Below are 72,089 nucleotides of genomic sequence, written 5' to 3'. Positions count from 1 at the left end.
TGGTTTTGTTTCAAAAAACGATACATGTTTTTAGAATCAATAAAATATTGGTTTTTAAAACAAATACATATTTCTACTATAGAAATTATATAATTTATAGAACATCACATGCTGTTGAACAATCAGATGAAAACATGTTTTTGAAAACAGAACCAAGAACATATTTTTGGTTTCAGTTTTGAAAACAAACACACAATCAAAAATATGTTTTTTTGTATTTTTATTTTAAGAAACAATCTATTTTTAAACAAGATGAATTTTTTTTTATTTCTTTTTAAAACCTGCAACAATAAAAACGATTCACATTGTAGAACACCATTTTAAATTAATTTTGCTACTTTAATATGGATCCAAAGTGGGCTTCTATAATGCTTCTCTTCACTGATTGAACTAGCCACACTATTAGCTGGCAATTTGGTCTGGTTTTATTAAAAAAGGGCCGACCTCCATTTATTTGATGAAACCTGATGATATATTGTGTTTTTTTAGTACCATACAAGTTTTGGTCAACCTCGATTAATATTGATGAACTTGTTGACATTTTGCTAACTTATTTTTCAATGTTTAAAATTCCCTTTATTTGTTTGTAGGGATTCGTTGTTGATGTTAAATGCTGTTAAATAATGACTATTGAATAATCTCCCAAAATTAATTCTAAAAAACTGCAGTGAATTAATGAGAGATGTAACAATTTCAGTTCATTGTTTAAAGTATGTTAATGGGGAAGGGACCGCTACCCCATGATACTAAAAATCAATGAGAGGCCAGGTGTGTCCATGGTGGGTCCCGATCCTATATACATGGGACACATGAATGCAGTAATTAAGAGGGTATCCTCATTGTAGACTGACCCAAAATCAGACCCTATATTTGAGACATCTTCATTAATAATGTGTTATATCACTTGCTACACTTTCCCATTTTATCATTGTTTTATAATATTTAGTCTGCATTCTACTATTCAAGGTTTTGTATTATTGTTATCAATAATTAATTTTTTAATATATATTTAGAGAGAGAGAGAGAGAGAGAGAGCGCTTGAAATTAAAGGAAAATTATGTAAAAAGTACAGAATAAACAGGAAAAAAAATGCTGGCAAAGAAAATGATTGAGATTCTGGTTTCTTATGCAGAATTTCATCAAATATCTTTGAAGCCATATTTGGTGGAATTTGTTCACAAATTTTCTTGTCCAGAAATCATTTTCAGAGCTGATTGATAAGATTTGATTCTCATATGCATGGCCTTTCCACTTTGTTCATTAAGCTAGCCTTTGTCCTGCACCTCCCACCACTTGCCAAACTGAGCTCAAAATATCTGACATAGGCTTCCAATTATCACACATCACCATCCATTTGCCCAGAATAAATCAATAACCATCATATAGAGAAGCCCAAGGGCCCCCTCTTTTAAATTTTGATTTCTTTCTCCCTTAAAAATATCTAGCTTGAGGCTGAGGTGAAGAGGATTGATTTGAGGCTCTAATAGTTTGCCACGTGTTGCATACATAAAGAACCAGGCCCAGATTGAACTGGCTCCCGGCCTACCTGGTTCAACCCATTGTTATAGGCTTATAGCCTTAAAAGATTCTGGTTGTCTCGGTTTTTATTGATCAGGGAATGGTTTGGTTTCATATGACCCGGGTTCAACCTATGAGAGAAGTTCTACTTCTATCAAGTGCTCTCAAGAAAATAATTTGATCAGGTTAGTTTTTGGTGCAGGAGAAATGTTTTAAGCTTTAGCTTTTAAATTTTTAATAAGTAGATGTGGGCCCAAATGGGCCTCCTGACCCAAAGCCCACCAGCCCTTTCCGTTTATGAGAATAAAATATTGTCACTGTCAGCTGCCGTACAACCTTGGCCCAACACCACCCACCGGTAGAAAAAAACTTGACCAATTGATGCTCGTAGGACCTGCAATTCAGCACAGTGGGCATACCTGACCTCACCAAACCAAACCGCCATAGTCGTCGGGAACCGGGTCACACTAAAACCCATACATTTTCCAGAAGCAGAAAATTCCGACTCAAGAACCGGGCCCACTCAACGAACAGTCCAAACGCTCAAGTCCGCACCAGTTAATTCCGTGGGCTAGCTCAGTCTACGAGCGACAAACACCACCAGGCCTTCAGTGGTCCCATCCTCTCGATGGGCCAACATCATCGCTCCGATCAGGATCGTGCGGCTGCTGCCGAGCCCAATTGATCACCTGCATCACATCACACACAGTAAAATGTAATAGGACAAACTTGATTAAGGATGACCCAACTTGCATAAAACGAGGGAAAAGGTAATCAAGAAAAAGACCCCCACTAATATTTTGAGTTTCTTTCTTGTGGGACCCCTTTAAACTCCAATCATTCGGATTTATACAGAGATGGCACCACCCCTTTTCTTTTCCTTTTCTTGTGGGTTCATAATTAGAGCGCGCTTACACTAATGTGCGCCTTCCTGCTAGTGTGCGCATCGCGTGAGAGCCCTCGCTCGCCCCCGGCTCCGATAACGTAGAACGAGGCGTTATTATTTTCTCTTGCCCGTTGCGTGCCACGTATCTATAAACGACAAAAGGCTCTGCGGCTGTGGTGTTCAGGAGACTAGGATACACGTGTACGGGCAGCCTGGGCAGATGCCCGCCATTCTCGGGCAGGGGTCGTGGGCCGGGGGAACAATAACGTTGGAAGGGGGAGCGCACAAATGAAGGCCCAACCCAAAACGGTGGGGAACGTGGGGCCCACGCTTGATGGTTTCTTTTTCTTTTTTCCTTCTGCGGAGTGGGCCGTGGGCGTGCGTGGGGTCCGTTGAAAAAACTACGAGTTCGAGAGGAGAAAACGACAAAAGCGTCCGGCAAAAAGCGAGAGAAGGGTGACGACATAGTTTTGGGTGGAGTTAGTTTTACCGAGTATCCCGGTTCATGGGAGTTCACCCTTACAATTTGGAAATCGGGAGGGCCGGTTGATCGGTCATGACTCCTTAGTGAGGTGGGCAGCTCGTCGGGAGAAAATGAGAAATGTGGGCAGTTGGAGACTTGTGGAGAACTGGATTCGGATTCTTCTGTTTAATTTAACGTCCTCCGTTTTATTAAAATAACGAGATTGCCCTCGTACTCTTCCTACCTAAAAGACAAAGAATGGCATCTTCGTAAATTTTGGAAGAAGACAAGGGTAATTCGAGGGAGGGGTCTTAAAAAATCGATGCAGGTTTAGTAGCCAGTGGATTAATGCAGGGAATCCAGAAATCCGCCGGTGGTTTGTAGAGCCCAAGTGAGAAAACTACTAACTAAGAAAACCCACTACAGTCGGCCCAGGCCCACCATTTCTTTCTCTTATCTTACACTCACCAACTTCCTTTATAAACACATCCACTCCTCCCTTTCTTTCTCACCTCTCTCTCTCTCTTTCTCTTTCTCCCTTCTCTCACTCGACTATCTGAGCACTCAGAGCAAAGGAACAGCGAAAAGCCACCGGCGACAGTAATGGATTCGTCCATCGTGAGAAGGCCTGCTTTCTTCGACGACGACGACGGTCTGGCCTCGATTGTGAACATGGAAGCTGGGTTCTCAGGAAGTCACCCTCCCGTCATGAAGTCTACGTGTTACGGCGTTTCTAAGCGGAGAGGTAGTTACAGGGCTCTTTCCTCTTATTCGTGTTCTTCCCCGAGATCGGGGAGGTTTTATGATGCCAGGTGCGAAGAACACCATTTCCTCGAAGCTTGTTTTCTTTGCAAGAAACCACTCGGAGATAATAGAGACATCTTCATGTACAGGTTAGCATCTTCAAAAAAAAAAAAAAAAAAAATGAAAAGAACCCATTTGGGTTTGATTTGTTCTTTTAATTCTTCTTTTTGTAGTTCGTTGGTTCATGGGGATTCTAATGGGTAATTCGGGTGATATTTCAGGGGTGACACGCCATTCTGTAGCGAAGAGTGCAGGCAAGAACAGATAGAGATCGATGAGGCAAGAGAGAAGAACTGGAACCATTCTTCTTCTATGAAGGTCCTCAGAAAGGATCAAAAGAAATCCTCAACAAACAAGACCCAGAATTACCCTGTGCGGACTGGCACCGTTGCTGCTGCTTAAAATCCTAGTTATGAATACTACGGCTTCTCTGAGAAAGAGAAAAGGGCTGACCGAGAGAGAAAGAGGAGGCCCCATTTTTTGAGATATATCTTTCCTTTTTTTTTTTTCGTTTTCTGGTATATATTTGTGAATGTTTATAAGAGGACTGTGGTGGGTTTGTATGGTGTAAGATGTAATGGCCTTTTTTTTAATCTTTTGGGCGGAAATTTTCAAGAGAAAGAAAGGATCAAGGAAGGTTCCTCTGTGATTCCTGTTTGCTTTTGTTTCTTGGTCTTCATGCTTTTTCTTTTTTCTTTTCGGAACTTTCTTTAGTAACTTCGAAACTGAAAGCTGCATATGCTTTCAATTTGGTTAATTTATTGGGTTTCAGAGAGAGAGAGAGAGAGAGACCAACAACTCATTTAATGAATTAAGTGATTAAATACCAGGTTTTAAGAGCCCAAACTGTGGATTTGCATGGAATCGTGTGGGTGGAGGTGGAGTAATTTCTACTATTAGAGACAGGACATAAGTAAAATATTATGAGAGCCTAAACTGTGGATTTGCATGGGATCATGTGGGGTGTATTTATCAATTACTACTGTTACAGGTTGCAGGAGATGCGTAAAATATTCCAACACTCCACTTGTTTAGATTTTAAAATCATCCCTATTTTAGTTTTGACAGTGAGATCAACAGAAAGAATTCTGCATCGGATGTATCCGTAGGAGAAGAAAAAAATAAAGGGTGAATCACTGAATTGAGAAGGCAAATGCATGATCAACTCATGGTTGAATAATTGAGTTGAGAATGAGACCCAGCCAGATGAAATAAAGATAGCCCTGGAGAAGAGAGAGAGAGTCTGGACAAAGTTTTTCAGAGGATTCCACCAGGGCTGATGAGTGATGACGGATGGATGGAGACCCATGGAGCAAATTATCAGAGTTGATGAAATGGTTCTTGGACGTTATGTGGAACGTTGACTGGACTGGTTTCACCCGTGGCCCAAAGAAGGAAGGAAGAGTAATTATCAAAGCGACTGTCAGAACAGTCTGTGACTGCATGTCTGCAACTAATTGGAGTTGTTTTGGTTTGGATCTTCTGATGGTGAAGAAAACCAAGCAAAGCAGACAGATTGATAAAGGATATTTGGTTATTGATGAATGGCCTCAGCTGATAGGCTCTGAGCTTCCCCCGCGATTTGCTGTTGGGCTCTTGGCTCTTGGGGATTCTTCAGCTGTCAGAACACTGGGTACTGAGTAGTGGGAAACCTCTACCCTGGAAGAAAGCAAACAAATCTGATTTCATTCTATTTCTATCATCAGAACTCATATACCCTGGAAGAAAGCAAACAAATCTGATTTCATTCTATTTCTATCATCAGAACTCATAAAAACCCTAGAAGCGTTGTTTGACTGGCTTGATTCATACGTCTCACCTAAAGGCTAAGGTGGTCCTACATGAAAGAAAAAGGAATCTTCAATCTCATCATTTCCATCCCATACATCTGTCTCCATGATGAGGGCCACAGCCCACAGACCCGCAGGGGTTAGGGTGGGCTTTGGGCAGTAACAAGATGATAGACGTGTGATTTGGGCCTTTGCATGCCTAGCCCATTTGAAATCAGTCTTTAAAGATTAGGCTTTTCACACACTAAACTACTAGATAGATGGGCCTGTCTGTGCTAGATAATAAAATCTAGGCCCACTTGCCATACTACAATAAATTCACCTGGGTCCTGGGCTGTGTTTTGTTTGACAGAAATATAAAGTTGATGCAAAATTTGCCCCACTTGCCTCCTACCTCAATCATCTCTCTTATAAAGTGGAGACTTACATTACTTGCTTCCTACATCATTCCCAAACAAAGTTAAATCTAAAGCAAAAGTATATCAGAATTTACACAGTCAATTTGCATTATTTACACCAACGCAAATGAAATTCACACTCCAAACAAACTGAGCAAAATCTTGTATAGAGAGTGCACCTGAATGGCCGGAAAAAAGCTTGAATAACTAATGCAATCATACTACAATAGACCATATATGGCTTCATATAGCACATTTATAATAATAAAAAAAAAGAGATAAATAGGGGCAATAAGCTTATATGATATATGTAGAAATAAATCCATAATGCATTTAAAATTCACAAAGGGTTTTAAAAATAAGAAGGCTCATCTCAAGAAACCGTTGAACCTAAAAGCTTAAACTGGTAGGTGAAGTCCCCGAATAGGCTTTTTATTCTTTTAACACACTCCCTCGCATGAAAGTCCATCGGGCTCAGGCTCGGAGTGTGGACAATCACAGACCTATCCATACTATCTGCTGAAATTTAATTATTTATAATGAGGGGTGATAAAACCAAACACTAAACCACTTAGTGAAATAGTCTCTCGTATCATCACAAAGAAGCATTCAACTTAAAAGCTTAAATTACTGGATAAAGTTTATGAATAAGTTTTACTCTCTAACAAACCCTTAACCAGGTCTAGTGTATGACACTTTCTTCCTATGATGCCGAGTTGATTGGTTATCAGTTTCAAGGTATCATATTTAATTTTTATTATTAAAATTCATATAAAAAAACACAAAATTCTAATTTGACGTGGACAACTGCATTTTATAATATAGTATAGAATATATTACTTTTGGACTCCATTTAGAGCCACTTGGATTATGTATTGATTTCTGAAAAAGAAAGCTGGGTTGGTTTTGGAGTAGTTGTAATATTATATTTGGTTTTTGATTTTGAGAGGTCGGGATTAGATGAGAAAATCAGAAAACATCCAATATCTTGCGTGTTCAGTTTTTTCTTATCTGTGTCTATGAGGTTCAAAGTTGAAACCAGCAAATACAATACATGTACCAATTAATTTAAATGCACTTTTTTTGGGGGTAAAGGAAGAAAGTATGTTATTGCAAAAGTTTCTCTGTCTCTAGAGAAAATTCATCACCCTTTCTTCTCTCAATTACCTACTCAATACAAACACGAACTATATTTTTATTTTATTTTTAATGATGTTGATTAAAGATTTGATGGGTTTAACAATCGAAATATCATGGCAAGAAATTATTTTTCAAAAAAAAATATTATGGTAAGCAATTCAAACGATTAGTTTTTTTTTTTTTTTTTTCCTTTCTGTTTTATTAAACAAAACCATTTACATTGGTAAAGACCCTTAGGCTCAGTTTGGAAGGAATACAAATGCAAATCTGTAGAGTGTAAAACCTTATATTTTGTATTATTTTATGCATTTGTACACAGTTCGATTAAAAATTCACTACATTGAAAAATAGTAAATGTATACATTATTGGGGGTGGTAATTAAAGAGATGCCACCCATCCTATCATTCTAAATTTCTAATACTTGTTTCGATGTTTAGACTGTGGGCCGCCACCATATGAATGATCTTTGTGCTTTGGCATTATTTAGCCCTATCTTCATTGGCTCACATTTCATTTCATAACTACGTTTGTGCTCTCTCCTTGACAAGGTTTTAAAAATCAACCCAGAATCGAAACTGTTTTCGCCACCGATTTTTGAGTTGATGGTTCGATCGTTTGGTTCGAAGAGATGGTTTGTTCCAACAAAATAATAAAATAATTAAAATAAAAATGGTAAAAAACCATTGAATTGGTTCCATTTTACCCCAAATTCAGTTTTTGGTCAAAAAACCATTGAATGGGTCAATGGTTTGATCGGGACCAATTCAACGGTTTTTTGACCAAAAACTGAATTTGAGGTAAAATGGAACCAATTGCCTAGACGGTTCCTCGGCCAAATGGTCCAACCGTCCAGGTCAATAACGGTTCAAAAATACTATTCATCATTATATTTCACCTCTCCCCACCTCCACCAAACCGGTCTCTCTGTGATCGAGAGATATACGTGAGATGGATGGTTTGATAAAGGCCTTGATTGATGTAGCCCATGACCAAGATGACAACGACGATGAAGCCAACTCTCTGTCTCGAGAAGAGCGGCCAATATCCACTTAGCTAGGCACAGGTGAATTCCAGTCTTATGGCCATTAGCTTTGATCCTGTTTGTGTATTATGAAGCTAAGACAATATACAACTCATAGGTGGAACAGAAAGGTTGGTTTTGATTTTGTGTTGAAATATGAATTGAAGTATTGAACTTAGATCATGTTTGGGAGTGTTTAAGTTAAAATAAGTGTTTACTCAAATAAGTATTTATTTGTATTTGACACATTTGGTAGTTTTTTTTTCTCCAATAAGCACTTAAATAAGCATTTGTGACTATTTTGTCTTTCATTTTTTTTCAAATTTTCAAAATATACCATTGTGAAAGTACTTTTATTAAATTATTTTTATAAAAAAACTTTTGTGAAAGCACTTTTACAAAAGTGCTTTTGTGAAACCATTTTTATGAAAGCACTTCTATAAAAGTATTTCTACAAAAGTACTTTTACGAAAGGCACTTTACAAAAGTACTTTTATGATGAAAGTACTTTCATAAAAGTACTTTTATGAAAGCACTTTTATAAAAAAATACTTTTATGAAAGCACTTTTACGAAAGTACTTTTATAAAATTTAACTAGGCATAATTTTATAAGTGGTATTTTAAAATTCAACTAGGCATAATTTTATAAGTGGTATTTTAAAATTTAACTAGGGATAATTTTGGAAGAAAAAAAATGAATAAGTGCTTATTGTATAAGCACTTGAAAAAAACTGGAAATTTAGGGTTAAAAAATAAGCCCTTATTTTTAAAATAAGCACTTATTTCGGGCTTATTTCCCAAATACCAGTAAGTGTTTAATGGCCCAAATAAGCACTCCCAAACATTGCCTTATTCGAGAAGTGATTGTGCAAGATGAGAGCAATGAGAGGAATGAAGAATGGGAAAACGTCAGAGAGATCTAGTCCTTCGAGGCTACCCCATAAGGTTATCTTTGTTCTACGCATGCGTTCCATTTTCACTTCTTCTCTGCTTTGTTAGTGATTGAAGTGTTTGGTGTCACAAGGCATGGAAAATTATAATGAGAATCAAGAAGTGGAAAATAAGAGCAGGAGTGGATGTGAAAATCAAATTCATTATGGCTGCGTTTGGAAACAATGCAAATATGTAGAGTGTAAAACGGTTCATATAAATTGTAAAATTGGGTTAGTTTTGCACTGACAAATTTACCTTTTTACCAAACAGAAATTGAATCAAATTCAGATCACCCATTATCCAATCCGAGAAGATCTAATCCAATATATATGTTACTTATTTATTTATATACACATAACACACACATATGTGTTATTTATTTATTTTTAAATATAATATTTATATTTTTTTGTAAATTTGTTATATTATTTATTTTTTATAAAAAACATGTATATATATGATCAAAATAGTTGAAAAGATACTTATATTTTTTGTTTTTCTTTATTTAAATTGTTATATTTTGTTTTTCTTTTAATAATTTATTTATTTGTTTAAATCATATCAGATCCAAAGATTCGACCACCTTATCAGATTCAAATTTAAATTCATGTTTATGAGATTCAATCAAATCTTCGGATCAAATCGGCAATCAATAGTATCAGATCGAATTCAAATATAACTTAATTCGAATCCAATCCAGTTTCGCATCCCTAATTTTTGGAACCTAAACAAATCAACCCATGAGGTCATGGGTTCAACCATAGCTTACCTGTCAGAAGTACAAAATGAAATATAAGCACCGAAATGAACTATAGCTAATTTTTTTATAGATAAAGTTAAAAGGAGAATCTAGCCCCATATTTGATTCTCTGAGTTGAAGAGAAAGCTTCAAAGGCAAAAAGAAGACGATTAATAGACACCTGGTTCAGCAGATGGAATTAATGTGCAACCAAACTTTATTTTGATAATAGTTTTAGAAGGGAAGTAAAGAAAGAAATAAGAAAAGAAAACTTTATTATGGGGGCGTTCTTTTTTTGGATTTTGAGAGGGGGAAGTTGGTCAATGGGATTTTGGTTCACATTGACCAAGAATCCTATGTTCTTTTTTAGGTTTACGTGGGGACCGGACCAGAGAAAGTTTATTTTCTTAGGCATCACTTATATCTCCTAGGTAGGTAAATAACTTTCCCACCTAGGGGGAAGTTGCTTACACTTGAATGGGACAAAAATTCCCTTTTTAATAATGAATTTTTATGGCTAAAATGGTCATTTCCTTATTTACATTGCAAATAAAAGAACATGGGTAAATGCACTTACCCGGATAAGTGTTTCCCAAGAAAAACTTACCCAGGTAACTGCATTTATCCGGGTAAATAACTTACCGAAAAGCAAACGGAATCTAATAGTTAAAAGAAGGGGTCTAGAGACTGTATCCTTAAAACAAAATTAGGGAGCTGGAGATCAATAAAAAGAAGAAAATGAAAATAATAGAAACAAAAGTAATTTAAGAATAACGGGAGTGGTAACCTTTATTTATTCTAGAGGATCTATGAACATTTTATGACTGAGATGTTCCTTGGTTTCCACTGTCACTCAATCTTGATTTGAACCATTTTCCTTTGGATAGGATCACATTTCCTTGCAGGAGTGGCCATATGAACAGAGGTCATTGCACCTATATATTTTCACGACTCCATTGATTAACCTTTGGCCAAGGAAAATATGGCCTTTCATCTTCACACCCTTCTTCATTTTCTTGTGCCATTCCCGTTATCTCTTGCGACTCCGTGTTAGAAAGCATTATATTACACTCTCTTGTTTGGTCTTTTTGTTCCTTGTCTGGTTCCTTATTGGAATTTTTCCGAATACCTTTTGTACCAACATCTATCTTTGTTTCGCATTGTATTAAGACTTGCATAGATGTGCCATGATTTGCACCATTATTCATAGCTTCATTTTCCCAAACACCTAACATATCATGTATAACAAGCCAATCCTTAGAGATATCGTTCAAGGATTTACCATTAAATCTTGGCTTTCGCTCTTCCATCGGAGTTTAAATAGCTAAATCTGGTACAGAAGCAGTAAGTTGATCACTTTGAACACCTCCATTTTTCACAATTTTGACTTCATCTAGATCCGAATTGGTGTTACTGGTAGTAACCTCTGTGGCTATATAAGTCAAAACAATTTCTGTTCTTCTTTCGGTTGCAGTAACCATTTCTATTCGTCACTTTACACAAGTGCTTGGCTATGTTACAAATTCAGGCTGTCTACAAGAAGCACCAAAGGTATAAAAAGGGTGATGAGCATGGTTACAGCTACAACCCTTAGAGCAGAAAGGTTGATTTGTTTCTCATTTTTCTTCATTTCCGATTATTTGTCTGAAGCTATCAGCGATAATGCCAATTGTTTTGGACCATATTTTACAGCCGGATAATGAGGGAAGCAGTGATAGTTAGGAGATTGTTGGCAGAAGGCCTCTAAAACATCCTCATAAGGGTTCTTTCCTTTCACCCAACTACATCTTTAATCTTAGTCTTCATGCAACTGTGAGTGTTCTACTATTTAGAAACATGATAAACAAGAGCTTTACAGGTACTATACTCCAAACAATTTGAGGTAGAGTGTAGCATTATGACTTAACTAAGACTTCACCCATTCAGTTGCAGAGAAAAAAAAATATTAAGAAAATATAGAGGAAAAAATAGGATTACATGGTATGGTATGATACCATAATGAAAATTGAATGTCATCAACTTCAGAAATGCATGACTATAATGCCTTGAGAAGAAGAACCAACCGTATCAACCCCTATTATTAGCTTTTATTTATCTTAATCCCAAGTCTTAGTCATAGTAGGACTTGTGTTTATGGGCATTTTTTTTATTATGGAAAAGTACGGATAGGCCCAATGTAGATTTCTGAATTCCCCTGCAGATTTATAAACAATCAAAATGTCAAAAACCCCCATTCTATACATCAATGTGTGCCAATGGATTGGCATAAATTCCGAATTGGCACCCACCAAACTGTACTTTGGACCTAAAAATTCTGACCCTGGACTGAACTAATATTCTCCCTTTATTTTAAACCTATAGAGACATATGTAAAAGTATAAAACCACACTTTAAGTAAGGATGCACAAGTATTTATTTTAACAACCACTTAAGATTGTTTGGTAACCCACTTTCCAAATCACTTATTATATTTTTAAGTACTTATTGGGGTGGGGATGTTTGGTAAGCTACTTTCCCCATAAGTGCTTATATTGACACAAATAACAATTTTAACTCTCCCTTCACTCATACATATATACAATGCTTTCACATGTTATGCTATACATTTTAACTAAGAGTCCACATGGACCCACATGTGAATCTCCATGTAGACCCAAATAATAATAATAAGCTCCCATCTAAACTCTCATACTAGATTGTATAAGAAAACTAGAACCTCAACTCAAGCAAACTCTCTACCAAGGCGCATTCTGAGGCCTCCTCTACAACTCTATTTCCCTTTGCTCTATCAAACAACAATTCAATGTTAGACCCAATGCAGATACCCAAGAAATCCAATGCTCTACTAAGAGATAAATTATAGAAGAACATACCTGCGAGGACTCGCTGGTAGCAGTTGAGCATCTCAGCCAAGTATTTGGTCAACATCATCATGGTAAAACTGTTGGTGTCATGCACGACATCCATGACTAGTATAACATTGTCTATAATCTCCTCGTCGCTCAATATCTTCCTGTTCTCGTCTCTCCCCTTCATCAAATGCGAGATTAGATCTTCTGATGACAACTCGTTCATCATCCCGCTCCTCCACTTGCTTTCAATCACCTTGATTAGCTCTTGGCGTAAATTGGCCACAAACTTCACCGCCATGTAGTGCTTTGTGCCCGAAAAATAGATGGGAGGCTAAAACATGCCTATGAGCAACACGTTGAACTCTTCCAGGAGGTGGGATTGCCGGCTAGGGTCATCTATGCTTGCAAACACATTACAGGCAATGGCGAAGGAGTACTTCTTGATCAACGGGAATGCCTTCACCTCCTTCTTCCCTATCCAATCATCTCTGAAGCACTCTCTACACGTCCTACTGAACCTCTCCACGAGTTGATACATCACCTCCTGGTTTAGAAAAGATGTGATCAACTTCCGAGTATGGATTGCCTTCTCGTAGGGAGCTATAAAGAAGGTGTCGCCGAACAACTTCTTGAGAGAAGGGGGCCACCATGTCACAGAGAAGGTGCATAGTGTTGTATCAAGTTCTCGTGTTGGCAGAGAGATAGAGACAAGGAGAGAGAGAAAATGAGAGAATGAGTGTGGGGGTATTTTAGGTATTATAAGAAAATATTAGGGACTGGTTCATCCCATTTTTTTGGAGAAGTACTTCTTCAAGAAGTGCTGAAAAAAGCCAACTTGAAGTCACTTTTTTATAAAAAAAAAATACTTTAAGAAAAGTACTTCCCCACTTTTTTATCAAACACACAAAACTACTTAACGTGTGGTCTCAGCTCTTAAAAGAAGTACTTCTTATACGTGTTCTCAAACAAGGGCGAAATATTTTATTTAGAAAGAAAGGGATCGATAAATCATTTTAGTGAATAGCAAGCCCTAAGTTTGTTGGGCCTTATTTATGATGCAGTAAGCATTTAATGAGCCTGTGTTTAATGAGACTATAAGTCCTAAAACAATTAAATTTATATAATTAATAATTTTATAAGGTCTTACATTTATTTATAAAAGGGTTGTCACTTCTCCTATCTTAACAAGAAGGTTTTTTTCTCTCACTTTAAGTTGTCACCTAGGAAAAGGGAATTATTTTCCCTTTTCTACCCACTTTAAGTAGGGTCATATATGTCACCCTAGGAAGAGAAGACTTTTTTCCCTCCTCTAATCACCTTAGGAAGAGAGGGTTATTTTCTCTCTTTTAACCACTTTAAGTTGGATAACACATGTCACCCTAAGAAGGAAGAGTTTTCTCTCCTTTAACCAATTAGGCCTTGTTTGCATTTTAGGAAGTTACTTACTCAAGTAAATGCACTTACTCGGGTAAGTGTTTCCTTTACTAGGTAAGTGCATTTACCCATGCTCTTTTATTTCCTAGGTAAATAAGAAAAATGATCATTTTAGCCATAAAAATTCATTATTAAAATGGATAATTATTTGTCCCATTCAAGTGTTGAAAACATCCCTCCAAGTGGAAAAGTACTTGTCCACTAGATAAGTAATACCCAAGGAAAATAAATTTTCCATGGACCCAACATAATTTTAAAAAAAGAAAAAAAAAAGCATGGGTATCTTAGCCAATGGGAACCAAAATCCCATTGACCAACTTCCCCCCTCTCAAAATCCAAAAAAAGAACGGGCCCTTAGAATTTGTCTACAATATTTCCAGTATTAAGAATCAAGTGAAAAGAGAACAAAGAAAATTAGTTTAAAGAGCATATAAAAGGATGAAGAGGAAGGTAGAGAATCTTGTTTTCCTCTTACACCTTTTTACTATAATAGCCTTAGTGCCTCCCTTATGAGATGGACTGTATTCCTTTTATTCCTCTCACCTCCTCCTTTTTTTCAATGTCTCATATTAAAATACATGTAGGGAGATAATCATCTACAACCCTATTTATGAAACTTGGTTAACTATGGTTCTTTACTCCATCCATTTTAACCCATAAAATTACTATTTTATATGTAAGGAGACAACCATCTACAATCTTGTCCATGAAACTTGGTTGATTATAGTTTTTTACCTCATTTTGACCGCAAAAATCATTATTTTGTGTGAGGGAAAAAAATGCCTGTAACCTGGTTTAAAAATCTTTGGCTAATTATGGTTCCTCACACCATGATAATACAAATAATCATTATTTAAAAGTCACTTATAACCTTATTCATGAAAAATGGCTATTTATGATCCGTATTTGCTTGTTATGCATGGAAAAAAAGTTTATTTAAGTATATTTGCTGATTTTATCTCAAATAAAGAGGGAATATACATCAAAAATTTTAAAGGAAAATTCTACTTAGCTAATTATGCTTATTTGTACTTCTAAACCAAAATTAAGAGGTTAGTAGAGATGTAATTAAGGGAACATCTATAAAATTTCTTAAATGAAACTTACCCAAATATCAAAAAGCCTAGTTATTATTAGTCTAATTGAGTGAATTATGTTGTGTTAAAATTTATACTAAAAATTTGTTCACTAACACAACCATATAAAATCTTTCTTCTTTTTGTTATTTTCTTGATATTTTTTATTCATTGAGGTTTTCTGTAAGGTTAAGGTTGAAGTTGATAGATTCCCAATATTACATATATGCCACTTCTTTTTTTTTTTTTTAATTTGGAGAAAATGAGTAAAAGAAAAGTTTGAAAACAAATTTTTTGCCTTCCATTCTTCGGTAAAAGATGGGCATCATCTGTAGTGAGTCGCTTTTCTACTAAATATGGTGTTTGAAACAAATCTATGCACACATTCTCCTCTTTGAGAGACTTTGGTCATCAAAAAACCTTCATTTCTTTCCAAAAAAGATCCCATCAAATGGCCATAAGCACCACATAAAAGACTTTACCTTCAATGACAAAATGAACTACAAGCCATTGGGAGAAAATTGCAAATGGTCCATTTCAAATAATGTTGATAGAAATGAGGTTATTTTATGATTCAAATAAGCAGTTCATTTTTACTTTTTAATTTAATATTCCATTGATTTTCCATTTCTTTTCATTACAGACTCACGTTTGAACTACTTGAAAAAAGAAAATAAATTACTGATTCAGCGAATTTCCCTGTAGTGCAGATAATATATAAAGCCATTACCCAATTTTGATCCCATCTACCTACAGCCCAGCATGCACACCCATTCTTTCTAGTTTCAGGCTAGCATCCGATCCAGATTAGACATGATGCTAGCTTATGTTATTTCTTTCAGACCATTAGTGATGTCATATATTGTATAATATTGCAATCACGATTTTATAATTTTACCTCTGTGAACACTTGCAGGCAGACTCCTTTTAGTTTGAATGAAATTGTAAGTATGTGTGAATGCAAATATGTATTGGTCTGTCTTTTGTCAATGCAAAATATAATGTTGTCAAACATAGGCAAAAGTGAAACAGAATGCAAATTTATCCTGAACCAGGATTTACACTTCATTTACTTCGTTTCCAAACGCGGCCTTAAGTCCATAATCACTTTGGTTGGAGTAAGCCCATTTCGAAATTGCCTTATATACCCTGTGTTAATATGTAGGCAGTGAGGACAACCATGTTCTGTCGGGTCCTCGTCCTGTTAATATCAAATGTTATCTCCATGGATGTGTTTCCAATAGCCAAATGTTGAATGGCAGGTACAAAAGTAGGATATCAAGCTTGCCTCTCTCGGTATAGAACCATGTATGATGAACTTCAGTGATACTCAGGATCTAGTCACCGATTGGAACTGATGAAACCTCCAGAGATGTCAACTACCCACTACCCACTTCTGGTCAGTAGGACTGAATATTGATTCACCAAGATCCGGTCCAATATGTGTCCATTACCAGGTTTAATCCAATTCAATAAACACTTTGGATTGGACTGGTCCAATTCAATATGTCTTATTGGACCATCAAATCTGTTCAAATTGGTTTTAATTCAGATTGCATTTAATCCAAACCTGGTCCATTGATACCTCTACTCTTATCTTTTGCCAATGCATTTATTGATCGGATATTGGTTCAAACTGATCCAGTCCAATATAAATCCATTATAGACGGACCAGGTCTAGTCTAATCCAATCCAATAAATACTTTGGACCATTAGATTTGGACTGGTCCAATTCAATATACCATCCAACTCGTTCACATGGGTTTTGATTTGGACGGCCAACCCAATCCCGATCCATTGACACCCCCCTACAGTGGTCAGACAGCACCTTATACACATAAATGAATGACAACACCTTATATTCATTAATTAATCCTGTTTAATTGTTTATATGGTTTATTATGAAAAATAAAAATAATAAAAAAAAAAACTACTACTCGTTGTGGTAGTAAATTTTGCAAAATAAGCATCCATCTCATTGTACATATAAGCAAGCTTGCAAGTCCAGAATGATTTGCCATCTCATAGTGACTTTTTTTAGTCAATGTTTTACTTTTATATATGTTACACCTATCATTTTTTCTTTTTATTGCAAGCAAAATACATTTATATTATGTTTGGTTTGAAGAAAAAGGTAAGGAAAGGAAGGGAAATGCAGGGAAACCTATACAAGATTTGTAAAGGTTTTCCTACCTTTCCCTTAGGGAAAAACTCAACCTTCTTGCTACTAGAATTTCCCTATTTTCTTTGAAGATATACAAATTCATTCCATGATTTTAAAATACTATGCATCATTTGTTTTAACCTAGTCAAAATAAACAATCGAACTGGTAGTAGGCATTAAGGGTGTCAATGGACCTGTTTTGGACTGAACCCTGTCTAATCCAAAATCAATTTGGATGGATTGGATGGACCAAAAAGACATAGTGGATTGGACCAATCCGGTCCAAAATATTTATTAGATTGGACTGGACCCGGTCCGTCCATAATAAATTTATATTGGGTTTGGTTGGAGTAAGCCAGTATTCGATCCATTGATATAAGATAAGAATATAGGTGTCAATGGACCTGTCCAAAATGGTCCAAGCTATTCATAGGATTGGATTGGACCTGGTCCATTTGTAATGGACTCACACTGGACTGGATTGAATTGGACCAAATCCAGTCCAATCGACACCCCTAGTAGGCATGATATTTATTTTGGAAATTCCATCCTCTTGAAATTTCTAAATTCCATCCTCCTGAATTTTCTAAATTCCACGGTCAATAAATGATACATGGTATTTCTACTCTGTGTTGTTCTAAAATGTAAGCAAGACAACAACAACATTGAGGTTGCCAAGGAACTTCAAATCTTGGGTCTTTTTGTTTTTAGAGGAAAGTTAGATGGTTTAAGACTTAAGGCTCAGTTTGGAAAGAGTATAAATGCAAATATGTAGAGTGAAAAACCTTATATTTTGTATTATTTTGTATGTATTTGTACTGTAAATATTTGCATTTATACTCTTTCCAAACTGAGCTAAAGGTAAAATGGAGAAAACCTACAAGAAGGACGGTGAAGGATCTTCAGATAAGATTCCTGCATGGCCCAGAATATCATTGCCCTCTCTTGGAAACATTAATGGATATGAAAGAGCCCCAAAGAAAGAAGGATGTAAAGTTGTATTGACTGTTCAGTTTTAACTATCTATGGTACATAAATTGTCACAGATAGCTTTTGTATACAAGCATACCCAACCTAGAGAGAAAATATAGCTTGCGGACTCTCAAGCTCGACTCCACTCCCAGTCATGGCGGTGACTTGTTTTGCCTATGACTCCACTCCTTTGATTCTAAGCCAAGTATCATTGACTCCTGCCCTTGTAGCTGCAGTTAACCGAATGGCTGGGCAAGAAAGAATGGGTTCCGGATTTGGGTAATGAATTAGAATGTTGAGATTGGTGGATTATGGTAAAAGGGAGTATTTGGATGGTGAAGGGACAAATCTCAATTGCATAAAATGAGACTCAATTTACAATGTCTATTGCTCCTACAACTTTGCCCATGAAATTTGGAATGCTCTGGACAATAAAATATGCTCTAGAAAACGCTAAAGATAAATAAACAAATAAATATTATATATATATATATATATATATATATATGTGTGTGTGTGTGTGTGTGTGTGTGTGTGTGCTAATTTCTTGCATTTTATCATGAAAGAAGACATTGATGTGTTTGCCTAAATAAATGAGTTTTAAGTGCTTGTAGGGAAACTAGTAAAGGAAGGCATGATATTGCTAATGAATTTATTGACAATTCTCTCATAGAAAAATTGCCATATACATGAAAAGATTTCAAAACAAGTGTGAAGCATAAGAGAAATGACACTACTTTAGATCAAGTCGTGGTCTAAATCAAAATAGAAGAAAAGAAAAGAAAGAAAGATGAAGATAAGAAAAACCAGATTTCCAAAACCAATCTAGTAGAGGAAACGGCCACAAAATTCAAAAAAAAATATGAATGTAAAAAATGATCAAAAATTCAAGAATTAATAAAAGAAAGGAAAATGCTATGTATGTGGCAAACTTGGGCATTACAAAAAGGAATGTCGTTACCGAAAGAAGAAAGATGTTGGAAAACCAAAGGTCAACTTAAGTGAAGATGTCATTGCAGCAATGGTTATCGAGGCAACCCAGAAAAGACTGGATTGGGTTAGGTTGGGTCATGGGTCAACCCACTGACCCGATTGTTAGGTTTAATTGGGACTATTTATGTATACTTAGAAGCATTTTTTTTTGTTTCATCTTTCGTATATAGTCTTTACTCTTTGAATTGTTGAATGTTCAAGTTTTTTTTTTTTTATTTTATGTTTGGAATTTTAAGGTTAATTCCTTTAATTTTGAAATTTTTCTTTATTTTATAAATTTTTTGTTATTTTTAGGGATGACCCAAATTGACCCGTGGGTCAACCCTAACTCGAACATTTAGGGTTAGGGTCTAGCACTCACTGACCCAACTCGAAATTCAACTTGACCCAAAATCAACCTGAAATGTCTCGATCTAACCCAAACCCAACCCAATTGCCAGGTCTAAAACTAGGATGCTAATTAATGCTAAGGGTCTATTTGCTTCCCTGAATAGGTGCCTGTAATTGGAATCAAAAAGGCCCATTCCTATTCCAATTGTTTGTTTGATCAGAATGGGTCTCCTCGTATGAGGGAATGGCCATTCTCGATAGGGTTGTCAATGGGTTGGGTTGGACCTGATGGACTCGAACCGATTGGATCGGTTCTAGTTCCTGGAACCGATTGGGCTAGTTCTAGTTCCTAGAGCCGATGGGTCTATTTTGATTCTTGATATATTGTTCCAATTCTTATCAGGGTGGGATACCCGATTGTCTTAGAGCTGATTGTTTCAGTTCTGGGTCTAAAATTATAGATCTTATCGGGTTCTATTCGATTTTGGATCCTTAGTAATTCTTATAGGGTTGATTCTAGTTATACTTAGACCTAACCCACTGACAACCCTAATTCCCAGCTCCTCCATTAGGAATGGGATTCCCAATCCAAAATCTCTCAAGAAATAAAGAATCCTCGATCCTGACTTTAAGACAAATCCTCATCCCTAACCTTAATCCCCACCGGCCACCGGGGATAAAAATTATCCTCCATCCCCATCCCCCAAACCCCAACGAAGGCGGGTTCTCCTTGGGGACCCAAATCCCCAAAATTTTTTCATTAAAAGTACTTTTTGGAAAATAGATTTACTTAAAATAAAGAATTTTTTAAAATATAAATTATATCTTAAATATATCATATATTATAATTGAGGTTGGGGTAGGGTAGGGACTTCACTTCCCATCCTCATCCCCACCCCCACCAGGGCAATCTCCATCCCCGACCTAATGGGGTTGAGGAGGCTAGGTACCCAATAGGGATGGGGAAAATTGCCATCCCTAATAACTCCTAACAAAAACACTTTCCTAAACAATAGTAATAAAATATCAATAAAATAATAATAAAATTATAGTACTATAACAAAATATTCATAATTTAATAATAAAATACTAAGATATTGATTATTAAATACCAATAAAACAATCATAAAGTACTAATAAATTAAAATAACAATAATAATAAAAAATAATAATAATGTAATAATAAAACATCAATAAACTAATAAAAATTAAAAATTTTTGGTTGATTTTGACTCCAAATGAAGCACCAACGTCGATGGAATCCGACATCAATTCCTTTTTGAACCAAACAGGCATCGGGAATAGGTGATTTTGATTTTGATTCTAAAGGATAGGGGTGCTCATGGTTCGGTTAACCAAACCGTGGGGCAATTTTCTAGGCCAAAGCGACTTGTTCGATTTATACATTCAACTAAACTAAAACCGAACCGATGCAATGCAGTTCGGTTTTTTGGTTTTTTTATGCCCTCAAAATTAAAAAAAAAAAGGGGGGGGGGGGAAGGAGATAGGGAGAGCGGGAATTTGAGAGAGTGGGAGAGTGGGAGAAACACAGAGAGCTCAGAGACGAGATAAAGCTCAGAGATTGGGGAAGAACAAAGAAGAAAATTGATTTTTGGGAGCGCCAAAGGCCGTCTATGAAGCTATTGCAATTCATTTTAGGAGCGCTGAAGGCCATCACCTGTTGGTTTGTTGGGGAAGAACGAAGAAGAAAACTGGCTGGGAGAGTGGGAGTCTGAGAGTCTAAGAGAGTGAGAATTTGAGAGAGAGAGCTCAGAGAGAGAGGGAAAGAAAGAGAAAGGGAAAAGCAAATGTTTTACTTTTAGGTTGAAAAGCACAGTGGCAAACTGGCAAACTAAAAAGTCTTAGTTCGGCAAACTGGCGAACACTCTAGAGCCTAGACTGCTGAACTGAAATGTTTGTGTTCAGAATTTATTAGATTTTCAAAAAACAATAAAAAATAATATATAATATTAATGTAATATATAATATTATATAAATATATATTATTGTGTATATATCAGTCAGTTCGGTTAACCATTGGTTTTTAAAATGGTTAACCGAAATCAAACTGAAACTTTTGGTTTTTTGAAAACATCAAACTAAACCGAACTGACCAGTTTGGTTAACTGATTTTTTGGTTCGGTTTCGGTCGATTCAGTTTTCTGGTTTTTATTTTTTTTGCTCACCTCTTCTAAAGGATTCCAATTCCAATTCCAATCCTAACCACAAACCAAACAAGCCGTAATTTTTATAAATAAATTATACATAACCACCAAATACTTAGGAGTGGTAAACCTTAGCTTCCCAAACTTCTCAGGGGATGTTTGATATCATTGTCATTTTCTCATGCAACAGTCACATCTTGGAATTTAATAAAGTAATTTCAAGTTTTGTGCATATTTTATATTGTTATTTAGTGTCTGCCATATAGGAAATAAGGAGAAAACATTGTTTCTATTGCAAGAAAATGTCACGATGGCATTTTCTCCAAAAGTTGCTCTCACACAAGTTGAAAACACTCAACCAAATAAGAGAAAGGGAAAGAGCAAAATGCCTAATGGCATTGACGTGGAAGAAATGATTCCAGTACCAAACACCTTAGATTCCAGCACTAAGTTCCCCCCCTAAACTTCTTTTATTCCAACACTTTTCCCTTTGACCTACTAATGGGGTTAATGGTATAAATAAAATTCCTAAACTTCCCATTTAAGATACAAATATCAAAATAATGAAAATAATCAACCTAAAGCACAAATCGTTCTCAAGGTGTTGATGAACCATCATTCTCATGTTCTCAAGATGAATCTTGTTGAGAGAAAATTGAAAGAAACATGTTAGTTTAGAAAAATAAAGTTAAAAGTGCAAAATGTTCTCATAAAATAACATAAGTGTAATTTGGAATTTTGGAAAAGTTTAAAGAAATATTCCATGAAGTTAACTAAAGGAATGCCAACAATAGGGGTGAGTTGTTGGAATCAGGAAGTTTGGGGGTATTTGTCACAAAAAGTTCAAGGGGTTAAGCGTCACTATCTCTCATACACTATCACCTTTTTTTTTCAAATAGATCTTATACATTGGAGAGTCCAACTAAGGTTCATTTATGATATTATTATTGCCCGTTAAATCAAGATTTAAACCAATCACACTAAAGACATTACATGATCTGCTTATTTTTCATTAGTTCAGGTGTAGTTACTGTCAAGACTTTAATAACATCAAATATGTTAGTTGTGATGTATCATTTTATCACTAGTTGACGTTTTCTGCTTTGCATGTAGTTCAAGTGTACTTACCATCATTTTTTTTTTTGTTTAGTTAACATGTAGTTCATGCACCATAGATTTTGCCATATATCAATTCTCAATAGAAGACAAACTACAAACCCTGTATAATAGCTACCCGCACATACCCACAAAACACTACAACCAAAGATCAAAGTATCGGTATTATGTATTGTATCGGACAACTCAGATACGGATACACTTCGAAAATACATAGACACAAATGAAAATTATATGAAGTTACTTAGGTATGCTAGACAAATGCATACAAATTCTATAAAGATATTAATAACACTAAATTTAAGGTCAAAATAGCCACAAGTTATGTGTAAATATGTATTTTAAATATATATGAATATTAATATAGGAGATGCATAGATATCATATAATTTTACTGATAATGCAGAAATCAAAAGTCCAAAACACATTATAAAGTTTTTTTTTACAAATTAATACATGAGCAAAACCATAATTATGTTATTTTCTATTTTTCTATTAAAGTCCAAGGCACAAAACATATACAATTGTTATATTTGAATTATTATATTATTTTCTATTTTACTATTTTTAATTTATAACATTAAAAATATCAACTAAACTTAACTCTCAAATGTTTGCTAAACAATATTTTTATTTTTATAAATAATAAATATTTTATTATAAAATGTAAATTAAAATATCAATTAATGATCTATAAAAAGTATCAAATCCATTAAGATTTATAAGATGCATATCATATGCAAATTAATAATTTTTAATTACTACAATAATTATTCAATTATTAATATTTTTGTTTTATAATTTTTTGAAGTAAAACATCATTTTTTCTATACAAATGTAGATTATTGGATTTGATCAATTCAATTTATATTATATTCTTGAATATTTTGTAAAAAATATTTTATTTTTTGTTAATAATAATATGTTGTTATTTAGTGAAAATTAAATTATTAAGTAATAATTTATAAAAAGATAGGATACACATCATGTGTAAACTTATAAATTTTAAGTAGTAAAATAATTATTTTATTATTAATAGTTTTATTTATATAATTTTCTTGAGATTAAAAATCATTCTTATATAAATATGAATTTGATAGATTATCAATTCCATTAGTTTATAAAATACTAATTTGGAATATTATTATTTTCAATCTTTAGTTGAAGTTGTTGAACATAAACATATGTTATTTGTTTGGATTGCATGTAAATATAAAGCTAATAAAACTATCTTATTTCATTTATGGCATAGTGATTTAAGATTGCATGTAAATATGGCATAGTGATTTATGATTGCATTTAAGACTTGGGTGCTGGGTGACTGGATTCAAATCACTCCATTTGCATCTTGTCAATTGTCAATAGAGACGCATTTGGACCTATTTTTAGGGTGCAACAAAACCATTATGCAGATCCAAAATGCAAAGAAGTAATTGAATTGGATGGAGTTGTATGTACGCATGCATGTACCTATACATGTATGTCTGTCCTGGGCTAAAATTTAGAAATGATCTCCTCAAATCAAGAGTACGATTCCAGATCGACTCTTACCCATGTTATACATCAAGAGTGTTCGTCTCTTGACATGGGGCGTTTTGGTAATTACAATACTTTTCATGGACACAAAGTGGCAAGAGTATGATTAGCATTCCTTGTTCAGCCATAGTCATGGAGACCTTATATCAAAACAGAACAAAACATAAATACCACCTAACCGACTAATCCAGTGCATTTAGCTACAACTCCTCTCTCCATTATACTTTGGTGGCATTTGGTAAAATAGATTCTGATAATAGACATCCCTTCACATGGTATAAGTAGGTAGATTCATGTAAGGAAACTCGCTAGCTTCTTGAGCCTGACCCAGTTAGAAAACCTTCCTCCACATAAGGAGTGGAATTGGTACTTGGGTTGCGCTTGTCTAAATGACCCGAGTATCTTCTTGATGGCAAGCTGGTTTGGAGCTCAATTGGAATCCCTATATTCTTCTGTTCCCCTTTATTCATGTAAAAAACAATGCTTTTTTTTTTTCAAACCAATTGTGAGGCATTTCTCTTGAAATCAAAATTCATGATGGACCATTTTCTACGTTTCTGATATTCAACAAGAATTCATATGACCAAGAATTAATATCTGCACCAGCACCACAGAAGGATAACCAACAGTATGGCCTGGAAGAATGTTGGTCAGTTTGTGTTTCTAGTTCTTGTGACAGAAAAGCATTGAATAACATGCACAGTAAGGGAAAATGAATTTTTTTCTCTCCACCGTCCTATCAATTATGACATTATTTACTCACAAATATAATTAAATTGATACTGAGTACAGGCTTGACAAAAGAAACTGTATGACCATGTTACATTGCATGTTGCTCACCCAGGAAAAACAAATGTTGCACTGCACCCTGACCTATAAGAAAGGGCATTTAAACAGCCTATAGTGACAACCGTAGAACAACTCTGAATCGATTCAGCAAGGTTGCTGTAGTTTGTATCCTTCTCTTTTTTGCTAGCTACTTTCCTCCGCTGTTTCTTACAAGAACAGAAAGAACAGAGCCTTGATCAACTATACAGCAGGCCATGTTAAATCTGCAAGTTCTTGCACATTTGGACGGATTTGATGTGCATACCTGAATAAAGAAATAAAGGACCCACTTGATTAATCTTCTGGTACAAGCAATGCTTAGACCTGCTGAAGAATCAAAAAGGTAGCTTGTCAGAAAAAAACTATGGCACTTTGGTCCTCTGCATGATCATAAATCGTCTTCTACCAACTACATTTACATTCTCGCTTAGACTTGCCAGGTGGGCCATCCGCCTCCTTGCAGATTCAGTGGTGCCAATCTGATCCGGATTCTTATCAGAGTCAACCGAGTTAGTACCAGGGTAATCAGGGGTCCTCTTCTCAGAAGGACTTCCCTCTTCACGAACTTGGATGGCTTCCTTCAAGCTCTCTACCACTCGACTCATCTTTGGACGGTCTTTTGGATTCTTACACAGGCAACTATCTGCCAATTTGGCAATTCTCCTTGCTGCATTAAGAGAATACTGGTTTTGCAGTCGTGGGTCCATTATCATGCAGAACTTTCTACTGTCGACAGGGAACTGTCTCACCCATTCTAGAAGCTTTTGCTCCATTCTTGGGCGGTTTCTCTCCAATGATCGCCTACCAGTGAGGATCTCATATAGCACTACTCCAAAACTCCATACATCACTCTTAGTTGTGAGATGTCCAGTCTCAACATAGTCTGGAGCTGCATACCCGTATGTCCCCACCACCTGATTACCAAGAAGAGTTCTCATGGGCATGGGAAAAAAAAAGTATGATCATGCTAAGTAATGTGATTCAAAAAAAAAAAAAAACAGGTGTTCCATCAATGGACATTCAAGAACATTAGTTACAACATCGTAACATCTAAAAGATAATGTAGATGATTTGACAATGATGCTTCGACTTTGGCATGGAGTTCAGATCTACTGTCCAGAAAATGCTGGCCACAAGACACTACAGCTGCACATCAGGAACATCTCCAAATGAAAATAACAAGTAGAAAAGCCCAATGTGTGGCTGTAGGCTCTTGTAGTCAGCAGATCTGGACTCAATTCAAAAGATTGCCATCATGTCCTATTATGATGCTAGGCTACATGCATACTTTCTGCTATATTAGGAGAAAGTTTACCCAATATGCAACCGACAAATATCACCATGAATTGACAAGCATGCCGTATACATAGTTACATACCGCTGTAGAGACATGAGTGTGCCCATCTGCCGGTCCCTCCCTTGCAAGCCCGAAGTCCGATAGCTTTGGCTTGAAGTTCTCATCCAAAAGCACATTTGATGATTTAAAATCTCGATATATCACCTTCCAAATTAGTGAAAACTCCATGGTTAGTACTTTGGTTTAAATTATCTTCATCCAAAGTTATCCAATAGACTGATAATTTTCTACATGTTTGGATATGGTTATGTTCTAGTCATATCATCTTCATGGTCTCCTATTGTATCAATAATGTTTTAACTCTTTTAACATTTCAGTCCTTACTTCACAACCTTTGAAGGCTTGATGCATGCAAGTATCAAATCAACATGGATAATGATGGTTTAAATTCAAGGTGGGACAAGCCCATCCAAAAAATGGAATGTGCTTTAAGTCTGAAAAGCAAAATTTATCTTTCTAAAGATTCCAATTGCCAGCTAATAGAGAATTGAATTTGATTGCACTATGAAAGCAAAAGAAGACCAATTCATCAAATGTTTAGAAGTGTCCAATGACTAGTTGAGGTCAATTATTTATGGATTAAGCAATCACCACCCCCACCCCAAGAAAAGGAAAAAAAAATCGAGAATAAGACCATAGTTTTCCCTCTCTTGCTGCTGGAAGAAAGCTACTTTAAGTGAAATTTTGTATATATTCTTGCATGATGAAACTTTATCAAGTCTAGAAATAATCAGTATAAAACTCCCATGGTGCCTACATGGATTCACTAAAAGCAATTTATGAGTGGAACCTGGATTTCCAATCCTTCATGCAGATAGGCCAATCCTTCAGCTGCTCCAAGGACTATTTCTAACCTCCTTTTCCAAGGAAGAGAAGGAAAAGCCTTGCTGAAAAGATGATCTTCTAAGCTTTTATTTGGCATAAACTCATACACCAGTAGTCGTTGGATCCCTCTTTCACCATCTACAGCACAGTATCCTATGAGTTTTACAAGATTTGGGTGATCTACAACACCTAGAAATTGAACTTCCGCCACCCATTGTTTGTGACCCTGAAAGCAGAGAAAAACTTAATAAGAAACTAATATATTTCTAGAAGAGACAAATAGACAGAACCCATGTACCACAATGATTTATGGTCAAACAAGAAGAAACCAGAAATTATTACCAAAAAGGGTACTAGCCAAAAGATTAAACACTGAAGTTACATCGATTTGTAAATTTATTTGGTAATTGCTGAACCATGATATTTCCAGAGCTAATCAAGTCTCAATGCCTCATGGAACTAAATATATAATATGGCATCTATGATACCCAGATTCTTCATTTTACCACAAGTATCCATCTTATACACAACACAACATGGGAACAGGATTAGAGTGTATGTTGTGTCCAAATTAAACAGAGGTCACTTGCATGATTGGAAATTAATATTTATCCTCCAATGAATGATGTATCCATACATTAGTAGTAGTTGGTAGATTAATTTTAGCCAACTCCCTATATCTCACTGTTCTGAGATCAGATGAATCCAGTTCCTAGATGCATACTTACACCCAAGTCCATGGATGGTACATACAACCATGAATTTTGACAAAGGTCCAAGCATTTGAAATTGTAGAACATTATTTGAATAAACTTAAGTAATTAAGTTGCAAAGTTTGCTATCCTTGCAGTTTAGAAACTTCAGTGCCACCACTCCAAAGGAAATGGATAAAAAAACATAAACAAATACTTGATATTGACTAGATAACTTTGGATAGAACCATTTTGGTACTATGGAGAATAGTAATAAAGAACAATGCACAAGATGCAAATATAATATGATTAATGAAAAGGTTTCACCAAAGAAATAAAGAGGTAAAACTTAAAAGTGGGATAAGCATCTATGGTTTTATTTACTAATATTAAACTCAGGTGAAATCTATTATCAACTTTTCTCCATTGGTACCCTAAGTTGGCCAGTGGTTACTAAAAAAAAATAGAAGAATTTATATGAAGATCAAGGCACACAGAAGAAAAGGTTGATAAAGTATTTGCTGGGCTTATACTGATTTGTTCATTGGGTTTGTCTCATGCTGATACAGAGGGAGACCTTAATGTATATATCTAAGTACTGAAAGTATGCAAATAGACATGTATAGCTCATGTATAGTGAAAGGCTATAAAGAGGTAACTTCGACCCACACAATTATGAGGGAAACATGTATTATGAGGACTCCTATATAAATTGTTAAGTTCATTGATTATTAAACTCAATTAGTCACCCTTTAAACAGACACCAGAGAATTCTAAGTGCAAATATTCCATGATGCCACAAAAAATGAGAAATTATGAAGAGCTGTTACAATGGTCCTGAGGTTGCTGAGGTGCAGTTACCACTGCCAGTGCCATGTGCACCTGGGCTGCTGTAACCCAGAGGCATTGACACCAAGGGTGCAACATGAACATCTGGAAGGTGGAAGTAGATACAGCTAAGGTGTATTCACCAATCACCACTACCAAAAGCAAGGTACATGGTATATTGCCTACCATAGCGCTGACCTTGACCTACTCTAGCACTTATCAGCCTTAAGGCTGCAAACAGATTGGATCAAATTCAGACTATAGATATCTGACGAATATGTAAAACATGGATTCAAATCTAGTTCATTAACATATCTGGATATCCAATTCAATTTGAAGCTCAGTAAATATGTATAAAAGCAGCATAAATCTACAAAATAGATTGTATATACACTGTAAACAGAAAAAAAAATACATTTATCTAAATTCCAAAACCCATCATATTTTCAAATCCGATGTGATCCAGTATGGATAAATGGATATCCAAATCTGATTTAAATGAATCGCATTTAAATTTGAATCAAATTAAATCAGATCCATTTGCAGCCAAATATCTACCTTTATCTCTAGACCACTTCAAGAACATAATAATCTTCAAACAAATAAAAAAGTAAATTGGAAAGTACACTAAATTTGGAAACCATCAAGCCCCTAAGAAGTAGTAGTTGTGTTACAGGATAAGTGGGTGCAGATGTAGATCTATGATCAGTCTCAAAACGCAGAAAAAGTGGCATTGGTTGAAGCTTCAAGTACCCAAATCTTATTGACTTCGATACTACCACTGTGGAGAGAAATTAAGACTTACAATTTGTAACTTTTATAGTCTTGTGCGATGCAAGGACATGCCTTCTCAAACTTGGCCCTGTTTCCGTCAACAGAGACGCATTGGTTCAAGTTCAGCAAGAAAATTTACATTGAGCTCTGATAATAAAACATGTTGCGGAGCAGTGACAGAATTTTACTGGGATGGAGAAAAAAAAAAAAGAAACGGGAATAGGAAAACGAAAGATCATAGAATCCAAAAATTCTGATTGTCCCCTTTTAGGTGCAACTGTGCAAGACAGTTTGTTATGCATTACAGACTTTTACAACTTTTAACTGCATCTGTGTCTATCGAAGTGTCAAAGGATCGCATAAAGAAGCTCTGGAGATTCTTAAAGAAAAAAGGGAAACCATAAGAACAAAATCTGAAGATAATAATCTCATAGTTATGATCATCAAACACTTCAGCACAATTTACTCTTTTTCTTTTCAGAAGAAAAACAAACCTAATGTGAAAGACCCTATCTAACCTCAAAAAAATTACTTAAAGGAAAAGTTCCAATTTTCATTATAAAATGGCAGAAGCAAACAAAAAAAAAAGATGACTTCACCTGCAAGCCATCCCTGTTGAGCTTTTTCACGGCAACCACTGTTTTTTCTCCCTGACCATTAGGAGGCTTGATAAATCCTTTATAGACACTCCCGAACCCACCTTCCCCAATCTTAAGCATCCTGTTGAAATCATTGGTGGCGTTCCTCAGCTCCGAGAACGAAAAGACCCGCAAATTATGCGCCTTCTCTTCGTACAACTCCGGTATGCTCCGCTGGGAAGCTTCTGAACCTGAAGATTTGACTGCCCTCGGCGAATTATCCGGCGGGCTTCTATTTTTCAACTCTGGAGCCGAGTTCTGTTGCCTGGATTTTGATTTATCCTTGAAGTAGAATAAACACTTCATGGTTCAAAATTCAGTGTAAATTCAAATTTAAGCGCTCTTAATTCTAAGCACTCGAGCTGGTCGTCTCTGATCTCTTAACTCATCCTCGAAAAACACACAGCAAAAGCCTCCCCGCAGTTGAATTCCTATTGGTATCAGCCGATCATCCAAAGACAAGAAAACCCAGAAAGGAAATCACAAGAAATGGCCCAGATTGGAAGGCCAAAGAACCTAGCATGAAGGGAACAGGACGCAGAAGCGAAGGTAAGCAAATTGGATATGAAACAGAGAGGCGAAGAGATACGAAGGAAACCAAGATAGAAAAAGAAGAATTTAAAACCAGGGAAATTAGGAAAAAAAATTAAAACCCAGAACATATAAATAGCGAAAGAATCAAAAGGGCGAAAGCCAGATGGCAGATGAATAAAGAAAAGTATGAACAGAAGAGAAAAAATAATAGAACCAACTGGGTTGAGAACCGAAAAGAGTATCAACTGAACAGAAAAATAGACCAAGCTCAACCCTCCCAAAAATTATACTAATAAATAAATAAAGCAGACCCAGGTGGAAAATAAAAGTAAAGGAAAAGAAGACGTACAAGGTAAACCCTGTTGAGGTGAAAAATAAAAAATATTTGCAGGTTTGAAAAACAAAAAACTTTCTCCGGAAGAGGTGCTGTAGTTTTATGCGCATTGATGACGGATAACCATCACCTGCGTTGATTCATTAATTATTATTTATGTCCCTTCGAAATCTTTAGACGCGGTTTGGGGAGATCAAGTAGAGGTAGACCTTCTTTCTTGTTTATTTGGTTCTCCCAATCGTCGCGTACAGGTTTGAAGCTTGGACTGTTATGCCTACAAGGAGAGAAGATGTTAAGTCATTTTTCAAAGCTGAACTCTAAAGTCTCTAACCATAACCAAACTCCCCAAAACCGAGTTTCTGCAAATCCTTTTTCCTCTCTGTCTCTGTCCCTATCTCTGATCTTGACGAGGAACGCTAGCACCACGGCAAGCTTCACAAAGCTGTTAGTTTGTTACAGTGATTTGAGCACACTGTATTTGTACAGTCTCTAACCGTCTAACGCATTGGTTGTTTGAAGTTACGGTGAGAAGGTGACCGTAGCGCTAGCATTTCTCCATTTTGCATGAACTGACATGTATGCACTGACGTCAGGACAGAAAGGATATGGATGAAAATGTGACGCAGAATCTCCAGCTGTCATGAACACGTGGCATATGATCATAGGTGTGGCCCCACTTTTTCTTCTCCCTAGTCCACACGAAATTAATTATAAATACTTTCGGTCAACGACGTGGACCAATACCACGTGTCACGGGATTCGGGCCGGGTATCTTTACAGTGGCCAGATACGTCTACCGTACAAACCATGCTATCCATCGAATACCACACATCCGGAATATTGTATATGGGACCCACTCCAAAGCCGGAAAAAAAATTTCTTGACTGAGCCCGGGGGTGAGATCTCAGATCTGAGCTTGGATTTGCACATCATACGAACTATTTTATTTCGGTTTCATCCTTATATTCGACTTACCCATCAAAAATAAAATAAAATAAAACTCCATGACCGGAATTTCCCAACAAAGCCGCAGCGTCCATGACTCGACCCGAACCCGACTGTTCATGCCTTCCTACTTCACCTAGTATAATTATTAAGGCCTGTTTGACTAGAGCTGAGGTAGTTGAACTGAATGAGTTGTTATGCTATATTTTAGTGAACGTTTGGGAGCAATAGCTGAAGTTGGGTTGCCTTATTTACATGAGCCCTTTTAATGATAGATTTTTATGATGTTCTGATGCTGATTTTCATGCCAATACTTGAATAGGACAAAAATACCCATTTTAATGATAGATTTTTATGGATAAAATGGTCATTGTCTTATTTACATGAGAAATAAAAGAATATGGGTAAATGCACTTAACTGAGTAGGTGTTTCTCAGGAAAAACTTACCCAAGTAACTGCATTTACCTGGGTAAGTAGCTTACCGAAAAGCGAACGGGCCTTTATTTTTATAAAGATACATATATACATACATATTTGCTTCGAATTTGAGAGAGAGAGAGAGAGAGAGAGAGAGATTGCCATGTTTAGTTCAATTCTTGCCCTTGTTCATTCTTTCTAACAATAAGATTCTAGAATGAACAAAAATGGGTTGAATGAGAAAATATTACTATGAACCAAACACTTTTTCAAAAGTATTCTTGTGGCAAGAATGAGAACAAATTTTGGACGTGTTTGATTACAAGTTTAATTTTTATTCTTTTTTTTCTCATCAACCAAAATTATATATAGACACACACACTCAACACTCTTGAGTAGATATATAGTGGAAATTGGATGCAAACAAATTGGATCAACTTTGAATTAGGGTACATTTGAATTTGATCTAACATTATTCATGCCAGATCTGATCCGATCGGATCTAATAGGACTCGATTTGAATTCAAATCCTATCAGTAAGTCAAATCTTCAAATTTGATCCGATTTGACTTGTTTCTTTAAAAATTAATAAATTTTTAAATGAAAATTAAAATATACTAATTTAAATAAAGTTAAAACAAAAAATACAAGTATTTTTCAATTACTTTCATCATATATATACATGTTTTTTATAAAAAATAAATAATATAATAAATTTATAAAAATATATTTATAAATAAATAAATAACATATATGTGTATTATATATTTTTTTTATATAATATATTGGATTGGGTCTTCTCGGATTAGATCATCATCTAATCCATTTGCACCCCCTAAGTGGAAGCATGCAAGATCTGCATAAACAAAACACAAAACAACCATTTGGGCCCCACATCAACAATGCAAAATATAAAAAAGAGAAAAAGACAAGAAACTAGAAAAGTTTTTGCATTTGATTGCATAAAGAAAATATAAAAGAAAGCTTAAAGAAGCAATTAGCACCCATTTTAAACTAATTAAAAGGAAATTAGTTTGCTGAATTGAGTTGGCAGCTTGCAAATGAAGAAAAGAGCTTGGAACTTTTGAATAGAATTTAAAATTTATAAAATTAAAAATAAAATTTATAACATGAAAAGGTACAAAATGTCCTACAATTTTATCAAATTGATAATAATATATTCAATAAAGATAATATATTAAGAAATTTAGCAAATATAGTAAAAATCATATAATCATGCCTCATATTGCTCGTTTTCATTCTTCAAAGAAGCTCTATTCTAGCGTTTTATGACAACTGACCTAGTCTCAAAAACCACTGATATAGATTTTTATCGTCAGATTGCCAGCGATTGATGCCCATTGGCATAAGTTTTCATAATAGTAATGTCCAACAAACAATTTACCATCGACCATCCACCAGTAAAGAAAAAAGCCCATGGCAACAAACCAAACACATGGCCTTAGATTCTCAAGAATTTTTGTTTCCTTCTCCCTTCCTTTAGGTTATGTTTGGTTTGAAGGAAAAGGTAGGGAAAGGAAGGGAAACATAAGGAAACCTATGCAAGGTTTGTAAAGGTTTCCCTATATTTCCCTTCCTTTCCCTACTTTTCTTTCAAACCAAACATTGCCTTAATTTGTTTATGGGCAAATGGGCTACAGAATAGTGTATATATATATATATATATACATATTAGAAATAAATAATGTATAAATATGTTTTAGATATTTTATATTTAATATGTGTTTAATTTAGTTGTTACACTTTTATTTGTAAAATATTAAAAATTGCAATTTGAGGTCAAAAAATGGGTTTTTTTCATGAAAAATAGCGGGGCAAAGCACCTACAGATACATAGGTCTTGAAAAGTTACCTAAAATAAAAAAAAAGTCACCCCAATTAAACATCGGAGTGCAAAGTTCTTGACCAGCTGGGTCAAACAGTTCTTGACCAAATCAACGGTTTTTGACCATTTGATGGGTCTTAATTGAACTAAACCCAAAATTTTGGCCAGGTGACAGTTCAAATAGTTTGATCGGCAAGATCAATGACAGGTTGAAAACATTGATGTATATTGACACGATGCTCCAACAGAGTATCGCAAATCTCAAGTTTATGGGTATTGAGACTTGCAAACCCAAGTCTTCGAAATTGTATAGTACTATTAGCTCTAGGAATTGGAAAGTTGAGATGAGCTCCCTATAGAGCACGCCACAACCCATCCCACTCTTGCTTGCATTGGGAACAGCTCCTCAGCCGTGCATTGGGAACATCTGGGGAGCCCATCTTATCCCAAAATTGGAGTATGTTGTTCAAAATTGTTAACCTCAACTCTGCTAAAGCAAAAATTCCTCCCTGAGAGTGTTCAAAATTATTAACCTCAACATTGCATGATAACTACATCTCCGACAAACTATCGGAGTATCTTAGCATCTATGGTCTGCATTTCATGGTGAAACTAAAGCCTGGAGTTTCAACGACCAAAGTGGCAAAAAATGGTTTGTGCATGAATATTTCCACACATCCAAAGTTATACCGGAAAATGTAGAAAATTGTATTAAGAATGTCTATAGTCAAATAACTAAAAAGATTGTAGTGCAACCAGCTAGCTGAAGGAGGTAATTACTAATTAACTAGTAATCTGAATTCAAGAACCAAGACTTTATAAAGAAAATCCTCAAAGGTGGTCCATACGAAAAGCATTCATACAGTAAGAAAGCTTGGCATCAAACAATCTGGCTTCACATCTATCAATCACCTCCTGGAGCCAAATGTGGAAAATGACCTTTGTGAAATGTATGATGTGGAAGTGGCATGTGAAGTTATACTACAAAGGAAGAAAAAAACTATCAAGAATGACGACAAAAGGGAAGTATGTTCAGACATGCATTGTTCTCCGATATGTTCTCTCTGTAACACATTCTTCATAGACACTAATGATGACAAAGGGAAATATGTTCTGATCTGAGGTGATCCAAACTAAAGACATTGTCAAATAGTCTTGTCAACTAGATGGGGATAAGGTGGAAGGACCGAGCCATACACCAAAAAAATTTATAACCACAGAAGGTGTTAGAGGCCCGAGGAGTTATTCCCCGAGTAAACACTCCAACATTTAAGTCAATAAGAGAATGAGATCGGTCGGGACGAGCAGAATGGAATAACGTTGGTCCGAACTGAAGAGGTGACAAGAAAGTGTGTTGAGTAAGTTGAGAGTCAAAAGTCCTTTACCTCAAGTGGGGAATGCCTATTTAAAGCCAAATATCTATGTCCTAGTCAGTTTAGCTAGGCTGCCAGGATTATTGGGATGAGGTTATCCGTTGAGGTTTTTGAAAGGTTCTTCTTTCCTCAATGGAATTTGCTTCCTTGTCCGTGTGAAAGACTCCTCCTGCTTGTGCTCTTCCATCATGTGGTTTCATATGACAATGCTGATGTGGTCCAAATAGGGCATCCTCAACCAGCTCAGATACCACTCGAACAGTTTTGGCTCCGAATCCGATACTAGTATGAAGGACTCACATGATTCTATAATTTTTGTAGACTAGTGGGTCACTCTTAGCCCTGGTGCAAGCCCCTGGTGCAAGCTCAAGCCTAGCGGTGTTTCAAATAAAGAATTGCAAGCTTTTCTTAATGATAGAATCATCGATGTCCCCGGAGATTGACTACATGCAGAATACAACTCCAATCTTCCTCTTAAAACTATTCCCATATCAAATCTTCAAACATGGAGATCATAGTTCTAATGAGGATTCCAATGTTGACCAGCCAACAAATGGAGAGATGAACCAACATCAGGGCAGTGTCGCAGCCTTGTAGGTAATGATAATGAAGCCTCTCCATCTCAGCCTATTAGTGATAACAGGTGGAGGCATATTGCACCAAGTGATGAAACAAAACTGGTTTTATCACTTCAGCATCTCAATGAGTACTGTAAACACCTCCAACCTCCTTGGGCTTATAATATTATGTGACTTCAATGAGTATCTTGGATCTCACTTCAGCATTAATTGCTCATGTTTCCAAGTACTTATCCTGATTAAGAGAATAAAAAAATATGTGGGTTATGATGAATTATCGAGTAAAGAAGACATCTAATATATATATATATATATATATATATATATATATATATATATATATATATATTAAATGAAGGTTTTCAAATTACAGTCCCAGCCTCCATCATTCAGACACGTGGATTTTTCAAATTTAGACACATGGCATTTTCTGATAAGTTATTGTTAAAACCCACAGCCCACTACCAGGCTACAACCTCCCACCATTCAGACATATGGTCTTTTTATTCTTCTGGAAAGCTAGACACGTGTCATTTTCTGAGATGTTGCTACTAAAGCCCACAACCCATTACCACCATTTTCAATCCCTTCCTAAATTTAGAAAATGCAAAAGTGGTTATCCACAACCACTTCTCTTGCATTCTATCAATTTCAATTAATCATTAACCCTCTACCTAGCATAACAAAAGAAAACTATCCATATTCTAATAATTATTAAAAAGTTATTTTTTGAAATAAATATTTCCTAAAATTTTAATAATTATTTAAAATATTAATAAATATAAATTTAACATTATTGATTTCATAATATAAATTTAATATTATTGATTCCCTGTACTTAGTACAGGATCACTCACTAGTTATCTATTACGGTCTGTAATATAACTAAATTCATTATTTGGTTGTACAAGTAACCACCATGTGGCACATTTACCACGTGTTTATTCCTTGTGTTTCTTGATTCTTGAGAACCTTCTGATGTATCTATTTAAAGGCATCAATGGTGAAGCATCAATCGAGTTGGGCATGCTACAACCTTTCCACTTTCAATAACTGGGAAGTTCTCATTATAAGGGATTATTTTTCATGCCTTTAATTGATCAAGTTATAGAGATAGTCTTTCAAATGACACCTCATAAAGCTCAATGACTAGATGAATATTCTACCTCCTATCAGAAATATTGGGATATATATTGTGGGGGCAAATGTAGTGACTAGTGAGGATGGTTCCAGAATTCTTAATAATAAAATTCTTTTAAGGGAGTTGAACCATTCTCACATCAGTTGTAACAAATCAGCCATTGTTAGTAAATGATCTTCTTCTCATTAAGTCAGCAATGTTTTGATAGAGTATTGAAGCAACAAATCAATAGGCTTCTTCTATGAAGGTGGTTGTATTTATTAATTTGAGCTCTTAATGATATTGACCATGGTTTTTAAAACTGACCCGGTGAGTAAATCGGTCAGGGGTCCAGCTACTAGGTCGAACGGTCTGACTGTTCAAATTGAACGCTCAACCCGTTCTAACAAAAAAATTAAAAAAAATTAAAAAAATAAAAAATGGTCAAAACCATTCGAACGATTCGAACGGTTAACTACCCAGTTCAGCGGTTTGCTAACCAAAATCAACAGTTTTGGGGGAAAATCTGGTTTTGAGGAAAAACAGAACCGGTCACCTGATCAGTTCCTGGTTTTTTCGATCTGGTCCAGTTTTAAAAACCATGATTTGACCTTTTTACAAAAAGCTTGAGTTATTAGGATTGCACCATGTGGTGAGATTGTAAGACTAGTGCCAAAGAAAGCTTGTGTAACTCAGTATCTAGCCCCATTCTACATGTATTTTCCCCCAAGGCTACTTAGGATCTATCTATCACCATAACTTATATCCCTTGCAATGATATGGAATGTTCTCTAGGCTATGCATGTTTGCATGGTTGATACTTCCTCCTTGCCCTAGAAATAGGAAGCTTGGTCTCTTGAGGAAGAGACTTTTTAGCAATATTATATATCATCACCAACCTATGTTTTCTGGCATTTGGATCCCAAATTTTGGACCATAAAAACCATTATCAAAGAAATTTTGGTTTTTTTTTGTGCCAACTTTTCATGAGAAACACTTTTTTATGTCATCTATTTCATGATAAAGAGCTCTTTAACATCCTTCAGACCTTACAAATTAACATGGATGATTAAAACATGAAAAATATTACTAAAAGATAAAAGGGAAAAAATAAAAAAGTGTAATGTATTTGTTAATAGCACTTTTCATAATCACCAATGATCAAAGATCCAACCAATGACCCGGGCTGTTGATCTAGCAATGTCTTGATCATTTTTTAAACTTTATTCACTGTGAGGTTTTTTGGTATCATAGTCAAACCCGATTGCATAAAAATTAACAACCCATTTGGTTTGTAAGAATAGGGGTCTCAAATTTAAATCAGAATAGATCATTCCAATTCCAATTGTTTGGTTGGGTGAAATCAGAATCCCATTTCCATTCTTGGCAGAATGGCATTCCTCCATTTGATGGAATGGTCATTCCCTCCCCCTCCCTTGGGAATCAAATCCCATTCCAACTAATTCCAATTTTGATTTTGATTCCTGTCTGAACAAAATAAACTATAAGAATAACCTATTCTGATTCTAATTCCGATTCCAAGGAATTTTAATTCTAATTCTAACTAAGAGACAAACAGAACCAATAATTCCAACAATTTGGTGTTAATGAACAATATTTATTGCAATGGATGATACTTACCAGCATACAAATTGGCCATTGGGCTGAGAGTTAGTAGACAAGATGGAGTAGACCATTGTGTATTGTCCATGTGCATGAAAGGATCTAAAATTCTTAGTACAGAGCTATTGGGCTGAGAAATTGTAATATAAACAAAAGTTGCTTGCAGTAAATACCTTAGAACAAGCTGCCCAAGAAGTATTTTCAAAATGTACCATTTGTTTGCTTGGTTAAAAATTTAAGAGGCTCTTTGATATGCCTTTTTAGGTAAATCTTTCAACAGTCCGGTAAATAAGAAGGAAGCATTGAGTTTTTGGGTCTTGTCTTTAAAGACCAAGACTGATTGGTTTACATCTGGTCTATTCTGTAGTTAAAAACAATTATGGAGGTTATTTTCAGTGCAGAAAGACCAAAAACTTTATTTGAAGCTTGCCACAATTTTCAGCTTTTTTAGACTTTTTGTGTTCGTCTTCAGCTATTTCAATGTCTATATGATACTGAACAAAAAAAAAGACCATTTTTTAGTCTTTTGAGCATCTTACAAATAGAAATGGCATTTTTTCCCATCCCTATCAGATACCTAATACCAACCCCGATTATATATATATTAAATTATTTTTATTTTAAATAAATTTACTTTTCAAAAAATTCTATTAATTAAAAAAATTCAGAAATTCAGGTCCCTAAAAAAATCCATCCTCATCGAGAATAAGAGATGGCTCCAACAAAAATCAGGATCAGAGATGGAAAATTAATGTCTCTAAATAATGATTGGAGGCGGTGAATATCAACCCACCCCGTTGTTGTTCCTTCCCGCAAACCTAAAGACACAAGGAAAAGACGTGCCAAATACCACCTTACTATTTTCAGAGTAAGGAGCATTGCATCTGGAGTTGTATCTGTCACTCTCAAAGCATAGCTAGATAGAGAAGATATAATATATATATATATATATATATATATATATATATATATATATAAAGAAATTAAAGGCCCACTTGTAGAGGAAACAGACTACAGAAAGGTCTTTCTATAGAACTTGTAATTGGTCAACATGGGAGTTTAGTCCCCCGATCCCCATTACTTAATTGCAGGGTTTGGGCCCTAAGGATGTGTTTTTGTTATCAATATTTGAATGAATGAATTTTATCACATCATATTGATTTTTGACTCAAATCCCATTTTAGGTGGAGCCCATCCATGCCCTGTACTCTCTTCTGAATATCCGAAACATTGGTAAGTTGGGCCGGGTTGGGTCAGTTGAACCATTGAAACCAACCCTAACCTAATCCGAGTTATTGTACTCTAGTACTCCCAATTATACCTCTTCTGTCTACATGGCCGGGCTGCAGGTTTGGCCCATAAACATTATACACTGCTTCAGGCTTGAGTTTTGGGCTAGGCCCATTTAAATTTTGGCTAAAGGTAAGTCTGATCCTGGCCTAATTCAACCTAATGACATTGGGTGATTGGGTTCAAGATGGGTCCAGGTTCATCCAATTTTTTTCATTTTTGTTTTTAGAAAAAGAAAATCTCATTCCTAAACTTATAACTAGTCAATTATGAAAAAAAAAAGGCATGAATACATCCATACATACATAAATACATATTATTTCTATGAAAAAATTTATGATAATAGAAAGAATTTAATCTATCAAAAACCTTGTAAATTTTGATTAAAACCCACATGATTGATTACCACTTTTATGATACTGGTTGATTGGTGATAAGTTTTTTTGGTATTATACCTTTCAAGAATCATAGTCAACCTTGTTTGTATATGCAAATATGAATAAGCATGTGAGTTTCATGTATAGACAGGTATGTCAAGTTCCGGTTGGCTGAAGCCTCAACCCGAATTGAGGATCATATTTTTCAAACCCTGACCCCAAATTGATCTGCCAATGACCCAGTTATTTAGATAGTCTGTCGGCATCACTCCAAAATAGGATGTATGAGATTAAGCCCGCAGAATGATAGTTCTTATTTTGTCTCCGAACCTTAGTCTCTATTTGGAAGGAGTAAAAATATAAATATGTAGTGTAAAATCTTTTATTTTGTATTATTTTGTATGTACTTGTACTATACATATTTGTATTTATGCTTCCTCCAAAATGAGTCATAATATCAAAAAACAGCATGGTGGGCATGTTGGTTGTAGCGGAGACTTGGGATCAGCATATGAATTAACTTAGGTCAAGCATATCAAAAGTGAACAGTCCCAAATCCTTACTACATCTATTCAAGAAAGTTGGGTCATGTCTCAATGGGTAATTTGGTAACCCTAACTTTCTTGAATAGAAAATACAAGGATTTAGGACTGTTCACTTTTTATCAACATTTGGATGGCTGATAAAGAGAATTAGATGACACTTGAAGAGAATTTGTGTCTTTTCAAATACCACTTAACGATTAATTAATAGAGTAATTAACAACAGGTACTGGATTATCGTGTTTCAAAGTTAATGGACCAAAATAGCACTAGGCCCAAAATATAGGTTACTAATCAGGAATTTTTCTCTTTTTTTAAAGCATGATAACTATGTTATTTTACACATAATAATGCTAATCTTGAATTAACATAAACTTTTAGAGTAAGAAATAAATACATTTGACAAAAGATTGTACCAACCCGAACCCAAGCTATTTGATGTAAAGCTTATAAATATATGTATGAAATCATAATTATAATAAATCATACCGTAATGATGTAAAGCTTACTCAACGATGACGCTGTAGGTGTGAGATTCAGAGTCATAAGTTGAATCAAATGGTCCCACTTTAAACATCACCGCGTTGAAAATCAGCATCATAACATCATCCGTGTCCAACCTTGGCCATACTAGTTTCTATTATTTTTATTTAGAGGGAACATGGAAGCTTCTTACATATCCATTTAAACCTTAGATTCTTGTACATTCATACCGATTTCTGATAACAAATAACCAAGGCCCATCTGACGCGTCTTTTTATAAGTTAGATAAATTAGAGAGATCGTACTATCGTTTTTTCTTTGTTTGGTTTATAATAGATTTAACCGTTAAAAGTTGGTGTGTTGAAAAGATGCCGGAAATACATTTTATGCTGGTTTCAGGAAACTCTAAATAGAAGATACATGTAAAGATCTTCGTATAAAAGCTTAATGTGTCTTTTGACTGTCAAAACTACCAGAAGATCTTTCCCAAAAAATCTTGTCAAATGATTCCTAAATAAATGATTAAGATTTTATTTAATTACAATGCAAATAAATTTACAATCATACAAAACCATGGCACTGCATTAAACATATAATATTGTATCGTGAGCTGTCTAAAATCCCAAATAAGAAGTGCTCTGGACTTTAACTATTTTCATGGGGTAGGCATGCTTAAAACCGACCTGCGGCGATTTTGAAAAAAAAAATTACTTAAAATAACAAAATTATATAAGTGGTAAAATACCACTGGTGCAAGACAGGATCTACTCCTCACACCTGGCGCCTCACAAGCATCTCACACGCACATCCTATCATGCATTGAGAACATCGCCCGTGCTTATTATTATTCATGGGAGATGTTTCCAATGCACGGTGAATGTGCCTGTGAGCACCCATTTGTGAGGAGCAGATCCTGTTACCACTGGTGCATATCAGGATTCGGGAGTGTTGTTTGGATTAATACTTTAAACCAGAACAGGGATCTACTCCCTACACAGGAGCACCTCACATGCACATCCACCGTGCATTGGGAACATATCCCATGAATAATAACCTATAAGTATGGTAGATATTCCCAATGTATGGCAGGATGTGCGTGTGAGTCGCGAGTGAGACGCCCTGTGTAGGGAGCAAATTCGATCTCCTTAAACCAACAGTTAAAACCATGACTCCTTGAAAGGGGAATTTCTAGCTCCACGGGCAAGTTCAAACTCAACAAATGCCATCATCACCACACAAAAGAAATACTGTGTGGAACCCATGTATAACCTAGGCATTTGTAGTCTAGACTCTAGAGGATAGGAATTCGGCCAAGTCGTAGCCTTTAATATGTACCTTTGTCCTTGGGTGTAATGAACAAAACTGGTGCGCATCAGTTTCCGTCCGGTTGGCTTGACCACCACGGTTCACATAAAAATATCAGAAAACTTTCCAAATCCACCGGCCCCTACCCAGCCACTATAATAGATTTTGACAGTCTGCAAAACGGCAAAAACCTTTAAAATGGATTTAGGGTTTTTTTATTTTATTTTTTTTTATTTGTTGAATATAAATCAAAAGGGGGTCCCTACTTTTCTTATCAAAGTTGACTACTCGATCATGCAAATTCAAAGGTTGTTTCAATGATGTCTATGAATCACAACTAGGTTTATATCATGCTCTGCTTTTCATTTTTGATAGAAAAAAAATTAAATATAATATGATAACTGATCTGGGGACACTCCACTTTTTGTAAAGGTAGAATGGTAGATTGCTGGTGAAAAGATAAACCAACGATTGTTGGTAATGGATGTTTTTGTCTTCTAATATTGTAAAACAAGTACCCCCACGTCATAATCATCAGGGATATGTGCCCTTTTAGGCTTTTATCAAAAAACAAGATGTGTTTCTTCAAAAAAAAATGTGCTTAAATCACTTTTGTAAATAATTTATACATTTATATAAATAATTGAGAGACCAAAAATCAGATTACATTGTTTTGACGTTTGATCGACAGAGCTTGATGCACAAGCGAACAGGATGAAGTGAACACGTAATTAGTTAGCTTGTAACTAGCTAAGTTTGTTTTAATAAAATACTTAGCCACTTTTGAAAATGCTTAAAAGAATCAATTGTCAATTGTTTAAATGGGCTAGTTGCAACTTGCAAGTAATCAGGAAAACTCCAAGAGAAAGACTTCCGTACAAAATCCATGTACGTGAAGAATTCAAAAGAGCAAAAGAGACCCACAATAGTTGATCAAGTAGTAAAAAGAAAACAAGTCCAAGACTCCAAGGGAAATTAATGTCAAATTTTTCAGAGTTCCATCCATTGTAGAAGCGTGTGACTTCATCATTAAGCCTCTTCTAAAGGAGCTGGGACTTGATGAGAGAGAGAGATCGCTGTTGGAGATATTTTTGTAGCAAATTATACAAGCAGCTCCAATAACGAGGGTTATCTTTTACTCGTGTTTTAAATAAAACTAGGCATACTAAGACTGCATTTGGGATTCCTTATTTTAAGAACTCTCTTTTTTGCTGTTAAAAACTTATTGTTTATTATCAAACTGGAAAGGAATCCGGTCCGGTCAAACCATATTAGGCGTCAATCCTAAACCGTAGATGTGGCAGGTCAGATAGAGGGTGCAACTTGGGTGGGCCCAACTCGAGCCTAGATATATCCAACCCACAATTTTATATGGGGCTTGGATTTTCAGTCCTCGGACTGGACTTAGACACAAAAGTTTGGGTTTTTTATTTTTCCGTTTGAGGCGTGAACACCCCCTTAATCAATTCACATGGCAAGCTTTTAGCTCAGTAAGACAATAAATCATTTCCTCTGTTATTCGGGAAACAAGGCCCCTTGTTTATGTAGAAAAGGGAACACTCAATTAAATCCAAGTGATATGGTTCATTGGGGAAGTGTGAATTACAATGGATTTTGGGGTTCTCTAATACTGGAAAAGCCCATCTCTTGAATCCATAAATTGAGTAACTGCCAACTCTTCATATAACCATTAGACTGTCAGGAACGGAAGAGAAAATACAACCAAACTAAAACAAATAAATACACATGTTCGACTTTGTATTTTAGGTGGTCACTGTGGACCAAAATTCAAGTTCAAGATAATCATATATTAGGTCCCATAGCCCAGGTGACAATATTATTATCCTAAAAGAAAATCTTCACGGGGTAACTCAAAGCATACGGACCTTCTCCAATAAAAGATGCTTTGTGAGAAACACGCAGAGAGCTTCAGAGAGTGGGACTTGGTTATCACTTTCTTTTGTTCTTGTTCTTTTCCTTCCGGAGTGGATGCATCAGAAACAATGAGCGAACATAATTTCCCAGACCTAATGCCTTATCAGTACCAAGTGGCTTTTCAATGAAATCCCACGATTATTTAGTCATTGTACTCTAATTGGTGTTCCAAAGAAGTTTCCTTGAAAGAGCTGGTGGAGCCAGCCCAGGAATATCCCGAATGTCTTTGTTCTTTGGGTCCACGATCTGGAAATTCAAAAGCCAAACATAACTGAACAAGTGTACCAGAATTGAAATATATAAAGCTAGGAATTCTACTACTCAGTGTAGACATATCGGAGATCTAAGGTTCATTTCATACTGCACAGTGCTCACATAACATATCAGTCCAGTCAGTCAGCTTCAACCTCCTACTGATGGACCACAGCCAACAATATAAAAAAACCTATCAAGGATTTTCTATTTGCACCAGCAACATCATGACCAAGTTTTTGGTCTACCACCTATTCTTTGGTTTAGTAAACAACAGCACCAGTAGCATGGCCAGGTTTTTCGTAGTGACAAAATTGGATATCAGTAATTCCATGATCAAAGTCCCACACAACCTACTTAACGGAATGAAGAATAGGAACAAGCATTTTTTTACAAGTGGTTGGCGATGCTAAATAAGGTTGAGGTCCAATAGCTTCATGCACAACTCCCTTAAAGAACTCCCAGAGTTGTACAGGAGATAGACGATCTGTAATTTCAACAAGTTGGAAACTTGGAATTGGATAAAGGGAGAAGTCAGCCCAGTATTGATTTTAAGAATGAATGAATGGCATGTGTTAGATGTGCATGCACAATCTTTAAGAAATAAAGAAACTACCTGCCATTAAGAAACTGTAAATTTTAGGAAAAGCATATGTAACCCTTTTCACAAAAACATAATGCAAAAGGTATAAGTAATTAAAGGAAATGGGAAATGGAAAGAAACATAACCTTCACAATGATGATAGCTATGACTCCAAGGACAATTAGGAAGAGAAATGCCATAATACACCGGTCAGTTGCAACCTATAAAAATAATTTCATTAAGTACCACAAAGGGACCAACATTGTTCCTTTTTTCCTTTTGGCTAAGAAGTGAGTAATACAATTGGATATATTAAAAAGAGGGAGATGTATTATATTTCAGAGATTGACCTGCCTACCGATTTCTTTAACCAGTTTAGAAGCCTTCTTGATTGAAAAATGGATAGAATCAAGCTCATTTACAATTCTACTCATTTGTTCTGTCTGAATGCACAAATAAATGAAAACATTTAGCTTTATACCTTAACAACCAAAAATAAACTAAATAGATAGAAAAAAGTTACTATCATAGCAAGTCATAATTAATCTTTTCAGAGAAATATACCTGAGCTTTGAGAGCAGCTGCCGTCTCTGCTCCAACGCCAATAGTTTGTTCAACAACCTATAACTCAAAATAGCATAAGAAATGGATATTGTGAATAACAATGTCCTTTTTTTTTTTTTTGATAAATAACAATGCCCCAATTTTTTACATTAAATAAACGACTCTTTATCTTTTAGTTTTCAGTGGATAAATTTAGGTTCTAAATTGAGAATATGTAGATCCTGTTTCTAACCATTTCTGGATAAAGCACAAAGCAACACAAAATACTGAAGAGAAGTTATACCATAGATTTTCAACAGAAGTAAAAAGAGAAATACCTACAATTAGAAATTATCTATTGTTCAGCACATCATTAGCATGGATTGTTCAAGTTTTGAATAAAAATCACACGTAACCTACCAAGTACCGACCTACCCATACACATACAACTCATGCGTTCAGACACATACACAGGCATGGAAACTCATGCATTCATGCACAAACAAACAGACAAACTCATTGATTATTAAAGAAAACTCCAAAGCATTTGACTATGTTCACCACATAATCAATTGGGACAGTTTAGTAGGTGACTGCCTCTTTGATAGGTAACCATAAAACAAATCAGGGAAATAAGGGAGTGATAATTTATAGACACCAAATCTATAAATTTGCTATTTTTCTAAAATTAGGCTTACAGCAGCTTGTGAATAAGCACTTGTATGGTTGCCCAGGTGATAAAAATTTATTCAATAAATTAGAAAAAATAAAAGGTAAATCAAAGTAATCAAGGAAAGTGGGAAATTTAGAGATTCTATATTTATAAGGTTGCCTGGAAACACTCCTATATAAAATGCATTAACTACACACACAAAAAGAAAACAATAAATAGGGAAAAAAATGCAGTTAAACTACTTGAAAGTTGAAGGAAAAAAAATAAAAGTAAACAGGAGAAATAGAGACACAGAATTTAATGGAGGTTAGTTAATCAACCTCAATTTCTAACTAATTCCCCAATTTTACTAAAAACTAGATAAAAGAAAAAGAAATTTCTAGTAACTTGGAAGAACAAAACAAATAAAACACACACACACACACACACACACACACACACACACGCACGCACACACACACACACACATATATATATATATGCAAATAAGGGAACAAAGCAAAAGATAGGCATATAAGTGGTAATACACTTATAAATTATTATTCACCAATTGATATAAAAGTAAGATGCACAAGTATAAAGAGGTGTATCCTCAACATACAAAAGTGACAAATGTACATACTGTATACTAATGATTGACAATCTTTCCCTGTCTTGTCTTTAAATTCTTTCAACAAGAAAGCCTACCCCATGATAATATAACAGATGGCTTTGCACATCTGCAGAGCCAATCTCTAGATGCCTCCAGAGTTTAGAGATTCTTCAATTCCTGTCTATTCAAATATTCTAAAAGAACATGAATGGAATAGCTCCACATATTCACCAGTATTTTCAACCCGTCATTGACCCAGCAAGTTAAACTGCTCGAACTGTCACCCAGTCAAGATTCTGGGGCCGGTTTGAGTAAACATAGAGAAAGGTCAAAACCATTGACTAGGTCAAAAAACGTCCGATACAAATGGTTGGACCATTGACCCGGTGACCGGGTTGCAGGTTGCATACTACCTATGTATGCAAACTTCGGGAGGCTATAACTTTGCACTCTAATGTCCAACTGAGGTGATTTTTTCTTTTTTGGATTTTGGGCAACTTTTCAAGATCTATGCATCCCAAGGGGCCATAGGCACCTTGCCCCGTTGTTTTTGCAAAAAAAAACCCTCTATTTGCCTCAAATTTACAAACAAAAAATTTAAAACTGAATTAAGAAACATAAATTAAATATAAAATATATATATATTGCATGTAAAACATAATTATACATTATTTATTGATAAAATGCATGTTTATACATACCTATACACATTTATACATGTATGTATATATATATATGAATTTCCATATGGCTGACGTGGAAAAGTCTGACCTGATCGACCTAGACAGTCGAATCGGTAACCCGTGACCCGGAGCCAAAAACGGTTCGGCCTCTGGGTTGTTTTTTAAAACACTGGTATTCACCCTCAAGCTTAAAAGAGAAATGAAAGATCATTCTGTTTATGTGCTTTAGCTAAGAACCTAGCACAGTAAGGGGTGAATCGGGAGGTTTTGTTTTGGGCAGTGTTGTAAGTTGTTTTTTGTTCAGGTGTCACCTTTCACTCTAGTAGGTGACAGTTGTATTTCTGGTTTTTAGCTAATGAAAGTTACCATTTCCTATCAGAAAAAAAAAAAAAAAAAAAAAAAAGATCATTCCATTTATGTACCTTCTGTAGCATATTTGGAAGCAACCAATCCACCCTGTAGATGCAGAAGAAAAACCACCAAATATACTTGGCCAGAGCCAGACAATACCGAATATGCAAAAAAACACTTAATAATTTTGATTTGATCACTTAAAAGAACATTTTTCCTTAAGCATTCAATGCTCATTTAAATTTGAGGATGGGTTAGTATAGTGTTGCCTTTTAAAGAAAATCATCATACACAAGTATTGTTTTGATCTTCTTACTTAATTAAAGTGATTAAAAATACAACACAATATCCAGTTCTATACAATCCTTGCTTCTATCAAATAGTTTTCCTTCCAATGAATTGTTCTTTATTTATATGACAAAGTTTATTGAGTTTTATGTTAATAATTTATAGCATCTTGCCTTTCTTTATCATTTGCTAATTATATGCGATTTAAGGGAGAAAGAATTCTGTTTGCCTTTCTTACATTTGCTATTTGCTAATTACACATTATTTTTCTTCTTTGGGAAAAAATATGTGTAAGATTTATAGGAGTAATGCAAGGGAAAAAACCCAAGGCATTTGACCTGTGCAGCAGTCCCTTGTTTATGTTTCAGGGAAAATGAACCACAGCAGTATCTATCCATGAAGTCATTGCTTCTTTATGAAATCAACTAATTTCTTATATAAACATTTATTTTTGAGAAGAAAAAAGACAATTGTAAGCATAATCAGATTCAGATCTCTTTTTAATTAAGTAAAGAACAAGCACTTCCTGATACAACAATGGACTGCACACAGTGTTGAATGGACAGAATATAAATGGCACTACTAATTTGCTGTCTTCAAATAAAAAAGGGGCAAAGATGCTCAACTAGTCATGTTTTTAAGAACATAGAACTGTATGAGTGACATTCAAAATCATGAACAGAAAACCAGAACCTTAACAATAATCTTTGGATAATTTAAAGTAAACAGCAACCTTTTTTGACCACTCAATAGCCTTCCCTGTACTACTGAATTTTGAATGATCAAAATATAATTAAGTTTAAGCATCAAATAATGTCATCTTCTGTAGCATCAGAGGTGAGATTAGCATGGCTGTAGCATCAGAGGTGTTCCTTGGGAGATAAACTAACCTGTTTTGAGCGCTCAATGACCCGATCAGTTTCGTCCATCATCTGGTTACCAGTATCTATTAGCTGTTGGTTGGTCATAGCTGCAAAATGGATGGGTTCTGATTTTAAATTAACTAAATGAGAACATTGCCAACATAGCTATCAAGGTAGTCTTAAATTTTTTATCAATCAGTCAGTACTGGATTTTGTGCGGGTATTAAGATGATAAGTTTACTTATTCCACTATATGGAAGTGATATCACTAGTGCAACACTATCAATTCAAATCCAAATTTTCAAAATTTTCATGTAAAGACTCCAAAGTACAACCGTTTTATCATATTATAATTTACAATGACCAAGGTGCACCTGAAAATAATATTACAAATATGGATTTATCAAAATAAATAAATAAATTATGTAGAATACCACAAACTACTGAGTTCCCTCCAGTGCACTTTTTGATAATCCACAATCCATAACTTACCCCCTTGGGATTTGGAGGTTGCATACAATAGAGGGTTGGGATTTGAAGTTTGCCTAAATTGTAAAATTCTTTCTACAGTGGAATTCTGATTTTTCTTTAGCTTCTCACATAACCCGTGTCCATGTTGCAATGAAACTCACCAGTTGTCAAAAGAAATTTTTCTAAAGAAAAAAAATATAAAGAAAGATTACCGGTAATCCCCATAGAAATTTATGTCAACTTTCAGAAATCGTTAGAACCAAGGAGGCTATTAGTCAGCTGTATGTAATTACAAAAATTTTCCTACCCCTATGGATCATAAGAAGAATTCTCTGTGCCTTGATCAAAGCCATAAATATTTGCCTATTGAGTTAAATGGAACAAAAATATGGGGTGAGTAGCTTAGGAGCATGTAGTTAGATTTTTCCTGCCTTAACATTGCAGTTACTTATTCTTATCTTTTTTTTTTTTTTGACAAGTGTTACTTATTCTCATCTTCCTTTACACCATTTGTAAAATGTCCAACCATGGCTTTGTCACATTGCATCATGAGAGGGATTGCATAAACTATACTCAAAGTGCTACTAATGCTTTCCCATGTAATAGTAGCAAGTAATCAATGAAGGAGACAATCATATATAACAGAAAGCATAAGCTTACAAGATGCCAACAAGGCATTCTCTTGGCCAAACCCCTCTCCACCAGCAGGCCCATCAAAAAGATCCACCCTCTGCTTGTTTTCAAGGGTACTTGCATATCTGTATTGTCATTCACAAAAATATGAAACAGAATCAAAAGAAAAGTATTAAGGATACGCTTGAAATTAAAAGAAAAAACTTAAATTAAGACATAGCAGTGAAGAGATAAAAGAAGATGCATATCCTAGTCATTTGATCTAATTGCGAAGGAAACTAATACATACCTCATGGAACCTTCAAACTACTTAAGTTTATAAAGAACCCAAGAAAACAAGCTTATAAATAATACCAGTGGGAAAATAAACGAAAAAGAAAAGGAATTATTTCAAACACAAATGGATGATAAGAAAGAGGGAGTACAACCAGCATTGACAAGATAGTCGTCTAATGAACTATAATTGGCAGAAAGTAGAAGCTAGTGAAAAAATACCGATCAGACTGGGATATTGGTGGTTGCCAATACTTTTTAGGTTATTTAAGGTTAGAAATAGGCAAATAGTGATACAACCAAAAATGTGTTTAGTTAACTAGGAATAGGGCTGGCAATCTTGACCCTAACCCATTTGACCCACCCACCCAAACCCACCCAATCTATTGGTGGGTCAATATGGGTCGAGTAACCCATTGGGGTCAGTAGAAAAGGGTTAGGGTGGGTTGGGTCGAGGGTACCCATTAGGCTCAAGATGGGTTGGGTAGCGCAGGTCAAGATGGGTTGGGTCAAAGTCAACTATACTCGCCAAATCTCAAAAACTACAAGTTGTAGTGATTCAAACTCATGCCTCCTACGGTGGCCACATCTCAATAAACTTCCAAACCACCATGCCACATTTCATTTTGAGATTAAAAGTGAAATAAAATAGATTTTATTAACTTTCATGTTCACATGCAATTTTATACAAAAGCACTTTCACAAAAGCAATCTTATAAAAAGGACTTACAAAAGCACTTTTATAAAAGTACTTTTACAAAAATACTTTTACACGAAAGCACTTTTATAAAAGTACTTTTATTAAAGCACTTCTACAACAGTACTTTTACACGAAAGTATAAAGTACTTTTATGAAAGCATAAAATCATTTTTATAAAAGTACTTATATAAAAGTGCTTTTATGAAAGTATTATGTACTTTCATAAAAGTACTTTTGTGAAAGCACTTTTATAAAATTGTTGCATTATTTTGCATTTTCTGGTATTTTTGCATATTTTCTGATTTTTTCTACAAAAGTTCTGAATTTTCTGTAATTTTTTAGTTTTTTGTATTTTTTGTATTTTTCTATAATTTTTTGGTTTTTTTGCACTTACCTATAATTTCCGCATTTTTTAGTATACGAGTTGACCTGACTCATTTTTGTCACGTGGCAATCTTGAGAGATTATTCTCTCCAAATTTATTATTTTGGGTATACGGGCCATCCCGACCCATTTTTGTATTTATAAGTGAGGATAGGTGGGTTAGTATGGGTCAGGGTGGTTAAAGGTCAATATGGATGGGTCAGGGTGGGTTATCACCCTTCTTAAACAAGGATTGATGATGGGTCATGGTGGGTTGGTGGGTCAATATGGGTGGGTTGGTCTTCAACCCTTACCCAACCCACCCATTTGCCACCCCTAATTGGGAACTCAGACAGACAAGTAGGAACACCAAAGAATTATGTCATCATCATCATCATCAACAACAACAACAAAAAAGAGTACTCTTTAGAACTGGCTTAGTTTGGAAAACTCTACAGGTCAAAAACATTACAATATTCAGCCAAGTAAACAAAAATGTATACATCATTATCATCATCACTATCATCTAAGCATTGTCTCAACCATATAGAAACAGTAATGGTGTAGAGGACAGTAACGGAAGGAGAATTGATTGTCGCATTAAGACATAGGGGACAGTGATGGAGTAGGCAAAAAATGAGGATAGAAACAAGGTTACAGTGATGAAGATTGTAATTAAGTAATATAACTGAACTTAACCACAAAAACTGCCACATTCATCCACTAGTAAGCCAAGTGCTCTAACTGCACAACAGGCAGATTAACAATTTAGTCAGATTGGACAGGTTTAGTATTTCAGCTCAGTGGGAAGAAACTTTTCCTAACACTTCTCAGGAAGCTTTACCAAGGCCGATGTCATACTCCACTGCTGCTGGACACAGGTGATTTAAGAAAGAAGCATCACCCATTTAGGCTGGAACATTGCTGGTTGGGCATGGATGATTTTCATATAAATATTCAGAAATGGTGTAACGAAGTTTCTTTTGAGGGGACAGTTAGTCATATTATGAGCAAAAAGCTGCAATGGCTGAAGGGTAAAATTAAAATCTGGCAGTGAGAGATTTAGCAGCAAAGTTGACTTAGAAGAAGAAGAGTTGTCTCAAGGGGAAGAACCATAGTTGTCAAGCGCCTAGGCATCAACTAGGCAACTAGGCACCTGGCCTAAAAGCCATGTTTATAGAAGCTAGTTGCCCATCTAGGTGACTAGGCGCCTGCCTATGCGATAAGGCACCCGCCTAGGCAACTAAAATGACAAGGCAAGCACCTCATTACAATACCATTCATATTCTTGCATCTTATTAGTATGTATGTTACTACATTCTATTATATTCTATATGTATCATTTATTCATTTATACCTTGCTTTAAAGTTTTACCATCGAAACTTAAAAGATCCAAAAGTTTTGAGAAGAAAAAAAGGAAAAATTAAAGAATAGAAATATAAATTCTCTTTCTTTTCTCTCTCTTATAACACATACTCCCTATCTTAAAATATTTTATCATATAAAACTATAACCTTCTTTAGTTGATAATTTGATATGAAATTGCTTTATTAAATATTTGTTATCATTTTTGAAAGTATTGAAATTAATATAATTGAAATAATATTGTCCTGGATGTGTTGATTTTCCATGTTTTAAGAGGAAATGTAATGCTATTAATAAAGAAAATTGTTATTTTTCCAATTAATATGCATGCTGAATTGTATATAGAATAGAACTAGGCAACTAGGCAACCCACTGCTGCATAGAATCACCTAGGCATCTTAACAACTATGGGAAGAACATAGAAGGAAAAGGGCTACGGCCAAAAAAGAATTTGACTCTATTTCTTATCAAAACAAAATAAAGTGGAGGCAATGATCCAGGGATACTTGGCTGAAGGCAGGAGATAATAACATGGCTTTTTTTATTCACAAAGTGACCAATGCAAGAAGAAGAAGCAATACAATTAAGAGGCTGGAGATTGAAGGGCATATGGTTGAACAAGAAAAAGAATCAGAGGTTGTCGTCACGAAAATTTGAGCAGTTATATAGTGAGCCATGCAAGATAAGGCCAAATCTGGTGGGCTACAGTGAAAGGCTAATTGTGCAACAGGTGGCAACACTAGAGGAACCCTTTTCGGAAGAAGAGGTGAAGCAAGCAATAAATGAGTTGAAAGGATAAAAAGCCAATCATTGAGCATGGTTTGCTTAATGTGCTGAAGGAATTCCACAACTCAGCAGCCTTGGTAAGAAACTTAAATGCAACTTTCATTTCGCTGATTCCAAAGAAGATGGTGCTGCAGAAATGAAGGATTTTCAGCCTATTAGTTTGATTGAAGTGTGTAGGAGATTTGTCAAAAACTTTGGCTTCAATGTTAAGATCTGTGATGGCCTCAATCATCTCAATTTACCAAGGAGCTTTCATCCATAACAAGAACAAACATGATGGAGTTCCTATTGCAAATGAAGTCATTGATTCAAGAAGGAAAAATGGGAAGAAAGGTCTGGACTGCAAAATTGATCTAGAAAAGGCCTATGATCATGTAAACTGGGCTTTTCTAGATTATATGATGGCAAGGATGAACTATGGTTTAAAATGGAAAAATTGGATGAAAGTTTGTGTCACAACTCTGAGATTCTTGATCCTAATTAATGGTCCAGCCAAAGAGAACTTTAAAAGCTCGAGAGGGTTGAGACAAGGTGATCTATTATCACCTTCATTATTTCTTATTGTGATGTAGGGTTTCAGCAAAGTGACTGTTAGAGCAACAGATTTGGGTCTGTCAGAAGGATTTGAAGTAAGCAACAATGACACAAAGGTTGCACTCCTACAGTTTGCTGACAATACACTCTTTAAAATGCTACTTCAGACCAGGTGGTCAACTTCAGGTACTTACTTTACAGGTTTGAGGTTATTTCAGGTTTGAAAATCAATTTGGCCAAAATGAAATGATGGCAATTGGAGAGATTACAAATATTTAGAAGCTAGCTGAAGTTTTGGGTTGCAAAATTGGAATCTTCCTTCAAAATATTTGGGCTTGCCTTTAGGAGCAAGTGTACCTCGAAAGCCATTTGGGATCCAATTTTGGAGAGGATGGACAGTCGGACACTAAGCTGGCAGCTTGGGAAGCTCGGTATCTTTCCGAAGGAGGCAAGGTGATACTAATCAAAATTGTGTTAGCAAGCCTCCTGGCCTACTATATTTCTATGTATCCAATCCCTGTGAAAGTAGCAGAGAAGATTAAAAGGAAAAATGAGACTTTCTGTGGATGGGTTGGAAAGACTCCATGAAATATCACTTGGTGAGCTGGGACAAGGTGTGCAGGACAACATCTCAAGGAGGTTTGGGGATCAGAAAAGTGAAGAGTTTTAATGCAGCTCTACTGGGCAGGTGGTTCTGAAGATTCTCTATAGAACCTAATGACTTATGGAGGAAAGTTATAGCTGAGAAGTACGGCATTCGAAGTAATGGATGGGATGCAGAGGTGCCTCGCTTGCCCTATGGATGTGGTGTTTGGAGAGGCATTTCTAAAATTTTCTCTCATTACATTAAAGGGATAAGTCTAAGAGTTGGGACCGGTAACAGGGTAAATTCTGGTTGGATCCCCGGTGTGGCAACAGGCCCCTAAAAGATTTGTTTCCGGCCTTGTATAACGTGGCAGAAAACAAGCAAGCCTCAGTTGCAGAGTCTTATGTGCTGGAAGAAAGCAGTTTTTTTTTTTTTTTTTGTGAAAAGGTAAGGTAAATTTTGGAAGAAAGCAGAATTACATGGATTCCTTCATTTGGAAGGAGTTTTAACAACTGGGAGATGGAAATGCTGACTGATTTATTAGCTTTTTTCCAGAATCAGCAGCTCAATTTGCAATCTCAACTCAAGACTCTAGGCGCTGGAAATGGGCTCAGACAGGTGAATTTTCTGTGAAATCCTTTTACAAAGGATTAGTGCGCAAGCTAAGGCAGAACTTTCCTTATAAGGCTATTGGGGGATCTGGCCAATCTGCCACTCCTCTGAAAGTGAAGTTCTTTTCTGTAACAGTAACTTTGGAAAACACCTCACTAAAGAAATGTTGATGAAGAAGGGTTTCAATATTTCAGATTCGGTATATATGTTCCAGATTTGGTGTGCCCCTCTGTAACAATGAAATTGAGACTTCAAACACTTGTTTATTCACTGTAATTTCAGTCCAACTGTTTGGCATCATTTCCTCAAGATCCTAAATTTAAATTGGTGTTTCCTGAGCTCAGTGAGAGCACTCTTAGAAGAATGGCAGGTTTCAAATATGTCCAAGAAAGATTTCTGCTTCTTTTTCTGAGGGTGGATTTTTTTGGAGGGCCCTATACATATACAGTATAATAAACTACAAGAAAAGTGACCAGAAGTGACCCGAGGAAAGGTGACCAAAAGAAATTACAAGTTGTAGACTTCTAAGCCTTTTTTTTGTACTTCACAAGATAAATACAGATAATCTTCAGCAGTGGGTATATGATATATAAACAGAAAAAAAGATACATTCCAACAGATAAAATGATAACTTACTGCTTCTTGAGAGCAACATAAGAATTCAATTCTCTGATCTGCACATCAAGAAACCAATTTTTAGTCAAGCTTTGGACAAGCAAATTAATAATAAATATTCAAACATTTATGAAACAAATAAAATTTTCCATTATCCAAAAGTTTGGAGCAGAAGTTGAACCATCGACTGCTTTTTCTCATTGAGCATTCTGTTGATATCTGGACGATTTCTCCTTTCAATGTCCTTCACTTCTCTATCAAAATCTTTAATAAGCCTGAATACATATGACAGGATGCCTTGTTCAAAAGATTATTTAATGAATATATTACATTTAGAGAACTACTACCATGCCTTCAAAGATGGATAGCACTTGGAAATTCTAAGCACTTTACCAATAAAAACCAAGAAAGAGAATTAAGGAAACCCTTATAAAAAAAAAAAGATAAAGTAAACTATTAAGATAGCAAGTTTAAGTAAATACTAAAACGCCTAGAACTTTATTCCACACAACTTGACTAGGGAACAACTCAATTTATGAAATTGTTTTCAAACAGTCTGAAATGGTAAAAGCAAAATGATCAAGGAAAAGAGTCCAGGCCTTGGATGTACAGGTGATCTGATGGGTCTTCTCTAATACTAAGAGATCCAGATATGCCTAATATGTAGCCATGATGTCTTATCTTTTTTTTTTTTTTTTGATCAACTAAGGATTAGATAAATTACCCAACATGCAGAGGATAAAATCATACTAGGTCTAACAGACACACGTTTTCTTACATTATTCACATGTCTTGGACTCAGTATGTTTTAAATGTGCTAAGATAATTACTATAAGCTGTAACAAATGCTGTGAACCATTTCTGAGGAATCTTGCATTGTTTTTTTTTTTTTTTCCTTTGTTCGTTCCTTGGCATGCCAACTTTGGCTCAGATCTCTTTAATCACAATTTGACTTCTTCTCTGTCGTGCTACATCATTCTAATAGAGCACTGCCATCAGAAGCCTTCAACTTGGCTTACACTGAGCAAATTTTCTAGTACCTAGCTCTACAATAAGCTTTTACTAACGAAAGCATCAAAGGAATTAATAACAACAAACCTTTTACACTCCCGCATCTTTTCTGTAAGTTCTTCCAACTGTCTGCTCTGCCTATTTGTGTCTTTAATCTTCTCCAACTTCTGGAATCCATTTCTGAGAGAAAGCAAAGATACAGATACTTCAGAAGTTCTTTCACGGAATACAGAAAACTCATAAATCTCCAAAATGTAGATACTACTACCATGAGCCAGACACTAGATGAATGTTTTATTTCATGAATCAAAAACTACATCAAATGCTGAAAAGCAACAGTAACTTTCCATTATTGACTACAGGAAGTAGGTTGATTCAATTATGCATTGAATTAAAACTACCAGATAAAAATGCAATCCCTCCACTGACCAACAATACAAGCTCGAATGTGTGGATATATAGACGAATCCATCAAAATCCAAAATGCAGTCATCAAACAATGCAAAATTCTTACGATAAAGCACGGAATATGTCACTAATCTGTCCATCGATCTCAGCTAGCTCCTCGCTGATTGAAGACAACGAATCCATCTCAAGAATCGAGTTTGCAAATCTTCCGAAGTCAACCCTTCCAGTAGGAAACCCGATATCAGATATCAAATCCCCCAATGCTCAACGATATTGTAGAATGTAGATCCTCGAAATCCGCAAATTCGGGAAGATTGTTCAAATGGATCTAACAAGAGCTATAAAACGAGTTCGATTTCCAATTTTCTAGCAAAATAACAGCTGATTCGAACACCGAGTCGCCGATTCAAAACAGAAGATGCCGCTTTTGCATATCTGATTCGAAGCGATCCGATCAATGCAGGTCCCGTGTTAAGGTCGGAGTGATCGGAGAAACCGAAATCTAGGGTTGATGGTTCTCCCAATCTCTGCGTGCAATAAAAAATGAGTCAACACAACGCTTCGCGTAATTTACAGACAGGTTTTTTTTTTTCTTTTTGATTTCTTTCCGTCTGAAAAAGTTTTAAAATGTTCCGATGTATTAGCTTCAGAGAAAAATGTTCCGATGTATCGGCCGTTTAAACCGCTACATAGGAACCGATATGCGCATTTTTCTTGCTTAGATGCTGAATCAGCGAATTTGGCATTGGAGTCTTATTTTAATATGGTGCACCGTACATCTAATATCAAGGAATATTTTACCATAATTAAGTAAAATTACCATTTAATTCCATTCCATATGTGAAATGGCAGAGTGATCAACTGGAGATCACATCAGCGCCCTGCAGGTCTATTGGTAACATCTCCCGATGACAATATTAATTCTTCTTTGCAAAATATCAATCGTCCTCATACATCAGGATCTGCTTCTCTCACCAACCTCACAGCTACATCCCGATGACAATATTAGAGATGTTTCCATTTCACGATGGGATATGTCTGTGAGGTACGCTCAGTGAGTAGCAAATCTCAATTCTGCATTACACATGGGTTGCAAGTTGTAATCACACAATACAATCGTATTGTGAGGGTTCATTTCTCTCTGTGTCAACATGTATGTCATGGGCTAGTAAATCTCGACAGTATTTTCTGATGGTATTAAGGTAGTAAATCTTGTAAATACTATATGCCAGCTACAGAATGGAAGTTTACATCTGCTCCTCACAGAATGTACCCAAAAACGCTTCGCATGCACATCTCATAATGCACTGAAAACATCTCATAATGCACGATTAGGATATACTGTGGGAGAGGCAGATATAACTTCACATAATGGATCGAGCAATTACTTGAAGTATTGAGCCTTATCGTATGAACCAGCCTTATCGTATGAGCCTTGTCATATATGAGCTGTATCTTGTATGTATTTTAGTTATCGTCTTGGTTTTCCATATTCTTTTAGGAGTCAGTGATTAGGTTCTTAATTGAAATTGTAATTCTTCCTAATGGTTAGCCGACTTCCTCGCAAGGGAACTTCATATATATGTATCTTGTAATCGTTGGGTAATACAGAGGCAGAGAAGGGTTCTCCATTATCTTTCTCCTTCGCCTGAAAGTTTCACATGGTATCAGAGCCCGGTTCAGCCTTTGGTTGATTGATAATGGCGGATGGAAAAGAGAAGAAGAATGAAGGTGAGGGTGGAAGCAAGAAGGTAGTTTCACCATATTGCTTGACTGTCAACGACAAGTCGGGTAATATAATTACCCAAGTTCAACTGAAATGAGACAATTACGAAGAATAGGCTCGAGCAATGCGAATGGCGCTCTGAGCCAAGAAGAAGACTGGCTTTATCGATGGGTCTATATCTCAGTCCACAGATGATTCACCGGAATTGGAAGACTAGTGGACTGTAAACTCTATGCTGGTTTCATGGATCCTCAACACGATAGAGCCAAGCCTGCGTTCTACAATCACGTATATGGAGGTAGTGAAAGAACTGTGGGATGACATCAAAGAGCGGTTTTCAATGGGCAATGAGCCAAGAATACAGCAACTCAAAGCAGATCTCGCGAGCAGCAAATAGGTTGGTCTCCCAATCGTGACTTATTATGGCAAACTGAAACAGATATGGGAAGAACTCGCTAATTATGAACAAATTCCAACATGAATTTGTGCAGACTGCAACTGCAACATCGCTGCGAAGCTGGAGAAGATACGAGAAGAAGAAAGAGTCCATCAATTTCTGATGGGCTTGGATGACACAGTATATGGAACAGTGCATTCCAATATTCTGGGCACCGATCTGTTGCCAAACTTGAACAAAGCCTATGCCATGGTGATACAAGAAGAGCGCCTGAGAGCCATGACCCGCGGCAAAGAAGAAAAAAGGGAGGCGATGAGCTTTGTTGTGCAGACGCAATTTGGAACAAAAAGAACGGGACATGACACAAAAGAAAAATCTGGAGTGTGCACGAATTGCGGACGAACAGGACATGAAACTGAGAGTTGTTTTCAACTCACCGGATACCCGGACTGGTGGGGAGACCGGCCGAGATCTACTGGAGGTGGGAAAACACGAGGCCGAGGAACACAAGGCAAAACTGGTCGTGGACGTAGAGGCATACAGAGGGCAAATGCTGCACAAGCGGTAGGTCAAGCTTCTTAATCTCTTGAATTCTTGCAAACCCAACACAAATGAGAAGTTGACAGGTATGAATTGGATAATTGACATAGGAGCTTCACACCATATGACCGGGAACTTGAACCACCTGCATGATACTGAGACTGTGACTGGGTGTCCGGTTGGATTGCCCGATGGAAAGCGTTCATGGCAATAAAGAAAGGGACAGTCATTTTAAATAAGCACATGAAGCTTACTAATGTGCTTTATGTTCCTCGTTTGAATTGTAACCTGATATCTGTGTCGCAATTACTAGAGGAGTCAAATTATAATATCCAATTCACTAATAAGTTTTGTGTTGTGCAGGACCGCACTTCGAGGATGGTGATTGGTGCAGGTGAATTACGCGAAGGGCTCTACTATTTCAAGGGTGCATGCTCAAGCAAGGTTCACAAGGCAAAGGTTGAAGCTTCATATGAGTTATGGCATAAGAGAATGGGTCATCCCTTCGAAAAAGTAATTAAATTTCTTCCTGATTTGAACATTAGATGTGGTAGTGGAAATAGAATTTGCGGTGTTTGTTCGAAAGCCAAACAGACAAGAGGTACATTCGATTCTAGTGAAAATAATGCTAAAGGAATTTTCGACTTGATTCATTGTGATTTATGGGGTCCATACTCAGTATGGGCGTCTTGTGGTGCCACGTATTTTTTGACTATTGTTGATGACTTCTCAAGAGTCGTTTGGATTTTCTTACTTAATGACAAAAGTGAAGTGGGCAAAACTTTGCAAAATTTCTTCACTATGGTTAAACGCCAATATGATAAATTGGTAAAAATAGTTAGAAGTGACAATGGTATTGAGTTTATATGTTTGAAAGAATATTTTTTTGAGCAAGGTATAATACATCAGACATCATATGTTGAAACACCGCAACAGAATGGACGTGTCGAGAGAAAACATAGACATATACTGAATGTTGCCAGGGCTCTTAGATTTCAGGCTAATCTCCCTATTGATTTTTGGGGAGAGTGTGTTATGGCAGCCAGTTATCTGATCAACAGGATCCCTTCCACTCTTCTTATGGGAAAATCAACGTATGAGATGTTATATGGGCAGAAACCTAGCTACAAGCATATACGGACGTTTGGGTGTTTGTGTTATGCACGGAGCCTAAATCGTACCAGAGATAAGTTTGTTAGTAGAGCCAGACGTTGTGTCTTGGTGGGATACCCCTTTGGCAAAAAGGGGTGGAGAGTTTATGACTTGGAGAAAAATGAATACTTTGTTTATAGGGATGTGGTGTTTTTGGAAACTGAGTTTCCATATGTTGTTGATGGAGAAAAAGTCGAACACAATGATAGTCATCTTGATTATACCCAGGTGGAGACTGAAGTGTATGACGAGGAAGATTATGAAAGTAAAAGAGGAAGGAGTGATAGTACTAGTGAGGTCATGGATAGCAATGGGGACAGTTGTGAAAATGATGAAGTGGAGCATGATGTAAGGGGGGTTCCATGGTAGAAACGAATGCAGGGAGTGAGCAACTTGGACGAGGTCATAGAGTGAAGCATCCTTCCACTCGTCTCAAGGATTATATCATACACACTACATGGTGTTTCGAACCAAAGTCTGAGCTGTTCCGCTAGTCCATCTCGCCAATCTCACTCCTCAGGTACTTCCTATCTTATAACACGTTATGTGAATTGTGATAAATTTTCTTTGCGACGTCGCTCTTTCTTAACAACTGCCACAGCTAGTCATGAGCCACAGGGATATTCAGAGGCTATCAAGGACTCTCGTTGGAGAGAGTCAACGAGAAAGGAAATTGAAGCTTTAGAAAATAATAGAACCTGGACAGTGGAGGACTTGCCACCAGGGAAAAAGGCTCTCGGAAGTAAATGGGTCTACAAGATAAAATACAACTCATATGGCACAATATAACGGTACAAGGCGCGTTTGGTGATATTCGAAAACAAACAGGTTGAAAGGATAGACTACAATGTAACGTTTGCACATGTGGCAAAGATGGTTACAGTACGTGCATTCATTGCAGTTGCTGCGGCTAAAAATTGGGAAATGCATCAGATGGATGTACAGAACGAATTTCTTCATGGAGATCTACAAGAAGAAGTCTATATGAAGATTCCTCTTGGATTTGCTTTAAGATTGCCTGGAAAGGTGTGCAAGTTGCATAAGTCGCTTTATGGATTGAAACAGGCCCCTCGTTGCTGGTTTGCTAAACTAACAACAGCCTTGAAAAAGTATGGTTTTACCCAGTCGCAATCTGATTACTCTTTGTTTACGCTTCGACGTGGGCAGGTACAATTAAATATTCTGGCTTACGTGGACGATCTTGTCATCTCTGGAAATAATGGGGACGCCATTCAGAAATTCAAGAAGTATCTGAGTCAATGCTTCCACATGAAGGACTTGGGAGTTTTAAAATATTTTTTAGGAGTGGAGGTCACAAGAAACTAGAAAGGTATTTCTATTTGTCAGCGAAAGTATGCTTTGGATATCATATCAGAAACTGGATTGTTAGGAGCTAAGCTAGCTGGTCTTCCCCTGGAACAAAATCATAAATTGGCTCTGGAAGATGGTCATTTGATGATAAATCTGGAGAGTTATAGGAGGCTAGTGGGTCGTTTGATTTACTTGACCATTACCTGTCCAGAGTTGTCCTATTGTGTGCATGTGCTCTCTCAATTTATGCAGACCCCCTGTGAAGAACACTGGGAGGCGGATTTACGTGTAGTGCGATATTTGAAAGGTAACCCAGGATAGGGAATTTTCCTTCCAGCTGATAGTGATTTTCGATTGTATGCTTACTGTGATTTTGACTGGGCTGGTTATCCATTGACACGGCGTTCTCTCACCGGATACTTTGTTTTATTGGGACAAGCACCAATCTCGTGGAAGACGAAGAAACAGCATACTGTGTCTAGATCATCGAATGAGGCGGAATACAGGTCTATGGCAACAGCTACATGTGAATTGAATTGGTTAAAAGGACCGTTGCATTCATTAGGAGTTGGTCATCCCGATCCTATGCGATTATACTGTGATAGTCAAGCAGTTTTGCATATTGCTGTGAATCCGGTCTTCCATGAGCGAACTAAACATATTGAAGTAGATTGTCACTTTGTCCGCGGTGAAATTCATAATGGGAATATACGGCCCACCTATGTACGGACTTCCGAGCAACTTGCTGATATATTTACAAAGGCCGTGGGCAGGCAACAGTCCGAACATCTTCTTCACAAGTTGGGTATTTCCCGTTTACATGCACCAACTTGAGGGGGGGTATTGAGCCTTATCGTATGAACCAACCTTATCGTATATGAGTTGTATCTTGTATGTATTTTAGTTTTCGTCTTGGTTTTCCATATTCTTTTAGGAGTCAGTGATCAGGTTCCTAATTGTAATTGTAATTCTTCCTAATGGTTAGACGACTTCCTTGCAAGGGAACATCATATATATGTATCTTGTAATCGTTGGGTAATACAGAGGCAGAGAAGGGTTCTCCATTATCTTTCTCCTTCGTCTGAAAGTTTCACATGAATGCTACCTTCCACGACTAATATTCAGTTTCCAGTCATTAACACACAGTCGAATACACTGGCCCATCTTTTTGCGTATTTTGCTTGTAAGGGCCAATTAGTTATAATTATACAATCAAGCTTCATCACGCCATATAATTTTTCTTCTTCCATGAATGAAGCTTCTTTTATGTGCAAAACAAAAAAAAAATTAAAAAAAAAAGAAGAAGAAAAAAAACATGTGTCATGGCCATAAAGGTGATCAACTGATATGTGTGTATAGTTTATAGATAATTTATGCATATTTATGTTATAAAAATATTATAAGATAAGAACTATAATATATATTAATGCATCTATACTATTTTAAAAATCATTAATGGCCTTAAGAATATTTCTAGAATTTTCTAAGGACAAAACATACCCTTCTATATTTAAATTTATTGATAAAAATTATGGAAAATAGGGAAATTGGTTCTTGATATTAAATGAGTTGAAAAGAGAAATTTAAAGATATTCAATTCATTCAATTCTCTCTCATTAAATCCAACTTTTAAGTTATTAACTTGCATTCATGTTCAATATTGAATCATATACTTAAGTCATTTTTGCTTCTCCTCATCATTAAGTTCTATTAATTAAATTCATACTTAATAAATTAATAATTCCAATAATAAAATAAGTTATTAACTTGCATTCATGTTCAATATTGAATCATATATTTAAGTCATTTTTGCTTCTCCTCATCATTAAGTTCTATTAATTAAATTCATACTTAATAAATTAATAATTCCAATAATAAAAGCTTATACTTTTGAAATCTACCTAGAGAAAATAGTATTTTCATCTAGGTGATGGTAAAAAATTAAATCATTTTGGCTCAAATGGGTTAATCTGTGTTGCCATGACTAAATAATAGAATTAAAATATAGATAAATGAAAAAAAAATAGAAATGAAAAATTTGGGAACATTTTTAACATATATATTGAACAATAATAGGTATGATAAATAAGAAATGGTTTTATTAAGGATGGAAATAGAATATAAAATTTAAAACCAATTGGAAATAAAAATAATTTTCTATTCTCTCTCATTAAATCCTATATTTAAGATATATTTTTCCCATCATTAAATTATTATAATTAAATCCACAATATTAATTTTAATAGTATAAAAATAAATATTTTGAAAAGTAAGTTCTATACATCTATAATATTGTGCATTCACTATATTAAACAAAAATAAGTTTTATACATAAGAAATAATTCTATTAATGATGGAAATGTAATACAAAATTTAATGAAATCAAACAATTTTTATTTTTTGATGGTATGGGTTAGTGGTTTGAGTCAAGTGATACCATAGACAAACAAAAATTAAGTGTGAAAAGTAAAAAATATTTTATATAATGTAAATGAAATATATAATTTGAAGGAAAAATTATAGTCAAAGTCGATTGTACATTTAAAATTATGTTGTAGGTTAGTCCAGAAACCAATAAAACTCTGACAACCAGCTCTACATTTCAAATTATAAAAGCCTTTAGCATGTCATCAAAGGCTTATGTGGCTGTTGTCAACATGGGACTTTTAGTCCATGTTGGACAAAGCAAAAAAAAAATACCTATACCAAAAATAGGTTTTCAGTTTCTCTCCCACTCCCTTTGTCTCTCGATCTCCCTCCTCTCTCACTATCATAGTTATATTTTGATCTCCTATTCCATCTGTCTCTCCTACTCTCTCAACTTCGGTTTGTAGCTAAATCAAAACATCTCTCTCTCTCTCTGTGTCTCTCTCTCTCTCTATTGTTCTCCCTGAATCATTCTCATTCTTCTCCCTCACTCTCACTTTCGGTCAATATCTCCTTCTCCCTCAATCTCTATTGTTCTTCAGTTGGTGTAAATTTCATAGCTAAGAGTTTTTGTGAATTTTTATCAAATTGGTGTAACAAGTTTTGAACCATACCAAGTTGGTCTCATGTTATTTTATACGATTTGATTAATATCATATGAGTGTGTAAGAAATTAAAACAAGCGAAAGAGGGAGTGGGAGAAAAATTTGAAGGAGAACGATAGAAATTAAGAGAGAATGAGAGACCGGCCAAGAAAGAGAACGAGAGAGATTAAGGGAGAACAATAGGTAAAGAGAGAGAGAGAGAGAGAGAGAGAGAGAGAGAGAGAGATTTTTTTTAATTTTCTAATCACCCAACTTTAAAGGGAAATTTCAGTATAAGCTTTTTGTTGTGTCCAACATAGATTAAGAGTCCCATGTTGGCAACAACCATATAAACCTTCGATGACATGGTGAGGGTTTTTATAATTTGAAATGTAGAGCCGGTTATCAGAATTATGTTGGTTTATGGACCAACTTTTAACCAAATTTTAAATGTACAACCAACTCTGACTATAATTTTCCCTAATTTAAAACTAATACAAAAGCAATGCTATTTTCTTATCTATATGGTGGGTAAATGATCCAACTTTTCCAAGAAACCCATGATGTCATAATTGAATAACAAATATTTAAGTTTATTTTTAATCATATTGTTACTTTTGTTATTTTTCAACTTCTATCTTAACTATGATATATGTAAAATTCAAGTAATTAATATGAAGAAAATTTTCTCACGTGCAACTCATGTGCTTAATTACTAGTAAAATAAAATGTATATGCATATTACATAACATATAATAGAAAATAATATGTGTGTAGTATTTTTTACATGAAAGATAAGCCTGGAATTAGGTCTCATCCAGCCCAGGCCCATATAGGTTGACGTGTGGGCTTATGATTTAGACTCACAACTTCGAGTCAGACCCAAACCTATGATATAGCCTCACAAATGCAAAGAAATGACCTGGCCCACTCCAAGCCCATGTAGGTCAGGGCTCGGGCATATGTTTTAGGCTTACAAGTTCTAGCTAAGGTAGGTCAGGCCCAAACGTAGGCTATAGCCTCATAGGTGCAAAGCATGACCTGGCCCAATATTTTGATGTATTTTTTATGATAGACCCCCAAAAGCTTAAATGTTTCTTTAAGGCCTTGTTCCTTTTTCGGTAAGTTATTTACATGGGTGATGGAGGAAAATTTGGCCCGACCCCTTGGCCGCGCGACACGTGGAAGCGACTGAGAGTGACCTGGCAGGAGTGCCAGTTTGGCACGATAGTGGGCCCACGACCCGAGCTCCCCCAAAAAAGAAACCCACGACCTGAGCTCCCCAAGGAGGAACCCAAGCTCTCCCTTTGGGGCCCTGAGCCTTACGAGGAGCGCAAAGGGCAAAAACCCGAGCTGACCCACCTGGGGGCAGTTCGGGCCACACTTCTATCCAAACTCAAGACTTCACCTCACACACCACTTCAGCTCCAAGTCGCCTAACTGAACAACCGTACCTGACGCCAAAGAAGCCCGTACATGGAGGCGGCGCGTTTGACTGATTAGGGGTTCGACACATGACAACCGCCCTCCAACGGCCACCTGCCACCGCCATCTTAGACGTGGCAGAGATGGCCCTGACAAGGAAGACTGTGGCGGTTATGACACTCGAACTGGCGGAGGTGATGATAACTGATTTGGTAGAGGTGTGGGAGTGAGTGTACAAGGGTGATTACAAAAGGCCCCCTTCCCCCAAAGAAGGATGTATGTGATTTTTGTGCTTTCTGGTCTTGAAGTCCTTTATTTTCCCCTTGCCTTCTCAAGAGCATTAACTTGAGCTTCGGAGTGTTCCAACCGGGTTCCTCCTCAGAAGTCTTCAGTTTCTTCCTAGTTTCAGGCACTTTCAATTCCGTCAGAGGCGAGGCAATTGACAGCTAGGATTGACTGGATTGCGCATCATCATTTGGCACCATCTGTGGAAAGACTTCAAAAAGCCTCCCCTAACCTTTAACTCTCTCTCTCTCTCTCAAAGAAACCTTAGCTTCCATGGCTTCCTCCAGCAGCAACAGGTACAACGCCGACTTGAATGCTATAGGGGAACACCCTCAGCCCGCCACTGTATGCATCGGACATTTCACCGTCTCCCTCTCGACAGACGGAATCCCTAGCCTCAATGCACCAAGCATGGTGGCCCCTGTGAGTGTTCCCCTTCCCCTCCCTATCGAGACAACCTTCTTCGAACCGACCGCTGTCCCTCTAGTGACCAGTCAGAACCAACTCGATGACTTGATGCAGTGCATGCGGGCAATGCAAGCCCAAATGCAACAGTTCCAGCAACATAAGCTCCATCAGTAGCAAGTACTACACCACATTTCCCAGCATCACTACCAACAACAGTTCCCCCAACTGCCTCTGAAACAACCGCAACTCCCACCTCGACACCCTGCTCACAAGCCGGTCAAGCCCTCACCGAGGGGAAGCCTCCCAACTTTAGAACCCCTCCAAGAGCCAGGCCTCATCCCCGGGCAGGAGGGAAAGACTAATTACCCCCGCCTCGCAGCTCACCGGCGGATCAGGAACCTCCTTGCTGATCAAGTCAGCACCTCGTCACTCTAAGTTTGAGCTCCCGCTCGTAGAGAACCAATTCGGCGTCTTGGCCGTGGACTACCAATAGTCCGGGCCGATAGAGCTCGGCAACACCGAGGCAAATAGCACCAATACTAGGCCTTCTAAGCAGTAGCGAAGACGCCGACGAAGTCGCCAAACTACCACCCGCATCCTGCCCGAGCTCCGAGGTAAAGAAGAAACAAGCTCGGACGAGGTAAAAGTTGCCCATATTCTTTCAATTCCTTCCCCCCTGTCATCAGAACTCCTTGCGGTTCCCATGTCCAAAGATTTCAAACTCCCTCCCCTAGACAAGTATGATGGGTCCTTTTGACCCCAGTGACCACGTCGATGCTTTCCAGTCCCAAATGCACCTGGCGAGGGCCAGCGAGTCCTGCATGTGTGTGGCCTTCACTACCACCTTCAGGGAAGTGGCCCTCACTTGGTATAGGAACCTAGTCCCCGGGTCGATAAGAAGCTGGACCCAGTTCGTGCAAGTATTCACCGCGCACTTTGTTACTAGTAAGCGGTGCCCCCGAACCGAGGAGAGTCTCCTCGGAATAGTCCAGAGGGAAGGAGAGTCCACCCGGGGATATGTCAAATGGTTCAATGACGTGTGCTTGCAGATACTACACCTAGACCCCGCGGTACAGCTTGCGGCAACCAAGAGGGGTGTGACACACAAGGAGTTCAAATGGCACATGGTAGTCAACCAGCCCATGACTGTAGCTGAATTCCTCAAGCTTGCAGACAAATTCATAAGAACAGAGGAGGAGATCAACCAAAGGACTGAAAGCGGGATCGAAAAAAGCAAGAGGGAAGGCGAACCCTCCAACCCAAATGACAGGAGAAAGAAAGACCCAGCTCGGGGGACGAAGCCAAGCCAGTCATTCCGAGCTCCCTTAGCAGGTCGGACGAACTACACGCCCTTAAACGCGAAGCGGGCCGAGATCTTAATGACGACCAAAGATGCCCCGTATGTGAAATGGCCACCTCGTCTGAAGGGAAACCCAAACAAGAGGAATAAAAACTTGTACTGCAATTTCCCTAGAGACCACGATCATAACACCGAACTTTGCAATAATCTCCGCGATGAGATAGAAGAACTTATCTGTCGCGGGTATCTAAGAAATTTTGTACAGCATAATTATAATAATAAGACAGGTCGGTAGGGAGAGCACAGTAGAGATGTTCCCGAGTCCAATAGCCGGCCAGCCGAACTGCAGAAGCAGCCCCCGGAGGAAAGACCAGTTCGGGGAACAATCCACGTAATCGTTGGAGGATCAATCATAGCAGGATGCACCTTGGCAGCAGCTCGGGCATCAACCCGGGAGGCTGCCAGAGAAGAACAAAATCCTCCAAAAGTGACCCAGGACGGGAGACCCCATATTCTTCACTGAAGATGATTCGCGCAGGGTCCACTAGCCCCACGAAGACGCACTTATCATAAAGGTAAAGATCAACAACTTCGATATCCGGCGCATACTCGTTGACTCTAGCAATTCGGCAGACATCCTTTTTAAAGCAACCTTCGACAAACTCCAGTTTCGAGAGAGTGACTTGAAGCTCACGAACACCCCGCTTGTCGGCTTCAGCAAAGAGGAGGTCAGACCCCTGGGAAAGGTCATAATACCGGTGGAAGTCGGCACATGGCCTATCACGGTAAGACTCAGGCACGACTTCTTGGTGGTTGCAACCCCCTCCCCCTACAATGCCATAGTAGGTCGGTCGGTCACCCAAGCTTTAAAGGCCGTGGTGTCCACTTAGTATTTAGCTATGAAGTTCCCCATGGACTTTGGCATTAGGGTAGTGCGAGGCGACTAGCTTGAGTCTCGCAAGTGCTACGTCACCACCCTCAATGGAAAGGCCAAGGTAACCAATGACCTCGAACTGGAGCGACTGGTGGAACAGAACGAGGAGTGAGCTGCACCAACGGAGGAAACTGTTCCCTTGTCTCGGTAGAAGACCCCGCCATATCACTTCAGGTCGGTGTGTCCCTGGAAGAACCCTTGCTATCCAAACTGGTACGCTTCTTACTCAGTAACTTGGATGTTTTCGCTTGGTCCGTGGCAGAAATGCCCGGCATAGACCCTAAACGCATAACTCACAAGTTCAATATTGACACTGTAGTTAGACCCATTGGATAGAAGAAACACAACTTAGCCACTGAATGCTAGAGGGCAGTTGATGAGGAGGTCGAGAAGCTCCTCGCAGCAGACTTCATAAGGGAAGTTCACTACCCGAGCTGGGTAGCCAACCCAGTTCTGGTAAAAAAGACAAACGGCAAGTGGCGCATGTGCGTCGACTACACCAACCTGAACCGAGCTTGCTCAAAAGATTGCTTCCCCCTCCCTAGGATTGATCGCCAAGTGGACGTGACCTCGGGACACGAGTTGCTAAGCTTCCTGGATGCCTACTCGGGCTACAATCAAGTCAGGATGGACCCAGCCGACGAGGAAAAAACCGCCTTCGTAACCTAGTTTGGCCTGTACTGTTACAAGGTTATGCCCCTTCGGACTGAAAAATGTTGGGGCAACCTTTCAAAGGTTTGTGAATAAACTATTTCAACCCTTAATTGGCACAAAGATAGAATGTTATGTAGACGACATGGTCGTCAAGACACAGTTTTCGCATCAATTGATACAAGATCTGCATTCTATCTTTCAAATTCTGCGTCAATTTAACATGAAACTAAACCCAAATAAGTGTGTCTTCGGTGTCACCGCGGGTAAGTTCCTAGGGTATATCATTAACCGGCACGGTATTGAGGCCAACCCGGACAAAATAAAGGCCGTCCTAGATATGACACCACCCCGAAAAGTAAAAGAGATTCAGAGATTAAATGACAGAATAGTCGCTCTGAGTCATTTTATGTCTAAATCAGCAGATCGTTGCCTGCCCTTCTTCAAGGCAATGAAAAGAAAAGGGTTCGAATAGAACTCGGAATGCCAGCTTGCGTTTGACGAGCTCGAAAGATACCTCGCCAGTATCCCAGCCCTAGCCTGGCCCGAAGAGGGCGATGTCTTAGAACTGTACCTCTCGGCAAGCGACGAAGTGGTCAGTTCGGTACTGATAAAGGAAGTAGATCGGGTCCAACGACCCATCTATTATGTTAGTAAAGTATTGCAGGGAGCAGAGACGAGATATCTAGAGATAGAAAAGCTAGCCTATGCCCTGGTCATTGCGGCCCGCAAACTCTGTCCATACTTCCAAGCCCTCACAATCATTGTCCTCACCGACAAACCCTT

At 36.7% G+C, this 72,089-nt stretch overlaps 3 protein-coding genes across 13 annotated transcripts; 1 reads left to right on the top strand and 2 right to left on the bottom strand.

Moving 5' to 3' along the window:
• The first annotated feature begins 3,351 nt into the window (after positions 1–3,351).
• Positions 3,352–4,320, top strand: LOC148848417 (FCS-Like Zinc finger 3-like). Its single transcript, XM_088952426.1, has 2 exons — positions 3,352–3,760; positions 3,893–4,320. The coding sequence occupies exons 1-2, from the start codon at positions 3,471–3,473 to the stop codon at positions 4,071–4,073; spliced, it is 471 nt and encodes a 156-aa protein (XP_088808552.1). The 5' UTR covers positions 3,352–3,470; the 3' UTR covers positions 4,074–4,320.
• Positions 4,321–24,895: 20,575 nt separating this feature from the next.
• Positions 24,896–31,594, bottom strand: LOC148848416 (putative serine/threonine-protein kinase PBL19). 11 transcript variants are annotated; one of them, XM_088951795.1, is made up of 6 exons: positions 30,236–31,594; positions 27,308–27,568; positions 26,539–26,661; positions 25,580–26,074; positions 25,426–25,487; positions 24,896–25,321 (listed from the first exon to the last, which is right to left on the bottom strand). In XM_088951795.1, the coding sequence occupies exons 1-5, from the start codon at positions 30,578–30,580 to the stop codon at positions 25,479–25,481; spliced, it is 1,233 nt and encodes a 410-aa protein (XP_088807921.1). In that variant the 5' UTR covers positions 30,581–31,594; the 3' UTR covers positions 24,896–25,321; positions 25,426–25,478. The 11 variants fall into 11 exon arrangements, with proteins under 11 accessions (XP_088807921.1, XP_088807922.1, XP_088807924.1 ...); XM_088951796.1 differs by having other exon boundaries at positions 24,913–25,327; XM_088951798.1 differs by having other exon boundaries at positions 24,916–25,321; positions 25,426–25,484.
• Positions 31,595–44,702: 13,108 nt separating this feature from the next.
• LOC148848415 (putative plant SNARE 11) lies at positions 44,703–58,895 on the bottom strand. The gene is made up of 10 exons (XM_088952384.1): positions 58,270–58,895; positions 57,843–57,935; positions 56,926–57,019; positions 56,766–56,803; positions 50,937–51,034; positions 49,833–49,912; positions 46,377–46,433; positions 46,163–46,255; positions 45,959–46,033; positions 44,703–45,223 (listed from the first exon to the last, which is right to left on the bottom strand). The coding sequence occupies exons 1-10, from the start codon at positions 58,344–58,346 to the stop codon at positions 45,134–45,136; spliced, it is 795 nt and encodes a 264-aa protein (XP_088808510.1). The 5' UTR covers positions 58,347–58,895; the 3' UTR covers positions 44,703–45,133.
• Positions 58,896–72,089: the final 13,194 nt, after the last annotated feature.

This window comes from Nelumbo lutea, chromosome 6 (genome assembly GCF_056320005.1).
Source record: "Nelumbo lutea isolate HS-2025 chromosome 6, American lotus-T2T, whole genome shotgun sequence".
Lineage (NCBI taxonomy): Eukaryota > Viridiplantae > Streptophyta > Magnoliopsida > Proteales > Nelumbonaceae > Nelumbo > Nelumbo lutea.
This window is presented reverse-complemented; position numbering and strand designations above follow the sequence as displayed.

What these genes read in the sequence shown, in the direction of transcription:
- LOC148848417 (XM_088952426.1), top strand. Translation starts at nt 3,471, where the DNA reads ATGGATTCGTCCATCGTGAGAAGGCCTGCTTTCTTCGACGACGACGAC. An exon ending in AGAGACATCTTCATGTACAG is followed by an intron (nt 3,761 to 3,892) that starts GTTAGCATCTTC and finishes GTGATATTTCAG; the next exon opens with GGGTGACACGCCATTCTGTA.
- LOC148848416 (XM_088951794.1), bottom strand. Translation starts at nt 30,580, where the DNA reads ATGAAGTGTTTATTCTACTTCAAGGATAAATCAAAATCCAGGCAACAG. An exon ending in TCAACAGGGATGGCTTGCAG is followed by an intron (nt 27,569 to 30,235) that starts GTGAAGTCATCT and finishes CTCTGCTTTCAG; the next exon opens with GGTCACAAACAATGGGTGGC. An exon ending in ATGAAGGATTGGAAATCCAG is followed by an intron (nt 26,662 to 27,307) that starts GTTCCACTCATA and finishes CTAATTTGGAAG; the next exon opens with GTGATATATCGAGATTTTAA.
- LOC148848415 (XM_088952384.1), bottom strand. Translation starts at nt 58,346, where the DNA reads ATGGATTCGTTGTCTTCAATCAGCGAGGAGCTAGCTGAGATCGATGGA. An exon ending in TATGTTGCTCTCAAGAAGCA is followed by an intron (nt 51,035 to 56,765) that starts GTAAGTTATCAT and finishes ATGACAATACAG; the next exon opens with ATATGCAAGTACCCTTGAAA. An exon ending in TAGCTATCATCATTGTGAAG is followed by an intron (nt 45,224 to 45,958) that starts GTTATGTTTCTT and finishes TTGAATTTCCAG; the next exon opens with ATCGTGGACCCAAAGAACAA.